The following is a 72,089-nucleotide window of genomic DNA, read 5'->3' as shown; positions in this document are numbered from 1 at the left end:
TTCCAGGAATTCTAAAATTTTGAATGATTATACAGCAGATTCACTCATGAGTGAGGTTCCTTTGAGCCTGTGGAGAATGGCAGTGAGCATGACGGTAATTGAGTTCTGGAGATTTGCGGCTGTCAGAGCTCTGATGGGGCTGGGAGGGAAACTCACCGACCCCCCCCTCTGAGTTGACCCCATGAAGACGGCCTGGCATGGGGTCTGGAGGCATCTCTGCAGCATGACGTTCTATGTTGCTTTCTTCCAAAAGCTTTATTTCTGAGTCTCTAGATCATAGCCATTGATGAAATTATATGGCATCAGGGGCAGTTTGTGGGTGTGGCTGCCAAGCTTCTGGTAAACTAGGGAGATGTGAGGAGGAAGCCCATTCCCTCTCTGAGCGAGCTTGGAGATTTTAGTCACAGGTCCTGCATACAAAGGTTTTTCTGCAGATTCACTCATGGGTGAGTTTTGTCTGAGCCTGTGAAGATTGGCCATGAGCATGGCCACAATTGGGTTCTGGAAGTTTTTGGCTGCCAGGACCCTGGTGGGGCAGGGTGGAAAACTCCTCCCCCCACCCCTGGTGAAGACACTCTGGCGTGGGGTCTGGAGGCATCTCTGTGGCATCCCTATTCACCCTTTAGTTTTTATTTATTATTATACTCAATAATTTTCAGTGGGAAATTACCAGTGTGAAGAAGGAAACTTCTTCAGTGTGACTGTGCTAACGCTTCTTGCTTGTGGTCATAGTTAATAGAACAATCCTATGAGTTAAATACTTTTTTCTCATTAAGAAAAAGGTTACAGAGGTTCACGGAGTCTAAGTAACTTGATTAAGGTCACTCAGCAACTATCCAGGCCAGGCTTAGAGCCAGGTTGATTGATGGCCAAAGTTACGGAGTTAGGCAGACAGAATTGAGCTCTGTGGTGAAATAAAATGAAGACATCAATGTGAGTATAATTTCTATATAATCTCTTCAGTGCTACAAAGAACATTCAGAAGGACACATGAACAAAGGGAGAATTATGTAAATAAAGACTAGGGCAGGGCACAATTCCACTTATAACAATAGTTCCACAAAACTTCAAAGGGAAACAGTAACTAAATGAATCTGAAGTTTCATTTGCTGGAAACAGATAGCCAAGAAGTTCACAATAATTTCCGCTGAACATAAGTGCATGTTGAAGAAGAGAATTTCACACTATTCTCTTGGTTAACATCAACACTTAATACTGAGAATAATAACCTTATAAATATGAATGGCAAGAAATATAGGGGAGGAGATGGCAAAGACGAGTTCTGATTCAAAACTCAGAGACAAAATATTTTTTGTTGAAATAAAAAGGATCTTTCGTAGGTACTTCCCTTATGACAGATTTATCATGAAAGAACTCCTTTATTATTACCAAGCTTATCTGAAAATATCACTACACACAAGCAAGAGCTCATATCAAGAGGAGCCCAACACATCACTGTGGTGAATTATTTGTGGTGATGTATGAATTTTCCAGATCATTTATTACCCAAACATCTTGTAGGTTCCCACTACCATCACACCCTCAAGTGATAATGTGCAGGGTATCAAGTATTTCAGATTTCATAAATGTGTGTAATACATATACACACACAAACTCAGACACTAAAACAATAAACATTTATTTCTCACAAGTCCTCAGGGCCCAGCAATGACTCAGACTGGACTTGCCTAGACAGTTTTCCTATCTCTGTTGGCAACTCAGCTGGCCCACAGGTTGGCTAACCTATGTTGGCCTTGTGTGATATGACTAAGCTCTCCTCCATGTGTGTCTCATCCCACCTCCAGGATTAGTAGGTTAGCTCAGACATGCCCTCAGAACAAGGAAAGCAGTCAGAGGATAAGTGAGTTAAATATGTAATGACTCTCCAGGTTTAGTCTCAGAACAAATGCATTGACTTTCACCTTCTTCTATTGGCCAAATATGTCACAACATCAGTTCAGAATAAGGATGGAAAGCACTGTCCTGATGCATGGCAAAGGCATGGATGGAGTGAGGGGAAAGAATGAAGGACAGTAATGCCACCTACTACAGGCCCATTGCTTTGTTCAAAGACTTTGTTGAAGAGAGCTGGAAAGAGCTTCCTTGAGGACAGTAACCATACCCACTTATCATCTTTTCTCTCTTTTTTTTTTCTTTTTGGGTCACACCTGGCGATGCACAGGGGTTACTCCTGGCTCTGCACTCAGGAATTACCCCTGGCCATGCTCAGGGGACCATATGGGATGCTGGGATTTGAACCCGGGTCGGCCGCATGCAAGGCAGACGCCCTACCCTCTGTGCTATCTCTCCAGCCCCTTTTCTCTTTTTTTTTAAGAATAAGTTTTATTTATTCATTTATTTATTGCTTTTGGGGTCACAACAGGCGATGCACAGGGGTTACTCCTGGCTCTGCACTCAGGAATTACTCCTGGCAGTGCTCAGGGGACCATATGCGATGCTGGGAATCAAACCTGTGTCGGCTGTATGCAAGGCAAATGCCCTACCTGCTGTGCTATCGCTTCAGCCCCAACTTATCATCTTTTCATCTTTACAATTATTCTGCAAAACATTAGCAGTGTCTTTGTCTTAAAAATGAGGATATCAAGGCTCAAAAGGCCTAATGAATACACTTTCAAGACTGCTTAAAATCATCCTTTCATATTGGGTAGTCCTGGAAATGGAATTCATAACATCACTGTTACCTGATTATGGCCTGTAACTATTTCAGAAAAGAACTCATTCCTCATCAGTGCTCCAGATCTTTGCCACATATTATCCTTGTGGTTGTATAAATCAGAAGTTCCTGCTCAGGTTACCAAAACTAGTATTCTTTGTAAGCCAGACTTTGATGAGAAGAAAATAATATTTTAAATAGAAGGCACTGTTCTTACCTTGCATCAATAGGTATCATAGAGTTTTGAGGCTATACATTTACCTTAAAGCCTCAAAGAGGGGAGTGACAGAATTTTTTAAAAGACCCAAGCAAGTTTTCCTTTTCAAATTCTGTTTCTTCTTCTCCTCTTACTTATCTTCCTCTTTCTTCTTACTTTAGAAGACAAGGGGCAGAGGAGTTTTCCTGACATCCAATTTTGATAATCTCAGGCTTCAAGGATTTTACAATAGAGGTGAGAGGTTGAGGTCAGAATGAATACTGGTAGGTCTGGGTTTGGGAGCTGAACCCAGCTGTCTAGTGGAGTTGCTAATGTTGCTTCCTTAGGGAAAGACTAAGGAACAATTTTCAGGAACTTCAATAATGGGACAGGCTTGAGGGAGAATTCCTAGCTATCTCCTAGCCCCTCATTCCTGTGTTCCTTTGCCTATGATCCACATGGTTCCAAGTCCTCTGTCACAAGCTTAGGTCACAAACTTTGGTCCCAGGTCTTTTACCCACAAGTGACCTATGACACGGGACACAGAAGATAGATCACGAGTGTCCTTGCCTTTAAAGAGCTCTCAGAGTAGTGAAGAAAGACATCAGAGAATGAAAGATCAAGCAAAATGCCACTGAATGTCACAGATCACATGACTGAGAGAGCAAGTAAAGTTTGACTAGTGTCTCAGGAGCAATGACCCTGAAGCTGAGAGATAAAGAACAGGCAGGAGTTTGCTAAACAAGACTGACTTGCAGACAAAAAAAAAGATGCTGAGCAAATCTCAGATATTGAAGTAAATGAAAGTCAGAGAGCTGGTGTGAGGACAGTGTCAATGGTTTGTTCCTCCAGCAGACTGGATGGCTTCAGGACTCTCTGAGCCTTGGCATTTTCCCCTATACAATGTGAAGAATTCCAAAGATATGACAGCCGTGCACTGAGGCACGGTACATAAAGACACTTTATAGGCCGCCAAAGCGCTATCTGTACAGCCATTCATTACTCTTATCACCATTGTAAGTGCTGTTATTATTAGCCACTGATTCTGTACCTGAGACCCAGTTAGAAACTGAGCATTCAGAGATGAATAAAACCATGCCCCGCCTTCAAGGTGATCTCAGTGTGATAATAATTCACACTTCTGTAGAGCTTCTGACCTGCCACACCCCTCAGCAGGCACTTCCTCAAAGCCACCTGAGAAACAGGAACCATGATTACTCTCCTTTTGCTACTGTGAAAACCGAGGCACTAAGGGGGGAAGGTGGTCATGAAATCCCCCACGTATAGCAGATGGGTGGTGATGCCCAGATGGGAACTTTGTTGAGGCACTTCAGAATCCAAACTTTTCACTATGATCTCTCACAGGGAAATGGTTAGTTAAGAGGCAACCACTATAGGATGTCCAAAGTGCTGTGAGTGTAAATTGAGTGAGAGGTGGTGGCGAGAGCTGTCAACCACAGCATCTCAAGAAGATGATGGTCCCTGAACCAAATTCAGACAGGAGGTGAGGGAAAGGGAGTCCAGCAGGACTACGTTAGAACAAAGACCCCAGTGGTGGGGTGAGCAGGAGCTCCCATTCTTTCCTGGAAGAGGGAGGGAGTGCTTGTGTTTGGAGACATGTTAGTGCTAAGGAGCCTTGTTGGCTTCAGAGGGGCAGAGGGTAATGTAGGAGGGTTGCTCTGGCAGCAGCCTCCTCGGAGAAAGGCAGGTAGGGGACAACGGAGAAGCAGCTAGAGGCCAGCACAGCTGCCAATTTGCTGTTTCTGGTTCTGAGAGCAGGTGAGCCAATGAGACTATGAAGATGGAGTGAGTGGTGAAAGAGGTAGTGGAAGCATGGAAGATGCCACGGTCCCAGTCTGGCAGGTCAAGAGAGCCAGCATGTTGGACCTGAGGAGGAAGACACGGAAGTAATAACATTTGAGGAAGAGCAGAGGAAGCAGAGACCTGGAAGAATGGCCAACAGATGAAAAAGAGGAAAACCAGTCAATCCGTGTTGGCTCAAGACTCCAAGGAGACAGAAAAGCTTAGGTTAAACACCCTACCCCAAATTTTCTGCCAATGAGAGTTCTAAGTACTTAGGTCCAGCTGAAATATCTAAAAGTATGGTGCCTTTCCTTGTGATTCAAGAAATCCTTGTTTTCAGTCTTACTTTTTCTAAGATTTCACATTTCACTGCCCCACTCATTTAGTACTGTTTAATTAATTTCTCAGCACCTTTGTCTGCTCGATATTGCTCTCTGCTCACATAGACAAAATGGGATGAAGGAGGAGGTTCTGCTGATTGGTATTTGTAATATGCTGAGACTGATGAATGAATCAATAAACACCCCATCGTCTTCACCAATAATGCTGGCAACCACCTCAGCCTGTGTTTATTGAGCATCTATTATGCACCTGGTGATCTCTTCTGAATAGTACAAACAGGGCCAGTAAACAGAGTAGAAATGACTTGTCTATCTTACAAAGGATGAAAGTGAGACTTGGAGAAGACCACACTGCAAGTGATAAACTACAAAGGAACTTGTGTGTTCTGCCAACCAAGGGGAAAGCCCCTGGCAGCACTTTAGAATGACTTTGCATGAAATGGCTTTCACACTAAAAGCAGTGGAGAGGAGGACCTATGTGCATACAGGAGAGTGTGTGGAGTGGACAAAGCAAAGGAAATGTGGTAGCAGAGACTCAAGACAGAACACTGTTGTTCCCAAGCCCAATGTGACTGCTGCTACCTGTCCTCTTGGACATTCAGTCCCATACAATCTCTTTCAGAAACAAAAGGTACTCAAATGATTTCTCATTATTGCCATAGTGATTAATCTAGAGAAGCAGAACAGACTGATGCATTTTCCTTCAGAAACACAAGTTGCAACTCATTTGCTCATTGATCAAATCTTACCCAAGTCCCAGCTGCATGCCAAGTCCTGGATGAGGTCCTAGAGATACCGTGGGCAAACATTAACAGCTACGCCAATATGTGTGAGCAAACAGAAAGATTCACTCTTAAATTATCTCTGTGCATGGGCCATCTGCAGAGTGAGTGGTGTCTGGGGAGCTTGCAGGGAGGGGAGGGCATTGGGAAGAGGGGCGGCTCCAAAAAGTGCCCCTGTGTGTCTGTTTGTTCTCACACTGGGTTTGAAACACTCCTAGTTCCCTCTGTCTTAAAAAGTCCAGTTTATGGGGCTAGAGCAATAGCACAGTGGGTAGGGCATTTGCCTTGCACATGGCCAACCTGGGTTCGATTCCCAGCATCCCACATGGTCCCCTGAGCAGCGCCAGGGGTAATTCCTGATTGCAGAGCCAGGAGTAACCTCTGTACATCACCAGGTGTGACACAAAAAGCAAAAAAAAAAAGTCCAATTCACCCTATAAAACTTAGGCAAGGTTGCTTGACTGGACCTCACTGGCTGTGGAGCAGCGCATTGCTATATACTCTGCAGGTGTCTTTAGGGGCTTGTGTTGGTAGGAGCCTAGCTTGGGTCCCTTCTGGTATAAACTCACTACAGGAAGCCAGCTATGTTTTGTTATGTTTTGTTTCGTTTTGTTATGTTCCTGGTGTCTTCACAGAGTAAATCTTCAATAGATACAATGGAACAACTATAGCATGTGGGAATAAATGGCTAAGGAGGCATCAGGACCCTTTAGTTCTGTCCAGCACTATCCACTTAAGCACAGTACAATTTGATGTTTGAGAAATGTGGTACAGGTAATAATAGAGAGAATAGAGGTGAATGACTCAAGCATATCACTTCACGTTTGTATTTTGGGGAGTGAGCATACCCAGTGATGCTCTGTGGCTATGATGTACTGGAGATCAAATCTGGGTCTCCTGCATGTAAGGGATGAATTCCAGCCCTTTGAATCATCTTCTTGGTTTGAACCATTTTCCCTTAAGAGTTTGTTTTGTTCCATTATCCAGCAGCAAAGTTATATCAACAGTGTCAGACTGGGAAGATATACAAGTGACTAGAGTCCATGAATAGAGCTGCTGGTGCCAGAGCAAGCTCAAGGTCAGTCTATGTGCTACAGTCAAGATGGACAGAGAGATCTCAAAAAGAGGTAACAAGCAAATCATTCTTGATTTTATTATATTACCTCATATTCTGTGATCTGATATAACTCTTGTCTGTGAGTTGCTTGAACCATAGTTTTTCAACAAGTACAATTTACATGCCTGGCACAGAATTTGATGAAATTTAAAATAATGATGATTAGTGGTTTTGCAAGAACCTGGCTCAAAAGGGACCTGATGGAGAACTTACATTACTTGGTGAACTTACCCTCACCCAGGCTTGTACATACCTGTAGCTCCTCTCCCAGCTCTGTCCTGTGAGTCACCAGTTTCACTCATTCCTTATCTGTTCTTCTGATGTTTCTATGTGCAAACATAGGCATGTATGGGATTTTGTCAGAGGCATCTGTAGTTTCCATAGAAATGAGCATGTAGTTTTTCTTCTTAGATTTTGATGGACTGTCTTTGCATTCTTAGAATAAGCTCCACTCGGTTGTGAAGTATGATTCCTTCAGTATGCTGCTACTTTCTGATTGCTAATATTTCATTTAGGATTTATGCATCAATATTCACATAGAAGATTCATTTATCATTTTGGGGTACAACCTTTGTTATCAAGACTACACTTGCTGGATTTTTAAAAAATGTAGAGAGCTGGAGAGAGATCTCAGGAGGCTGAGCACATGAAAGGCATGCTTTGAACATGGGAGACCCAGATTTACCTCCTAGCACCGCATGGTGGTCAAAGCACCCAGGGAAAAAGCCCCTGCGCACAGAGCCTGGAGAGACCCTAGTACAGCTGGGTGTGTCCCAAAACAAACCAACAACCAAAAGGATTTGAAAGTTATATTTTGTCTATACTCTAGAATAGTTTAGTGTTGGTTTTATAGCTAATTTTATTTTGTTAGACTTATCAAAAAATTTCTGGTACTCTGTAAAACTTAACTTCCTAAATTTGGAAATTTTTTTAAAGTATAAAAATGATACTAAGCGTTCTTAAGTTGATCTCAATAATTGATATTCTAGGAAAGCATCTACAGCTTTCATATCTGTAAATCTAAAGTTAGGAAAGTTGATTTTGAAAATTTTCTTGTTTCTGCATCATTTTCTATTTTCTTCTTGTCACTTCTTATCTTTTAGATTTGTACTTGTCTCAATCAGGACTGGAGGTGGTCAAGGAAAGGCAAGGCGAAGGAAAAACGAGGACCCAACTGGTTGCTTATTTGTTACTATTTATTCAATCTTTAAACTTCTATCTCCCACACTCCCAGCTCCAGCCTCTCTGGCTCTCTGGATCTACTCTCCTTCTCCAGACTCTCTCTCTCTCTCTCTCCCTCTCTCTCTCTCTCTCTCTCTCTCTCTCTCTCTCTCTCTCTCTCTCCTTCTCCAGACTCTCTCTCTCTCTCTCTCTCTCTCTCTCTCTCTCTCTCTCTCTCTCTCTCTCTCTCTCTCTCTCTCTCTCCCCCCCTCCCCCCCCCATCTGCAGGCCAGTAATCTAGGCTTCTGGAAAGAAGATACAAAACCAAAACGGAAGCCTTCCTTGGGCTCAAAAGCACTTGGATTTACATACCAAAAGACTGGGCTGGGCTGCCACATGAAATCTACGTTGTCAATTACAAACTAGGCAGCACCTGAAATCTACATCCCAACGACTATGCTGGGCCAGAGCCTGGAATCTACAATGTAACAATTCAAGCTTAAAAGGTTCAATAACAATAGCAGAACACCTATTCTCTAGGACAGATACTCTTTCAGCAAGACCCATCAATGATGAAATCCCATGGTTGTGTTTCTCCTCTCCTTGTCCAACAAACATATAAGCATTCATAATATTAATCGTTTTGTATGGGCATAGCAAGAGATGCATTAAACTTTTAGAATTGCTCTCCTGGGGTCATCTCAATCTCAGACTACAGTGCTCAGGCCAGATCAGTCTTTGCTATCCCTAGCAGGGTCCTAGTCTCGTCATTACTTTAATATCATGACAGCACTTGTCCATGATCAGACTCTTAACTTATAGTTAAGAATGAGGCACTCTGGCCAGCCCATCTCGATGCCAGGGTAGCACATAACTTACCGCTTGCCCTGGGTCCGTCTCGTCCCCCGTTGGGACCCTGCCTTTTAGAGGGCTAAGAACTGAGGGCAACCAAGGCTACAGTCAAGAAAGTAGATGCCCGGGAATTAATAATATTCAAAGCCAATTAAATCCCAATTGCAAAGGCATATTAATAAATGTCTTTCTTTGTCCATACAAAAGGACTTGCTCTGAATAAGCTATGCAAAGGACTCAAGGAGAAGATTTACAAGTCAACAGAAGACTAAGAAAGAAACTACAAATAAACACAGAGGAATGGGAGCACTGACACGGGAGTAACCCAATAAACCTAAACTATCTGAAGCTATGTTATCCTACAATATGTACTTTTTTAATTTAAGAAAACATTTATTAACTTGCTACTTTGTTCCACCCTCTTACCTAAGCCATCTTTTTGTTTGTTTGTTTGTTTGTTTGTTTTTGACACCTTAAGATGAACTTTATTTTAAAGCTCACAGAAGGCTTCACAATGTCAGTTACAATCATCATTTCTTCCATTCTATATTTTCACTCGAGCCAGTCATTTTTTAAAAATTTTATTCCTTCTGCCAATGTTGTCATGGGTAGCAGTCACATACCTGTGGTGTAGGAGATGACAAGCAGACTTTGCTGCCATGTCAAGATTGTATTTGGTTAAGTGCTGGTATCTGGCATAGAACCCAAGCCCTCAGACATGCAAGAAATGACTTCTGGGCCAGAGAGAGATAGGATGGGAATACTGTGACTTGCTTGCAGCAGACCTCAGTTCAATTCCCAGCATAGCATATAGCCCTCCAAGTCCTGAACAAAAACCCAGAAATGTGCCCTGAGCACTGCAGGGTATGGCCCCAAAAATCCAAATCAAGCAAATGAACAAACAAAAGGTGTTATCTTTGCACAATCTCTGATCCATCTCTGAGCCTAACTCTGAGCACTATCTATAAGCTGTTGTCTTAGGGACCTCCTCCTGATTTTTCTTTGGTTTATTTTGTTCTCTTTTTTAACTTTCTGAATAAAATACTTCCATATTATTCTCCTACACTTAGGACACTTTGTAATAAGGCATTATATATATATATACATGTATGTATATATATGACATTTTGTTAGTTTGCTTGAATGTAGAGGAAAAGATTAAAGCAGACGGATAGTAATTTCATTATCATTTTTTTTTTAAATTTGGTGGTTTCAATATGTAATTTCCTCTAACCCAAAGTTGCTTAAATAATAAATTTCTTCAAATTGTCTGATTTTGTACTGAATTTATATTTTATTGAGTCATGAACAGAAAATAGAGTTTGAATTATTTCTGCCTTTTGAAATTTATGGTGATTTTTTTTTCTTAGCATTGGTCAATTGTATGGTCAATTACTATACTGTTCCATGGTACTTGAAGCAAAAATATACTTCGTGGCCTTAGGCCACTAAGTTTGGTATATGTTCATCACATTTATTCAGTGATTGTATTGTTTAGGTCAGCTGTGTCTGTGTTAAGGTTTGTTCCAATTGATCTAAATGTTTTTTTCTCCCTAATACATGGAAAGACTCTGCACTCTAGTTCCCACTAGAAGAAATCATCAGGCTTGTAACATCTATTAGATTATGTTCAACTGAAAACTCACTCTTGCTCTAAAGAAAAGTCTTCCCAAATTGACCAAAATTGTATTTTCAAATTCTTATTAGGATCACTTAAAAGGAACAAAAATTAACCTTTAATTTAATTGGTAATTTTTCATTACTTTTTGTTTTTAATATAAGGATTTTATTTCAAACAATATCATAGAATCAAGTTTTTTTTATTTCCATGGTGAGTGAGACAAGGTCCTATTCAAAGGCTGGCAAACTTTTGGATGGTGACAGTTCCAATATCAATGTCAACACCTACTAAGGACCCATCCCCCCTCTGAGCACATTGAATATCTTAGATTCTATTTCGTGCTGACATTAGTTCAAATATTCCTATTGAATGGATTAACAAAAGGCAAGTGGAGGTGAAACAATTTGCTCCAGGTTAAATTGCTAGTGAATGATACCAACCTTAGTCACATGTTCTGCTGCTTCTTCCAGATATCAACTCAACTTGGGGCTGTAATGTATAGCTGATGAAACAGACTTGAATTTGCTTGGTTAGTCAGCAAGCTACCAACAGAGGTTAAAACTAGTGTCTTGATATTTGGATTTTCATCCAGAACCTTTCCACTACACAGCATTTCACTCACTATGCATAGAAACTATTTTGCAATTTAAAAAAATATAATTTGCTGGATGCCATGGACTGATCATTGACAGCTATTCCTAGCTTGTCTTTCTCGATAGCATTGCAGAGAAAACAGCAAAGTATATGTCAGAAGCAAAGAGGCTCTACTCTAATGCCACCTAAATTTATTCTGGAATAAATAAATCACTCAGTTTTATAATAAATTCTCTCTCTCTTTCTCCCCTCCCTCTCTGTGTGTTACATCAATCCTGGCAGTATTCTAGGGCTTAGGAGCACTTCCAGTGATTCTGGAGGATCAAAATAAGTACCTCCCTTAAGCCACATCCTTGACCTTTAAATTCACTTTAAATATTTTTTTAAAAAATTTAGGCACTATGGCTTATAATACTCTGAATGGTATGGCCTCTTGCATAAAGCATTCCAGCACCAAGAGTGTCACCCTTCTCTCCATCCACCATTATCCCACTGTCCCACCTCATCCTAATTTCCCCAATTCCTCTCACACCCACCCTGTGGTAATTGTCTTACTGAAGATCAGTTTTCAGTTGCTGTTGTCTTTAGGCATTTGTTATTCCCCCCACTATGCTTTTTCATATCCACATATCAGAGACCATTCTGTCTTCTCTGACCAACTTTACTAAGTGTGATACTCTCCAAATCCAGCACTGTTGCAGCAAATTACATGGTTTCACTTTTCTTCTAGATGAATAGTATCAGATTGTGCATATACACTACAGTTTTTTTACCCAGCTATCTGTTATTGACACTTAAGTCAGTAACAATTCTGGATTTTGGCTGTTATAAAGAATGCTGTAATGAAGGTAGGAGTGCAAAGGCCTTCTGAATACAGTTTTGGGGCCCTTGGGGCATATACCAAGAAGAGGAATTATTGAGTTATGCAAGTTCAATTCTTAGGTCTTTTGAGACATGCCCATACTGTTTGCCAAGAAGGCTGGACCAGTCAATATTCCCATCAGCAGAGAATGAAGATCCCTTTTATCCAATTATCACACTGGTTTTGTTCCTTGTGATGTGTGCCAATCTCTGTTGTGGGAGATGACATCTCATTGTGGTTTTTATTTGCATTTACATGATAACTTGTGATGCAGAGCATTCTTTCAGAGTATTTTGGCCAAGTATATGTCTTCTTTGAGGAAGTTTCTTTTCATCTCTTTTCCCCATATTTTGATGAGGTTTGTTGTCTTCTACCTGTAAAATTCTATCAGTGATTTATATATATTGAATATTATTCCTTTCTCAGATGAGTGGTGGGAAAATATTCCTTCCCCACTTTTGGTGTACCTTTTAATTCTGTTCATCATTTCTTTTGTGGAAGATGCTTCTTAGTTTGATGCAACCGCATTTTTTTATCTTTGCTGCCATACTTTGACTAATAGCATCAAATCATCAAAGATTCCTCTAGACTGAGTTCCTTGAGGTGTTCTACTTATGTTTTAGTCAGTATAATTTATGGATTCACTTTTAATATTATTAGTTTAATTAGTAAAATTAGTACAAATTTTAAAAACTAAACTTGTTTAAATTTTAGTTAAAATTTATTTTTCTGAGATTTTTTGTAATTTTTAGTAGGCATTTTCTACACTCTCCAGTATTTATACACATGGCTTTTATTCTTTGTTTATAGTTGTCAAACTTGGAAATAAACACTTTCCCAGGACAAGTAAGAACTATATGTTATGATGGTTACAAATGCTAATCAACTCTTAGGGAAGAGAACTGAAAAAGAAAAGTGGGGCGGGGGAAGGAAAAAGAAAGAAAGCATAAATGGGATGGGGTGAGTTTCTTGTGTTTATCTTTCAGTTCAATTCTCAGAGCCTTTCTCTGCTGCCAAAAAAAAATGATCTAACATGTCCCTATATAGCCTGGCTTCAGATGGCAAGACTTTGTTATCCATTCTGTACTTGTTCCAATAATTATAAAATGAGAAAAAAAAGTTTATGATATTTGGGAAGAGATGAACTCAGCATAACTACTTTTCTAAGAAAGGACTTAAGGGTTTTGCTAAGACAAGAGAATCTCGCTCTGGAATTACAAAGACATCCTATCCCAGGAGACTTCTTTGGCTGGCTAAAGATCAAAGTTGTTTAGCTGGCTGGGAGAGAAATATAAGCTATATAGCTAGGTGTGGTACTTCATAGAGCTCCATACAGAGCTTGCAAATCCTCAGGGAACCTGATTCTGATGCTCTGATGACTGGTGCTCTTCCACCTGAATGCATTCAGGATGAACCAGCAAAGAAGGATCAGCAAGAACATCCGGAAACCTGCTCTTTAATTGCACACAATGAGGAGAGAATGATTATCTTTCTTCTAAATCAGGAAATCATAAACATGTGACCAAAAAAGTTTCAAAACCTTCCTACTTTGCATCCCACAGTACAAACTGAGTAAAATGTGTTCCTTTTAACAGTTTAATAATTTTAACAAAGAGAAAATTTTTCTCCAAACCAAACTTATTGCTTGATAAATGCTAAAGGAAAATGGAACAGCTGAAAATTTGGGTGTTTGGGTTTTTTTTTTCAGAGAAGATTGAGGTCAGAGAATTGAGGTCAGAGATTCCCGTACTTATTTGACCTACTGTCCCCTGCCCTGAAAATATATATATATATATTTTATATACTGTTTGCCAAGAAGGCTGGACCATATGTGTGTGTGTGTGTGTGTGTGTGTGTGTGTGTATAAAATGTACTCACTGTCCTCCCTGATACTTACCTTCTTAAAGCAACAAAGTGCTCCCCAGTTGCACCTGAGACTACTCCCAACCCCTAGATTCTTCGAGCATTCACCCACTGGAGGGTGTATAAAATCTACTTTCCAGAGGAGAAAGAAACACTACTTTCCCTATATTCCTAGTTTTCATTTTAAATAAGGAGACTGAAGTGGCTTTGGTTTGATCCAGCTCATATGGAAGAGAATTGCTTCAACGTTGTCACCAGTCCCACTGACCTAAAAGCTCTTGGCTGTCAAATAAGGTCCTGTTTAAAAGAAAGTGCAATCAATTCACACCTTACCACATAGGTTATCAGTAACCTCTATTATACTAAGTTAGAAAACTGAACTGCGCACTTTCTTGATTTAAATGTCATAGACAAAAAGGTTCTAAGTAAAAGGTGAAAAATGGTTGAAGAAATATGAATTATTCATGAAACTGACTACAAATATTTTTTGAAAACCAGAGAAACTTAGAACCTCAGGTTTTAAGACTCCGAGATCAAGTCATGCTCCTGGGGGAAAAAAAATCTAGATGAGCTGTGGGTAGGCACAGCTTCCTATTGTGGTATTTAAGGTACATAAAGGACATCTAGAGTTGCTCATGACCCAGAACCCAGCCTAAACCAGTAAAGGGATCATTAAGACGTGGTAATTTAAATAGCCAAAATCTGGAAAAAAACAGAGTGCCCAAAAGCAGATGACTGGTTAAATAAACGTTGGTACATCTACACAATGGAATACTATGCAGCTGTTAGAAAAGATGTTCGAGCGGGCACCAGTAACGTCTCTCATTGAGAGACTTATTGTTACTGCTTTTGGCATATCCAATACACACGGGTAGCTTGCCAGGCTCTGCTGTGTGGGCAAGATACTCTCAGTTGCTTGCCGGGTTCTCTGAGAGGGGCGGAGGAATCCAACACCGGTCGGCCGCGTGAAAGGCGAATGCCCAACCGCTGTGCTATCGCTCCAGCCATATAGGTGGATCTACATGGAAAGTATCATGTTAAGTGAAATGAGTCAGAAAGAGAGGGACAGACATAGGAAGATTGCACTCATCTGTGGAATATAAAATAACACAGTGAGAGACTAACACCCAAGAGTTGTAGAGATAAGAATTAGGAGGTTTGCCCCACAGCTTGGAAACTGGCCTCACATGCTGGGGGAAAAGGCAGCTCAGATAGAGAAGGGAACACCAAGTAGAGGATATCAGGAGGACCCATTCAGGTTGGAAGATTCGAGCTGAAAGTAGACTGTAGACCGAACATGATGGCCACTCAATACCTCTATTGCAAACTACAACACCCAAAAGGAGAGAGAACAAAAGGGAATGCCCTGCCACAGAGACAGGGTGGGGTGGTGGGGGATGGGTGGGGGTGGTGAGAGGGATACTGGGATCATTGGTGGAGGAGAATAGGCACTGGTGGAGGGATGGATAAACGATCACTGTATGAGTAAAATGCAAACACAAAAGTTCATAAGTTTGTAACTGTACATCACAGTGATTCTCTAATAAAAATTTTTTTAAAAAGATGTGGTAATTTAGTCATGGTATGTATTCTAGGGGCAGAAATGCATGCTATGTTCATATGAGACCCTAGGTTTAATCTCCAGCAGTACCAGAAAAGCAGAAAACAACAGCCTTCCAAATAAAAACAAACAAATAAACAAGACATAATTATGTAGCTCCAAAGAACAGAAGGCCATTCAATTTAAATTCTTGTGTTAAATTTTATTGCTGAAAAATATGTTTCATGGGAAGTAGAAAAGTGGGGCTGGACAGATAATAGAATGTAAGGCTCTTTCTGGAAAACAATATGGACAGTGCTTCAGAAACTAGAAATTGAGGGGGATGGGATTGGGAGGGTGGGAGGAACTGGGTTTATTGGTGGTGGAGAATGGACACTGGTGGAGAGATGGGCTCCCGAACACTGCATGAGGGAAAAACAAGCACGAAATGTGTGAATCTGTAACTATACCCTCACTGTGACTCACTAATTAAAAAATTAAAAGAAAAAAACAACTAGAAATTGAGCTTCCATATGACCCCACAATACCACTTCTGGGAATATATCCCGAGGACGCAAAAAGTACAGTAAAAATGACATCTGTACCTATATATTCATTGCAGCACTGTTCACAATAGCTCAAATCTGGAAACAACCCGAGTGCCCTAAAACAGATGACTGGTTAAAGAAACTTTGGTACATCTACACAATGGAATACTATGCAGCTGTTAGGAGAGATGAAGTCATGAAATTTGCTTATAAATGGATAGACATGGAGAGTATCATGCTAAGTAAAATGAGTCAAAAAGAGAGAGACAAACATAGAAGGACTACACTCATTTGTGGAGTATAGAATAACACCACATGAGGCTGACACCCAAGGATAGTAGATACAAGGGTCAAGAGGATTGCCCATAAGTCCTTCCCATAGCTGGAAGCCTGCTTCATGAGCAGAGGGGAGAAGGCAGATGGAATAGAGAAGGGATCACTAAGAAAATGATGGCTGGAGGAATCAGTCAGGATGGGAGATGTGTGCCGAAAGTAGATAATTTACCAAACATGATGACCTCTCAGTGTCTGTGTTGCAAGCCATAATGCCCGAAAGTAGAGAGAGAGTATGGGTAATATTGTCTGCCATGGAGGCAGGGGGAGGGTGGGAAATGGGCGGTATACTGGGGATATTGGTGGTGGGGAATGTGCACTGGTGGAGGGATGGGTATTTGGTCATTGTGTGATTGTAACCCAAATATGAAAGCCTTTAACTATCTCACAGTGATTCAATAAAATTTAAAAAAAAAAAAGTAAGGCTCTTGCCTTACACACAGTTGACCCAGATTAAATCCCTTGCACGACACATGCCAAGTATGTGAAAGGAGTGATTCCTGAGTATAGAACCAGGAGCAACAGCTGGTGTGTTACTCCCACCCCCAAAAGAAAATAAAAGTAAAGATATCAGATTGTTTTCTTTCTTCTCATTTATTTTTGCCACCATTTCTCTTTAGTTAGCTCCCTTTTATTGCTTTTACAACTTCCCATTTATTATGACCTTTTTTACCCTGACATAGAATCTTATTTTTTTAATTTATCCTTGTTTTTTGTCATTCATTCCTGCTTTTTAAAAATTATTCTATTTTTAATTGAATCACACTGAGATACAGTTACAATAATTATGACATTTTTTGCCCTAACATCAGATCTTATTTTTTAAAGTTTATCCTTGTTTTTATCACCCTATCCTGCTTTCTTTTAAAAATATTTTAAAATTTCATTTTTAATTAATTTAATTTTTAATTGATTCACAGTGAGATGCACAATTACAAAGTTGTTCATGATTGGGTTTCAGTTACATAATGTTCCAACACCTGTCCCTTCACCAGTGTACATTTACCACCACCAATGTCCCCAGTTTCCCTCCCACCCCCAGCTGTCCCTCATCCTGTTTTCTCAGTAGAGAATCAAAAGAGATGATTCACTTGTCAGTAAACACCTAAAAAGACCAGAGCCAATCAGATATGTTGAGGCTTTGCTGAAGTTTCTGAAAGATTGGATGGGAACTGAAAAGGGTAAGAGGTTGGATCTGCCAAGCCATTCTTCCTTTGCAAGTCCACATCAGGTGACAACACCATAGCCAGAATAAGGGTTGGAGAGATGCTAAGTCCTGAGCAATTTCCAAAAAACTGAATCCCAGCTTTATATTAAGTTAGTTTTATTTCAGTTTCTTGAGCCAACACCTTTCTTGCTTACATCATTTTAAATCAGGTATTCATTCATTCAGGCGTAACGCCCCCAAATCCCAACTGAGACTCTGCCCTGGATTCTCACTGAACTTATCCCATGATTTCAAGACTCTAGCTTCCAAATTGGCCAAGTCAGGAAGGGCATGCCTGGGGAGGAGTGACTTCAGTGTGGTATGTGGGACTGACCTTATTAAAGATACAGGTAGGGAAAGAGGAAATAATTAACTTCTTGCATTTATACTCATTAGATCCTTAATCCGATCATTAATCAAGCTGTGCTCTTTGTGCTCTGTTTTAATTAGGTCATGAACATCAAAATATAAGTAATAATATTCAGAAATACCTTTCAACTTCACAAATAATAATAAAGGCAAGTCTTCCATATATTAGTCTAGTGGAAATTTCAGATTCATTTCATAGTTAAGCTCTAATGGATACGCCAACAACATTTAAGGCTTTTTTTTTTTTTGTATGCCCACTTTAGTTTTTGAAGTAAAGACAACAGAGGACCATGGTAATTCAAATTTAATTGTAATTCAAATTTAATCTGTCATAAGTAAAAATGTTATTGCTAAAATACTTTTATATCTGATTTTATTTTTAACATTATGAGATGGGCTTGAGCAATAGCACAGTGGTAGGGCATTCGCCGTTCACGCGGCTGACCTCTGTTTGATTCCTCTGCCCCTCTTGGAGAGCCCGGCAAGCTACAGAGAGTGTTGCACCTGCACGGCAGAGCCTGGCAAGCTACCTGTGGCATATTTGATATGCCAAAAACAGTAACAGTAAGTCTCACAATGAGAGACGTTACTGGTGCCCGCTCGAACAAATCAATGAACAACATTATGAGATGAGCTGATCCAACACGTATTTTGAAATATCTCCTGAGTTTGGAGAGATAGTACAGTACATAAGGCCTTTGCCTTACACACTGCTGATATGAATTCAATCCCTAGGACCACACATGATCATATGAGCACTGCCATGAGTGATCCTTGAGCAGAGTCAGGATTAAAACCTGTGAATATTTGGGTGTGGCCCTAAAAATCCCCCCCAAGAAAAAAATTCTGATTTATTGTAAAAAGGTAAGGGCATGACTTAAACATATATGGTTATGTTCCACTTCTGACAGTTTCAGAAATAACCAGATTCTACACATTGACATATATATATCCTGATGCACTAGGAAGAACAGATATATCCTGGGAGGTAGGACTCCACGTGTGGGACATCAGCTGGTTACATAATATTTCTCTAAGCTTTTTTTTTTTTTCATTTAAAAGACTGGTGGGGGGTGTGGAGAGGGGAAGGGATAGAAATAGTACAGCACATAGAGTCTTGCCTTGCACACAGTCAACCTGGGTCAATCCCTGTGGTACCTAGCCCAACCAGGAATGACTCTGAGTTTAGAGCCAGGAATAAGCCCTGTGTATTGTTTGGTGTGGCCAGAATAAATGAGGCTGACCTAAAACCTTCATGGTTAGTAATGGGATAATTAAACAGAAGATCTAACTAAATTAGATAATGGTGTTTATCAGGTATTCCTTTAGGAAAGAAAGAAGTTCTCTTTCTAATAAAACATTTATCACTTATTACTGTTTCCTACTAGTTGTCAACATATGCATGTTGTGCAATTATGAGATTAAATCTACATTTTTCATGAACTGAAATATTAATGTCCAGTTAAGACTACTAAAATGTCTCATTCTGCCAATATGACAGGCCAGGTGACCTGGGAAAAGCACTCAACCAACCTGAGCTTTACTTCTGTATCTGTGAATGCCAAGATTGGACTCAGTGGCATGACCATTTTTAGGCTCCATCCAGAATAAAAGCAAGGAGACAAAGAGAAAGTGAGTGAGGGGTTACAATATAATCATTCATAGACTGTGTTGGAAATCTCTAAAAACTATTTCTTAAATTTTGAGGATGGATTTTGTGACCCAGTTATACCCCAGGAAAAGTGTGTTGCAGGGCATGAGGGAGACATATCCATTAGGTTTACAATCTGCTGTTCCATATTTAAAGCTCAAACTCCAAGTTGCTGGACATCCGGATGCTGGTATATTTCTATTTCTCTGAAATGGCAGAGCAGACCTGTCTAATTAACCATTCCTTTGGTATTTATTTTGAAATCAATTTGCATTTCTTGGCCTCTTCACATACAGATGGTGCCAACTCCTATAGAATTCCATAGTTCTCATTTGTTCTGTACCTGCCCCCACCCGGCTTTCTCACCCTCCCCTCCATTCCCTCCTAATGGTGGACTCCAGAAATTACAATCCTCTTAGAAGTAGGATTACTCCTCTGCCTAAAGGATATTGGAAGAAAAAATCAAAAGATGCTTTTATATAAAAGTGGAGGAAAGGCACATAAATTTCGAATGAATGTAGCAGTGGAAGAAAGTGTGTATGTTCGGAGCACAGATTCTCTCTGACAGATGGCACAGGGTACATGCTGCTATCTGGCCACTGCTCATCGCCTTGCTCCATTGCAAATACAGAAACAATAAAAATGCTTCCTGATTTTAAAGAGTTCTGTAATTGAGTATGACATTCTAACAAGGCCAATTTACTAAGGCAGAACAGTCAGGATTTAAGGGATCCGAAAATGAGATACTGTTTAATCGACTGAAATTTTATTCCTAGGACAGCAACCCTTCAAGAACTCAACTTGTATTCATGTGTATGCTTGTGTACATTTGTGATGCGCACCTATCATTAGATCTAGGGCTATAAGTGCTATACACCTGACTGAAATCTTCCTGAACTGAGCACAGCAAAGGTTGTAACCCATGTATCCCATCGCCTTGGGCAAGTAAGAAAAGCTTCTGTCAAGACCCACATCTCACTGTTAAGGCTGGAGTTGAGAAATGCCCTCTAAAAGCCTTCAAGTCAACATTAGCTATGACAGAAGCAAGACTATTATTTAACAGTAGCAGCAAATGTCAAAAACAAACTGTGTCTGGCATTTTGACAAGACACCGTTGAAAGAGAACCACTTTTTCAGCAGTTGTGTAACCGTGGGGGAGAAGTTGACAATTAATATCCTGAGGTGTGGTAATAGGATATCCAGGCGGCTTGGTGGTTCCCTTCTGATAAACATGAAAGTAGGCAAGTGGAGGACATGGGCAAAAAGAATTTAAAAGGATGAGACCTGGAGAGAAAGAATGTTGCAGGAGAAACCAGGTACCGTCTGGCTAATTGAAACATAACTTTTTCTTCGAGAAGCTGGGCTCTCAGCACGGTGACACTGTATAGGAGGACAGAGCCATCAAACCTAGGCAAAAATAAGATGCTGACAAAACCTACTCCTGGTCTCGCCTCCTTCCTCCCCTCATGTTCTGCTGCAGCATGTCACCTCAACTTCTCTTGCTGGAGGACACCATCTAAACTGGCCCAAGTTCCAGCCCTGTTGTCCAACAGCAAATTAATCAGAATAATTACTGGCTTGATTTCCACCCAATATCCTCAGGAATCTGATCCTTGGCACTCCCCCATTGAGTGAAGCTGGGGAGGTCACCAGGCAGAGGGGACCTGTGCGATCTTCTTTCATTTGACAGAACTCTAGGGAGGTTTGCTAATGCAAAGGGCACACTGGTGTGCAGACTTTCTATCCAGTCTGTGAAGTGAGTCAACAGCAGGGAAAGGAACGGAACTAATATCTGATTGGCTGCTCAATTTCGGATTTATTGCATTTACTGTTAACAGTCCTCTGAGGCAAATGGGAGTAATCTCCATTTTATTATGTAGATATTTGGTCATACTTGGGAACTATTTCCACCTCTATGCTCAGGGGATGCTTGTGGTAGTGATGCCATGTGGTGTCAAGGATTGAGCCCAGGCTCTCTAGATGCAAAGCATGTACTCAAATCTGCTGAGCTATCTCACCAGCCCCTGAAGTCCATGTTACAGATGAGAACTCTCAAGTTTGGAAAGCTGCACCTGCTTGGATCCTAAACTAAGTGAAACATTCATTGTTCTAGCTTGGATTTGTCTTATTCCTAAGATTGGGTCTCCCCTGATTCTCTCTACCAAACCTTAGGATCAAATCATCTGTGGCAGAACGCTCTTTTTTTTTCCCCCCAGCAGAAGTCTGATAGTGATGTTGAGAAAAGAATTATGGAAATGCTACAAACTGTGATAGATGGGGTTATGACAACTTGCAGATCTCCTCAAAATCCCGCTTGGGCAGCTGAGGACCCGAATGTGCAGGCTTGATCTGAGCCATTTAAGTCCCTAAAGAGAAGTCAGACCCAGTGTTTGATGGTCGGCCTCCTCACTTCTTTACCACATCCAGACAGTACTTGGGGCTCTTAAGGGTCATCCCTCTCCCTGTCCATGTGGCTTCCCTGTCCAGCCCAGGCCCAAGATATGCATTTTCTCTCCTTGAGCTGAGTTTCTTGCCCTCAACCCCAGTCATGCTTCATCTTTCAGAGCCTTTGGTATTTAGATAAACCAGGAGACTTTCCAGGTGATTTTGGTCACCTGGGCCGGAAGTTTAATGCAAGAGCCCAAGGATGAGTCTTGCTTGGGCCCTTCAATGCCAGAGAGTACCAGGTCTCCTTGGTAGTGGCTGGGGCATCCAGTATTGCAGCTTTTCTTGGGGGACCATGTGGTGCCAGAGATTGAATCAGGTTGGCCACATACAAGGCATATCCTTTTTGTTCTTTACTTTGGTGGCCACACCCAGCAGTGATCAGGGCTTACTCCTGGCTCTGCATTCAAGGCTCACTCCTGGTGGTGTTCAGGGGACCATATGGGATGCTGGGGGTCGAACTTTGGTCAACCCCATACAAGGAACCCATGAACTATTGTTCCAGCCTCCAGGCATGTGTCTTAACCCTGACATCTCTCTGGCCCTCTTACTCTTGCAGACTACAGCATCTTTACAATCCAAGTGCATGGATTCTTTCAGGCCAATATTTAATATGGGGCACATCAAAAATGACATCACGGGGCTGGAGCAATAGCACAGCGGGTAGGGCATTTGCCTTGCACACAGTCGACCCGGGTTCGATTCCCAGCATCCCATATGGTCCCCTGAGCACCGCCAAGAGTAATTCCTGAGTGCAGAGCCAGGAGTAACCTCTGCATCGCCAGGTGTGATACAAAAAGGAAAAAAAAATGACATTGCTCCCAGTATAATTCACACAGGCTTCTCCCAGACTGAACTTCTTAAAAGGCCAGAAGTCAATGCCCGTTAATAAATTTTACCTCTTTTCTCTTTTGTCAGATTTCCAGGTGGGACTCTTCTCGCAGATGCTGCAAGAGGAACTCTGCTATGGAGAAGCTGAAGGGATGGACACTCCCAGCATCATTTGGCACATGCAGGTAATTAATTGACTCAAAAGAGCCCAAATTTTAGGGTAAAGTTACAGATTCAATAAAATATCTGTCTACAAGAACATGGTGTACTCGGGTCAGCTGTGCCCACAGTGTCATCACCCACTCTACATGGCCATCTGAGAAATCTGCTGAAAATGGGAATGTGAAAAAAACGTGTGAGGACAGCACCTTGTGTCCACCAGGGGACTCTGTGGCCACTGGAGAAAACCAGGGATAGAGCCCGAAGCCTTGATCTGCCATTCAGAAAAACGTGGAGCTGGCAGCTGTGTGTTGGTCATTATCTGAAGAGCAAGGCTGGCGACTCTGGCTATTTCCCGTTTGTGGGTGGCACAAAGGTCAATGCTGGATTCCTTCTGCCCTTACTTCTCCTTTAGCTAATAAGAAAAGACCAGATGACCCCTTCTTCCTCTTCCTTGTCACCATGCTGAGACTGGAACAGAAGTTCCTGTTTTATGTATTTGTAAGATTATAATTTTACCACCCAAAAGTACATTTTTTATAGATTTCTTAAAAAAAAATTATGAGGACTTATGGTGGGCTCACTCTAACTTCCTAAGTTGCTTAGAAGGGAACTATTCAGGTGGGAAAAAGGTTACAACACACTTTATACCAATTGTGGACAATCCCTTATCTGTTCACTTAGGGTTAGAGAACCAGAAATTTAAGAATCACTTCTGGAAATGAGTTCATCTGACTCAGCTTTATTATGGACATTACACTTTCAGGAAATATCTGTTTCAATGTACACTGACTGACCTGCTGTCTTGGATACATAAGATATTACCATACACCCAGTCTGAGGCTTAGCAAAATCTACAAACGTTTGCCTTTACAAATTCTTTAAGCGCCATCCTCAATTTTTCTGTCTGCAGGCTTCCCAAGCAAGCCAAGTGTGTCAAGACTGTCTCCAGCAGCTTTCTGCAGCTGACCTATGGTGACAGGACAGTGCCTCGTTTTTCCATGATGTGCTGCACAATCGCAGGCTTCTATAAAAGCAGAAAGCATCATTTCAAAACAGAACTGTCTCTGTCATACTTGAGTTGAGCACACATTCCCAGAAGATCTAGGAATGACATGTGATAACTAAAAAGGGAATAGAAATGTGTTACATTCAATGGCAGAAATTCCCAGGGAATGCATTTTTGAAACTTTTTTTCTGAAACAACAGATTTAGCACTAAGGTTCTCTCTTTCTTCTATGTACTCAATTGCTCATCACCATGAATGAGTACAGGATTACATTCTGTACAAGTTTCTCAAAAAATGTTTTCAGAGAGAGAGAGAGAGAGAGAGAGATAAACGTTGCAAATGGACTGATCTTATGGAAACACAGTTACAGTGAGTCAATTTATTGTTTTCAAAGTAGGAACAAAAAGGATTACTTTTCTATGGCAGTACATTTCCTAAATGTTCTGTGTTTTTAAAGCCCGGCTTAGCTCCAAACCCACAGATGATTCGCAGTGACAAGCTCTGCCAGGAGGAAGCAGGCTAAGTCAGAGGTCTACCAGCACACACTTCCAACTTGAAATCAAAACTGTTCTCTGCTCACAAAAATCTTCCGGGAAATTTCAACCAGAGGACTGCTGAAAGGGAAAAATTGCCCATATATGGCAATCAGTTTTGACACAGAGCTCATCAATAGCCCAGTCTTTCCCAGGCACATCATTATCTATCTGATCTGCCAAATCTGATATTTAACAACAATGTCTTCAGAACAGCTGACATATTCTGGGAAAGTCTGTCTTGTAAATCACAAAGAAAGACGGCAGATCTCATAGATTGCATCAATGATCAAAAGAAAGGAGTCATAAGGAAGAGACACTAGTGTATTTATACTTCCTGGCATAATGAACTCAGCATCTTTCAAGGGGGCAAAAAATCTCCATACTCAATTTTTATTGAGACTGTGTAAGAAACACTGACTTTACCTATTCATCTTTGCCCCTAAACTCCGCTTTTGAAATGGGAAAGGCAAATGATTGGGTCGATGGCATGATTGTGCAGTATAAAAGGTGGCAAAGGAAGTAAAATTGAGGTGGCAAACAAGTAAAGCTACAGTTTCTCTATCCTATACCCAATCCACAGAAATTCTTAAAGAAAACTTCAATACTAAAAGGAATTCACAATGGTTACACTAAGCAGGAAGTAAACTCAGCCAATGAGATAGTCATGTAGTAAGAAACGGGCTTTATCCCTCCAGCACTGACGGGGGTCACTCCTGAACACAGCCTCAGAAATAGTCCCTGAGCACCACTTTATGTGGCCAACCCCTCCCACCCCCTGATCCAAAAGGATATATCCTCCATGGGTCAAGCACTACAAAGCGTCCCCTGTAAGTAAGAAAATAATTGAGAGCAGATAAATGGAGAGAAGTCACAGTTCAAAATGCTACAGGAGAAGACAATAAAAATGAAACCAAGGTGGTAAACTTCATGTCATATATGTGCATCTGTCAATGATGCATACATATAATCAAATGCATTTTCTACACCTAAACCTTTTAAAAAAAAATTCGAATAAAAGGGCCAGAGAAATATAGCTCAATGAGCTAAGTGAATGCTTTGGGTGTGGGAGGTCCAAGTTTGATCCCTGACACTACAGGGCTCCTTCAGCACCCCCAGGAGACACCTCCAAAAGCACAGAGCAGGGAATAGTCTTTGCGTATAACTGGGTATGACTCATCAACAAAAATTCCAATGTTAAATATTGAAAGAAATAGGAAGTAAAAGAAACCAGGGACATTCAAAAGTTCAGAGGTCACCAACGCCCGAGTCAGAAATGGTGGGAGCAAGTGACCTGCTGGCAGACTCCCACGGGGGCAGCCATCTGAACTGCTCTTCCACACTCCACTGACCCCGCTTAAAGCAGGTGGTGATGACAAGAGTATGTGCCCCTCTACTGCAGCTGGTATGTGAGAGCACCACATTGAGAGAGGGACTGCAGCATACAGGAGGCAGGACAGGGAATGTGCACATCTGCATCCAGACCCCAATGGGTATGGGCTCATCCTGCCTTTTCCTATCATGGCTCTTTAGGAGTGATGCTACGTTAGAAGATTAATAAAATACTCAGGAAATAGAAGAGATCAGATATGCTCATGAACACACACACACATTGAGATCTTGGAAATTTAAATTCTGAATATTGAAATTAAAATACAATTTGTGAGCTGGCTAATAATGGCTACCTACAAGAAAAAAGCAACTTGTTGAATGGGAAAATTTAATTGCTAACAAAAAAGATAAGGGGGTATATGGAAAACAGCAACTAAACATCAATTATGTCTGGAACGAAGGATGTTTAGAAGAAAAGCATAGGGGAAATCAACAAAGGAACAGCAGAAGCAAATACAGAGGAAAAACATATTCCAAAATTCAAAGGGTATCTCTTACTGAACAGAGTTAGCAGAGAAAGACCCACTTCAAAACATCCTGTGATGAAACTTTAGAACATCCAGAAAAATGCTTTAAAGAAACTGAAAATAATAGGGGGGAGAGATTCTAATTAATCTCCCAGTACAAAGAAGGTATCTGGTTAAAAGTTTTGTTCAAGAGGGCCAGAGTGATAGTACAGTGGGGTAGGGTGTTTGCTTTGCATGTGGGCATCCCAGGTTCAATCTCCAGCATCCTGAGCATTGTTAGATGTGATCCAAAAAGTGAAAAAAAAAGTCTCATTCAAAATGCCGTAAGTGCTATAGATGAGATCCTTCATTTTCACCTGACCTGAGACAATCCCATGTTCCATGGATAACATTTTCATCCATCTCAAAGAACTATGCAAACATAATTTTAATTACATCGCAGTTGTTTTCATCTGGAACTCAGGATATGTAAATGTTTCACTACATTTCTTTTTGACAACTAATTCCACACCTTTCACTTGTTCCAGAAACTGAGTGTTTAACCTCCAGATCTATAGTCCTCTTATTTCACATAATTATTTTAGATTCTTAGATTGGCACTGCTGGTTCAGCTTTTCCCAATTTGCCTAGATTCTATTTCTATACTTCTACTTAAAAATCCCTTGATCTTTTAATAGGCACTCCATTAATTTTTTTTACTGTCTTCTACAATATTTCAATAAAATCTCAAGTAGAATCAACCTACTCCACCATGAGCGGCATGGAATCCTGGACTAGTGAGCTCAGTTGGATATGGCACAACTCCATCAATTAGCTCTACTGCAAATATCTAATCTCTAATTAGAAGGTTCTTTCTCTTTGTCTCTAAAGTCTTTGTGTTTCCATTCTTCAAAGATATCCAAATTGCTACCTTTACTTTACTTTTTTTTTTTCTCCAAAGTTCTCAAGCTGCCCTTTTTTCACTTGCAACAAATGGCAATATATGATCAGGTTTTTCTCAAAATATTTTGCATCTAGTAGTATGCAAGAAATTACCTTAAGTGGTCAAAGCAAGTCACAAAAATCATTTTCCAACATAAAACCATCAGATAATTTCTCTTTTCTCTCAGATTATTTCTTCCAACTAATATCAAACTTCCACTACCCTACCTAAACTCCTTGCTGTTTGGTAATTAAGAGTAATCAGTATTACTCGTCTACTATTTTTCCCTTTAATAACTACACTCCATTTACCGCCTTCATGTCTCAGGGCTCTCCACACTATAACATGCCCCCTAGGTGATCTCGCTCCCACAGCTACATTTATAACAGTCATTTTCTAATGACTCCCTCATTTATATACAATAAACCGGACTCAAATATCCAACCCCTTGTGACTCATCTTTACTAGATACCTCAACATATCAAGCTTCAAATCATCAACTCGACTCGTTCACCTGCTTCTCTATATTCCTCATTTGGCTTCACAAATAATCTACATCTAGTTTCCCAAGTAAGAAAATTAGGTTAATTTTTGTGTTTCCTCCCCCTTAAATTCCACACCTTAAGTCAATCAGGTTCAGTTGGTTATCCCTCAGTCTTATTTCCAGAGTCAACATCCAACTTCTCTTTTCTCTGAACTAAATGTATCAGTGCCAGTGAGTGGCAACCTGAGTTGCACCCGAAAAAATAAAAACTCCTAATGTCATAATGGCGCCAGCATATCCTAAAGCTATTATATTAGAGTTCTCTATGTAAAATTCAGGCATAAGCATAGTTGTTTTTTTGTTTTGTTTTGTTTTAACAAGAACCTATAGGACAATACGCAGTCAGACTTAAGAATTTTTCCAGAATTAAAGCCAGAGAGATACTGCAGGGCTTAAGGTGATTGCCTTACACATGGTCAATCCTAGTTAGATCCTGGCACTGCACGTGTACTGTATATGGTCCTCTGAGCACCACAAGAAGTGATCCATAACTAGGAGAAAGCCCCATACAATGAAAAACAATAGTAATCACTGTAACACTGTGTCATTGTCATCCCGTTGTGCATCAATTTACTCGAGTGGGCACTGCGAACCCAAAATAATAGTAATAATAATATTTAAGACACAAGTCCACAGATTTAAAGGGCCTACTGAATACCAAGAAATATTATTTCTTTTAAAAATATGTAACATAATGAGTCAGAAAGAGAGACACAGAAAGATCATACTCATCTGTGGAATATAAAGTAACAGAATGGGATACTAACACCCAAGAGTAGTAGAGATAAGAACCAGGAGGTTTACCGTATGGCTTGGAAGCTGGCCTCACATGCTGGAGGAAAAGGCAGCCGAGATAAAGAAGGGAACACCTAGTAGAGGATGTTGGAAGGACCCACTCGGGTTGATAGATGCATGCCGAAAATAAGACTATAGACCGAACACCGAACTCAATACCTCTATTGCAAACTACAACACCCAAAAGGAAAGAGAACAAAAAGGAATGCCCTGCCGCAGAGGCAGGGTGGGTTGGTGGGGGATGGGGTAGGAGTGGTGGGAGGGATACTAGGAACATCGGTGGAGGAGAATGGGCACTGGTGGAGGGATGTAAAAGACCACTGTATGACTGAAATGCAAATACGAAAGTTCAAAAATTTGTAACCGTACCTCACGGTGATTCACTAATAAAAAATTAGCACTATCATACTGTTGCTCATCGATTTGCTCGAGTGGGCACCAGTAACGTTTCCATTGTGAGACTGGTTGTTACTGTTTTTGGCATATCGAATACGCCACGGGTAGCATGCCAGGCAGGCGGGATACTCTTGGTAGCTTGCCGGACTCTCCGCGAGGGACAGGGGAATCAAACCCGGGTCGGCTGCGTGCAAGGCGAACACCCTACCTGCTGTGCTAAAAAATTTTTTTTAATGAAATAAAATAAATAAAATATGTAACTAAAAACATCAAAGAAAATTTAGAAACTTAATAATCCTGAGAATAAAGAGAAAATCGTGTAATTTCTCCTGGAGAGAAAAAGCGAGTTGCCTACAGAAGAAAGAAAATTATCCTACTAACAGACTTGCGTGCAATATGAGGTGACAAAAGACAATGATTGGGGTAACAGTAAACCTAGTATCGTATTCTATGGTCTGCTCACTTGTTCTTTAAGGGTGAAATAGACTTTTTCAGACACACAAAGCCAAGATTCTACTATTCACAGACCATCAACTGGAAGAATTGCTTTACAAAGAATAGACTTCATTATGCATGTAAGTGAGCCAAAAGAATTAGAGAGGTACTTAATGATATTGACCTGTCTGGATTTCACCTGGAAAACACAAAGTATGTGAAATGTATGCACCACTGAGATGTTCTAATGACCCTAATGAAGGTAAAGCAGTTCTGTGAAAACAAATACATTTTACAACAAAATTATTAGCAGGGTTCTGGCTAGCTAATTTTAATTGTTTTCCTGTGTATCTATAGAATTTAGTCTCAGTTTTCAACTGTTCAATTTCTATAACTTTAAAAATAAAACCAGTGAAGCACTGCCAATATAGCAACATTAAAGTGTATTTACCACTTCTTTCATTGCCAAAGAAAAGATGTTATACTAAAAAGTTACATACGTATCAAAATACCAAACTTTACTTCTTGCCATAGTATTTTTTATCTTTCCTTTTTTTAAATGGCTTTGCAAATAATTCCAGAACTCATAAATGCCAATCATCCAATTCCTATAAGACTTAGCTTGTTTTCATCATTTCTTAGTAAACTCAACCACAAATGTTAATTTTTATTAAACTCATCCTATTACTATAGTCTAAGAATTACTGTGGAAGTAAAAGAGACTCTTAACCAAGATGATAATTACATATTTAATACATCTTGCCTTTAACAGCAATTTTCAAAGTAAACACATCATCGACCTTATAACTTATTAAAGATTTATAGTGCTTACAAAGTTGATTCTAAAAATATACTTTATTTGTTCTAAATGAATAACAGTATCTGGAAGATAGAACAATAAATTATAGCAGTATATTTGCTACCACTATAGTTAAGATTGTGTACATATGTTCAATATGAAATCCTTTTAGGATTTTCACACTTTCGGCCTTAAAACATAAAAGCAGATTAAGGTTTGGCATACAAGAGCTCAGTCTGACAGCAATAGTTTTAAAACCAAAAATAAACATATCTAATCAACACTTCAAGAGAGTATGGGCACATGCACTTAAACATATACAAATATATTCTCTTTCTCAATATAACACACACACTCTCTCTTTATATATATGTACATATGTGTATATATACATATATATGTATATATATATATATTCTCTCCAAAATATGCAGAATATACAGAAAACTTCACCCTTGTGTATGAAACAATGGTCATCAATTTCAAAAATAAGAACTGGGACAAAAGTTAGCTAAGAATGTGTTTAAATCACATTTAAATGGCTCAAGTTGTTGGAAAGATATGCATATATCTGTTATCAAGATCTTTAACATGCAAAATATGCATTGGAATATATTCTTAAACAAACTCAAACTAGTCACTAATGGGCTTATTACTTGCCCATCCATTCCCTAGATGGCATTTTACTGACAATCAGTGATAAGGCCTGGCCCAGCTAAAATGGTTTTCTTTATAGAATCCAAGAATAGAACCCAGGAGATTTAAATTTTTCCTTTTGGGCTGCTTAGAGTCACACACTGTTCTTCGAACAAAAGCAATGGGTTAATGTACTGCAGGGAAGAGTTAGCAGCACAACACCATGTCGCCACAGAAGGGCGTCTGGTATTTTAAAATGTCTTCTAGTTAAATTCCCCAGTGGTCTTTACTTTTTGCTATATAGTCTTCCAGATTTAGACATAAAACAATTTAATGTTGATAATATCACCTGCTAAACACTCTTACTTCCAGTCTTTTGTCAGAACAAAAGATTACTCTCTCCAGTAATGAAGATTTGAAGACATTCTATGGAAGTTCTTTTTTGCTTTATATTGAAAACACCCAAAGCTATCTGATGTGACATTGAAATAGACACTAGCCACATATTAGGGTACCCACACTGACACTGATCTGATTAGAAAAAATTTAAAGGCACAACAGTAAGTGAAAAAAGAAAAATATACACCAGTTTCCTATTTACTTTTTGTTTTCCTGGCTTTCCTCTGATTTCATTTCACTAAGTTAATAAATTATTCAAAGTACTCTTATATGGCAATAACAGAATATTTTGGCACGACAACCCTGTGATACAATATATGGTACATTTAAAAAATTAATTTAAAAATTTCATCTATTAATCAACATTCTTTTTAATGCAGTTCACATATATATATTTTTTACAGTTATTAAAGTCAAATACATAGAGGTTTGTAACTGATTTACAGATGAAGCAATCACAGATTGCAGTATTATGTGTATGTGATACGTGTGTATGAGTGTATATATACCAATCAAGAGAAAAACTGCATTCTGGCAATTTTACAGTCCAAAGTTTCATTGACATATCTATTATTTACATGCCCTTTTCATCTTGTTTTCTGTACAAAAGATATAGGCTCGCCTTCTTCATTCTTGATGAGATTTTTCTGCAATTACCTTGCATTCATACTGTAAAAATTTAAAAGGTTAAAAGATTAAGGATTATTTAGATATCAATTTTCTTGCACTCTAATACAACTCAAAAATTATTAATACACTTATTAATAAATGTACACTTTATTTTCCTAATAATCTAAGAGCTACATCACCAATAGCATTAAATGAGAAATGAAAAAAAGGGGAAAAAGTTGATATTCCAGAAGTGAGGCAAAGCCCAAAGCAAATGACATTCCCAGTAGGTCACCGTAGTGTATGATTTATTTCAATCCTAGAGAATGTGAAATTAATTTGAGTGTTTTATAAGGCTAATCAGAAAAGTGGTGAAATCGAAGACAGCATCGATGTAGCAAATTCATAAAGTATCTTTTCAAATCACTTTCCAAGGAAGAAAAAAGAAGTCTACTTATTAGCAAAAGCTTCTTGTTGAAATTTTAAAAGAACAGTTATAAAAATGTCTATTTACAAATCAAAGCAAGGAAATAAATAAATTTAAGGTAACTGGATGACTAGATTATTAAAAAGACAGTACTGTAAGCCACTCTTCACACATCTCCTAGATGACTGAAATGGTAAAAAGTGATGTTTATCTGGGAAGCTGCCATGTTCCCTAACACCCACGATCTGTCACTTGGTTATCAACAAATGTGCTTCACCTTCTTAACAAAAATGACCAAATATTATGATTTGCCAGAGACAGTCCCCATTTATATCTATTACAGAAACATAATCTTGTCACTTTTAAAAAATCCCCTTCCAATGAGAAGCAGATTACATCTTTTTTTTTTTTTGAAGTAAATAGATTTTATTCAGAGGTTTCTGAGGGAAGGAGGAAGGGATAAATGGGAGAGAGAATAGTGAAAATAACATGCTCAAGAGAGAACTCGGGCTTCTCCAAGGGTAGAGGAAGCCCCTACACATGACCGAGCTTTAGACACAAAAGTATGAAAGCATGAAAGTACACATCTCAAGAGGGGAGATGCGGGCGACACATGTGCTCAGGCGACACATGTGCCTGGCCACTCGGCGCAAGCAGCACATGGGCTCAGGCAGCATATGCGCACCTACATCTTTTTTTTTTAAGGAGAATAAATCATACTGCCTTATCTATAACATACTTTCACTTTTCTATCCATTTTCCTGCAACGTATAACAAACTTGTGAATAATTCTTCCAAGGGATGTATTTTAGCTGAATTGCAAGGGAGCAAAGTAGTCCAAGCTTGCAAATTTCCTTGCCTTAATAAAAGAACTGACATTTAGTGAAAACTTATCTCAAGTCTCAATAACAGAAAAAATGTTGAGTAAGGATCAGCTTACCATTGCCAGCTGTCGACCAATGTTTCCCATTGTTATTCCGCCAGCAAAAAATATACAAGGTAACCAAGAACGAACATAGAGAAAATCTGGAGATGTGTATCTAGAACAAAAGAAACATTTTTAACAACTGATGGAGGAAATGCACTTATTAAGGCCATTAAGCGGTGTACTTTTAACACTCAAATATTTTAAAAATACTAATTGAAATATTTTTTATACCTGTTAAAATAGTTAGCAACCTCTGGAGGAAATACACTAAAATGCACTTATTGCGACTATTACCATGGAGGCTGGAGAGAGAACACATACTCTTCATACATGAGACTGAAGTCAAACCTCTGGTACCCTGAGCCCCACTGGAAGAAACTCTAAGCACTAACAGGTGTTGCTCCCACTCTCCTCCCTCATCCCATCACCAACCCCACCAAAAAACAGGTAACACAAAGAAATAAATTACCTTGCAGATCAAACTAATTTTAAAAATCTCATTTCTAAATTCAGTTCTCACTTACTTATCTAGCAAACGAGCACCCCAAACAAATACTTACTGATAAACACCATTATAGACTAGCAGCTGAGTGATCAAGGTCGCCAAGAAAGCAATTCCCACTCCAAGGCCAAAACCACTTCGAGATCTATCAAAAGTCCACCACAGGCCAATGGAGAGTGCAGCCAGGGTGAGAGACAACTGTATGTTGTTATCAAAATCCACTTTCTGGGATCAATGTTAAAGAATCATCTTGAAATTTTTCACCAAACGTATCACCTATTTATTTTTCCAAAATAAGAGATGTTAGTCTTGAGAAGGGAACTGATTACTTATTCTAGAGTGCACTTGGTCTTTGAATATAATGCATGAGAGTTGGTGAGATAAAAACTGCCTTTGATATTTACTACAGATATTCATGCAGGCGTGATACTTCATTAATAAGCTCCACCAACCTGTAATCTTTTTTTCCAAAATAGCATTCTTCCTATTTATAAGATCAGACATATTATTTAAGAAATGCTTTCATTGCTAAAAATGTAACTGGAAGTCTCAGAATACAGGCATTGCCAAAAGAACACACTTTTGCTAAAAAGGAAACCAATATTATTGCTTAAACAGGTTTAGAATTACTTGAGAATCACACAAAAACTTGAAAATAGAAAAACTGACAGCTATTTAAAAGGATACCACATTCTCTGTATGATTTACTGACAGACACATTTTATAATAATACAGTTCAGAAACAAGAGTACCAAGGACATAGTAGCCCTTTCTATTATGTCAACTGTTCTAGTTTTAATTTGTTGAGGATAAAGCCTTGAAGTGAACGTTATCTTGCAACCTGCCAAGCTATTTTGGTGTTTGAGACTTTCTGGTACAGGACAGTTTGCGCAAATGATATTTTATTTCCGTCACCTACTTAAGCATCTATTCACAAATGTACAGCCCTTTTCTGCTCCAAAATCTCTGGGCAAAACGAAGCTTTACAAATTCAATTTTCTCATTTCTTTGCTAGAGGATTACACTAAAGGAATTAATTTCAAGTATCATTAAAAGGGCATTATCTTTGTCCCAGAGGCCACATCTTGGCTCAATATCCAGCCTCCCCGGGGGGACTACATATCTCACAAACCTAACTGGCCGAGCTACAACTACAGAGAGCAGAAGTTCAAAACCTGCATACAAAACCACTTCCTATTTCCTTTACACTGCATTGTTTACTACCAGTCCCCTCCCCTACCAGATGGGCTGAACTACAGCTTGCAGCTTCTCCATCTGAGGTTGCTGCAGTCATGGGTATGCTTGCTGGAAAGTTTCTTATTCATTTTTCCCCCTTTTCTTTTTTCGAGTGAAGTGTGAGAAGGTTACAGTAGTGTTTAAGTTTACAGTATTGACACAAAAAGTTAATACACACTATTGCCATCTAAATAATGGTGACCCTTCATCCCTGCCCTTATATCACATTTGGTCCAATCTTCCCCTTCTCCACACTGACTGTTGACTGGCGGTTACGGTTTTGATTCACACTGTTACCTCACTACACCACCGACAAGCCTAGATGTTCTAACTATCCCCTCTACTTCTGTGTTACTTCTAGGTCACTCCATGTAGCATTTCTTATCCTTCGGTCTTAAGATTCTAAAGAAGACGTCACGAGCTCTGGTTATGGTTTTGAAGTGGAATTTGATATTAATTGGACTCTTTCTTTGCTTCATTAAAAGCTGGAGCAAAATAAAGAGGCTTCAATAAGTCAATCTTCAGAAGAATACCATGTAATTTCCCAAAAAGCCTGAGTAACTAAGACTTTGTTATAAATTTGCAAACATTTTGGATTTTGCTCAAAGGATAGAACAACTAAGACTGCTATGCTTAAGTACCTCACAGAGACACAAAGAGAAGAATGATTGGAGAGAATAATTTAAATTATCTATGTTAAGCTTTTTAAATTCCAGAAAAGGCTATTTAAATATCTCTACTTAAAAATAGCAGAAATGTCTGGAGTGGCGAGGTCTAATCCCTCAGACAGAGAGGAATTTATATGCTGTGGGGCTCTGGGCAGGAGAATGAGCCGTTCAGAGGTCTAAGTCAGGCTCTCTGAGCTCTGGTCTCGGCCTCACAGGATAAAAACTTGGCAAAATACAAAGCGCTCTGCATTTCATTTATTTTGTTTTTTCTAAAAAAAAAACAAACAAAAAACAAAAACCGTGAAACTCGGAGATTTCTACATGTCTGTCTAGAGATTACCTATGAACCTCTCCTTTTTTCTTTAGTAGGAGTCACTCCAAAGGTGGTCAGGCCCAGTTGTAGAAGGACACTGCTTGGGATTGACATATGGTACCAGGAATCAAACTCAGGGCCTCACATAGGCAAGATCTATGCTCTATCTACTACCTGAGCCACACTCCAATCAAAGTCTTTTTAAGCCCTTCTGAAATACAGATAGTTCAGGGGGCAGGAGGAGGGAGAGGTTGTGGGTAAAAATCTAAATCCCCAGTGCTTGTGGGAATGCCAACTGGTTCACCCTTTTTTGGAAAACAATATGGACATTCCTAGAAAGTTAAAATTTGAGCTTCCATACAACCCAGTAATAGCTCTCCTTGGAATATATCCTGGGGGCCCCAAAACACAAAAGCCACATGCACTTCTATGTTCATTGCACCACTATTTAATATTGGAAACAACCCAAGGTTCCAAGAACAGATGACTGGATTAAGAAACTATGGTACATAGTGGAATATATGGTAAACAGTGGGATACTATGCAGCCATTAGGAAAAATGAAGTAATGAAACTTGCTTATATATGGATGGAGATGGAGAATATCATGCTGAGTGAGATGAATCAGAGCAAGAAGGACAGACATAGAACGAGCACACTCGTTTGCAGAATGAAAAGAAACATAGTGTAAGAATAATAAATACCCCCCCCCCCAAAAAAGAATAATAAATACCCAAAGACAGCAGAAATGAGGCCAGGAGGACTGGTCCATGGTAGGAAGCCTGGCACAAGTTGTGAGGGAGTGCAGTTAGTTCAGAGAAGGGACCAATATAATAATAATCGGAAATAATCACTCTGACCCAAAACTGAGTGCTGAAAGGAGGTAAAGTGACATATATCATAGCCTTTCAGCAACAGTATTGTAAACAACAGTACCAATGAGGGGTGTAGAGTGGGAGAGAAAAAAGAAGAAAGTGTCTTCCATAAAGGCAGGCTGGGAGGGGGGTGGGTAGGAACTGGGGTCACTGGTAGTGGGAAATGTACATTGGTGAAGAGATGGGTGTTGGAACATTGTATGACTGAAACCCAATCATGAAAGCTTTGTAACTGTGTATCACACAGTGATTCAATTGAAAAAAAAAATCCCCAAATTGTCAAGGCATTCATCAAAATTAAAATGTTGGGAAAATAGAAAAAGGAAATGGAAAAACTAGCAGTCCCAAGAGATTTCCAAAGGCCAGTTAGACGGGGAGCAAAGAGGTAGGCTGCCTTGAACATGTAGGGTCCTGCCACTTTCCTCGGTGCCTGCTCATAAGCTTTTCCAAGGAACCTTCCTGCTTTCTAAAGAGACGCAAGAATATACTTGCCACACAGCCCACTCTCTCTCCAGCTACCTGGCAGTCAAGGTCAGTCCGGTTACACGGAGAAACCGTGGGAAGCTGAGTCACGCTTCTTATAACAGTGACTCTTCCCACCTCCACTCTCTAAGCCACTTCACCTAGAATAGAGAATTATTTAAAAATATCATCTAGGAGTTTCCAGATCCTCTTCAGCAAGAAAACTCAGGGTCAGGCAAGAGGAAAAGTTGGGAGGATGACCTGTGAAAAACCTAGTGAGAGCAAGAAATTGTTATTCTTGGGGTAGACATTTGTTTCTGAGTAGGAAGTAGAAGGAAATAGAGGCTACTTGCCTCTCTAGTTAAGACCCTATACAATTATTCATTCATCACTAAAATGCTAGGCTCCCTAAACATCAAATTTTTTTAAGTAACTATATAAGAAAATTAAGTTCTTGGGGCAGAGATATTACATTTGTTACAGAGTTGCACACAGTCAACCCTGGTTCAATTCCTGGCACCATATATGGTCCCCTGAGCACTGCCATGAGTAATCCCTAAGCACCATCGAGTGTGGCCCAAATGCCAAAATAAATAAATTTTTTCTGTCCAACATCTAAGCTGAATTGTTTTCTACTTATGGCTTTCTGGTACTGATTATAATCATTAAATGGCATTCCTCCTTTCAGAGAAAATTATAGCTACTTGGAGCTGGGTATGTAGCTCAATGGCAGAATGCACGCCTCAAAGATACAAGGTCCTGGACTCCATTCTTGGTACCCCTTCATCCACCTCTTCTCCCCAAAAAACCTTCATTAAATTAAAACAAGATGAAAAACAGCCAAAGTCGAATATCACATGTCCTTTTCTGCAAATTTTCAATGAAGAAAGAGAATCTTTGAAAATGTGTTCTTCTCATTCTGAGTCACCAACCCATAGAGAAAAAGAATAATCCAACTTTAGAAAAACATAACTCTTAAAAATATGCAAATCTCCTAAAGTAACATCAAAAGGAGGGGTGGAATATTGAAATGAAAAGCTATACCCTACACTGTACTTCGGTAGCTACTACAGCAATGTTCCAACAATAAGGTGTGCATTATTTCTCTTTATGACCAAGTAAGCATATAACAACTTGACACCAGTTAAGTTGTAAAGGTCTGTTTCACCTTTGGTTTGTAGGAAGCTGCTTTGTTACTAGGCATTTCATTACAATAGAAAGGATACAGCACTGGCATGATTTATACCAACAAAGACAGCTACACACCGCATTACACTGGACCACTCTCTTTTAAATTTATGTGGTTCTCCTAGATGCCTGTCAATGCAGGGGTATAATAACCCAATCACAGCTGTGGGGAAAAAAAAGAGAGAGAAAAATTAAGTTATCTTAAATGCTGTACTGGCAGGACTAAAGCTAGAATCACTATAACAACTACAATATGTGAGGTTCTTTTTATTCAATCTCTTCAATTTACTCAACATCAATTGCTTATATTTTTAAAGTTATCTTCCAAAAGAGAAAAGTAAGGATAACACCTCTGAAGAAAGAATGGTTAACAATTATAGTCATATTCTAAATGGGCACAGGCAAAACACCATTTAAGTGTATGATTCACTATTTAACAGATTAGACCAGATGATTCATGTTACTTTTCTACTACTAATATCTCCAAATATCAGTTAGCAGTAAAGCAATGCTCACTCTAGACTATCTAACCATGAAACATGCTATTAAATGCCACAAATCTAAAGAGAAGCCAGAGTGTAAACATGTACAATAGACTCATCATATAGCTAATATACGGTGGCTAGAGCTGTACTATCAGAGATCATCCCTATCCCCACAGCTTCTTGTCCCAGACACCCACACTTATTGTCTCTTCCTGACACTCTCTTCCACTCTGGGTCTCTAATGAGGTCAAACATCTGAAGCAGGGAAATTCAAAGCAGAAAACTAAATGTAAGATTACTACATGTAAATCTACATGTAAGACTAATCATGCATATATATAGGATTAAAAAATATATTTAAAATATATTCAAAATAAAATGTATCTTAAATATATATTTAAATATATCAAATACGTATTAAATATATTTATTATATTTAAATATATATTTAAAATATACCTTAAATATATTTTTAAATATATATTAAAATATTTTTTAAAAGAAGAAACGTAATCTAAAAAAATTATACATTTTTTTGGCTAAACATTAGGTTTACTGTTAAAGAGATCATTGAGTAAATTTTTTTAGCTTTAAAATCTTAAATGACTACTGAATTAGTTAAAAATAACTATGAAAATCTACAATTGAAACTCAAAATATTCTCACCCAATTTTTAACTTAAATAGTTGTCAAACCTCAGTGTTTTACTCATGAGGTTCAGAAGTCCCTTCCACACCTGGCGTTAGTTAGTTTTAGCTCATAAATGATTCATTCTATCTTCAAGGAAAAGTGAAAATCACCACCAGTTATACCAAAAAAACATCACAGATTAGCAGACCAATTGAGAAGCATTAAAAAGAGGTTCCCTGGCTGAATTCCCAACTTAATATTCTGGATTTTCTGGAGCTCATGACCACAAATCTCCAAATCCTACAGTACTAATATCCCAGTAGGAGCACACCAGATTGGATGGGAATGTAACGTAGAAGCCAACTAATCTCAGCCAACAAAAACATTAACACAAAAGGCTTAACTTGCAACAAAAGCTTAGTAAAATCTCAGACAAGGAATTAATGTTCCCATGGCAAGATACAATTTTCACATATTTTCTTCTACAGGAACATGTTTTGATGATTCCACTAGCCATTTAGTGATAACTAGCAATAAAAAAGAAATCACTGTGGGCCTGCTACAGGGCAGGCTTGAAGGGGTGGTTGGGAAAATGGAGACAATGGTGGAGGGAAGGTGACAGCGGTGGTGGGACTGGTGATGGAATATTGAATGCCTGTAAAAAATCATCATGAACAAACAACTTCGTAAACCACAGTATTGAAATAAAGTGGGAGGAAAAAATAACAATAAAAAAAATAAATAAGAAGCTCCAAGACCACCCATCTCTGGACTTGAGATGCCCCAATATTATAAACCTGTTTTAGTCCACAAAACTAAAAGTGCTCTTTTGAATTAGGCTTTTGAAAAGTATTACAGGTTCACAGGCCATGAGAAGAAATGTCAGTAGTGCAGAGCTCCACCAAATGTTAGTAAATTTGAAAGTTTCACATAGCACTGCAATTTAAAAGCTTCTGCTCTAAAATCCTATGAGATTAAGTGACAGCATTTTCAGATTTCTAGAAAATTAAAATAGCAATGTGCATGGTAACATCTGAACTATAAATAAATATATTGCTTTATTTTTTCTCAAAGGATCATAAAATAGCTCATATGTTCTTCTCCCTCTCTCCACCCCCCCCCTCTCTCTCACACACACACATACACACACACTCTATGCTTTGCCTATTATTGAGAAAACTCAACTAAGATCAGGCTTTCCAAGTCAATTTTCCTCAACAGCTGATGTCATAGGTAAAGAATTACCATATAGAGAATACTGACATGTGTGCATAAAGATATAAATAAGTAAAATTGACTATATTTTATGTACATGATGTCAGACTCACAAGTGAGAGACAATTGAGGGGAGAAAGCAAAATCACAAAAAGGGAATTTAAACTGCCACACTGCCAACCTTGGGATTTGCCAATAAAAATCAAATCCATTGAGTATGCATGGTTCTCGGTTGCTCGCTGAGAGGGAAAATTCAAGGAAGCTTGTCACTTCCCATTAAATGTCTTCTTCCTTTTCTTTAAATAAAGGCATGGCATAGTCTGATAGCAAAATCTACAGTATAGTAAGGTGCCTCTATTTGAGAGCTCAGCAGAAATACATGTGGGCTTCTTTCTTTTTCTCTTCCTTGTCGTAACAAGAAAGACAGTTTAAAATCATGCCTGTGTAAAATCATATGCAAACAAAGTCCTCCTTAATCAGCTAGTTCTCTGATGCAAAAATCTTACACAGGGGATGTTATTTAAGTTTCCCACCAAGGGAAAAAAAAGGTGCTTGAACGTCAATATAAAGTCATCAATTTTCCAGAGTTGTATTTAATAGTGATGCACCAAAAATAAAAGTTAGAGCAAACATTTTGCAAGGAAAAGGGCTAACAAAACAAGACCATTGAATGATATATACTTTTGTAAAAGCTGCAGGATAGACAATATTTCCATTCAACAAAAATTTAAGGCCCCACAGTGTATTTGATTCTTGGCACTGGCTGGGAATTTAAAAAGAAAAAGGAATAAGAAGTGATCCCAATCCCAAAATGACCCCAGAAACAACAGCAATAATGTTTTTGGGGGGTAATAATAATAATATGCTAGGGAAAGCGGACAGCACTAACTGAGCCTAGAAAGCAGGGGGCATTCTTTACCTGGTCTGTGCGAAGGGAAATGAGATGCTAGGGTATTAGCAAGTGTCACGTTAGAGAAGGCCATTAAGGCAGACACACCCAGCCGCTAGGTGATCAGTATAGAAGGGACTTCTAGCTAAAGGGAATGTTAAAAAAAAAAAAAGCATGGACAATGAGATGTTCCCCAATATCCCCTGGAAGCCTTATGCTTTAGGCAGAAACACAGCTTTATTTAGTCTTTGTGGATCCCAAGAAGGAAGGTAAAGTGGGTAAGGGCCATAACACTCTTTCCCTTGCAGACACAGGGTTATCAGGCAAACGACGTCATCACATCTATACTAGAGGGAGGAGCGACCACTCCTAACTGCAGTACATGTTAAAGTATGAGAAAAGAGTGCAAAATTAAGAAAGAGAAAATAAAACAAAACAAAACCCTGAAAATTCCTAGGGGAATGGCAGACAAGCAGAACAAGAAAGAGACCAAGAAAGGATGAAAAACTGGGAAACTGGATACGGAAGGAGGGGTAGGAGGAGGTATGACAAGGCGTGTGGGTAATCTTTTTAAAATGTTAACTCTTTAAAAATTATATACTCATTTCATAAGTATGGACACAATCTGGTTGTGTCTTTCAGTCAATTTCTTTAGAAATCCCCATGCAATGAGTTATCCTTTTTTCTACTTATTCTTCAGAAAGATCCCTTTGTGGCCCTCAATGTCCAAGAGGTTTCAAACTCCAACTCTAATGCACCACACACATAAAAAAACAAAGCAAACACACAAAACAAAACAAAAACAACCAAAAAACAAATCAAAACAAAAAAAAACTTGAAATATCAGTCATTACTAATCTAAAACTAGAAAACTAAGAAAAATGAGATTAAGAGAACCGGGCCTTGAATTGTCTGTGAAGCCGAGTTTGATCTCCAACACCACACACAAATTAATTAATTAATTAATTGAATTAATTCTCTAAGTTTTCTAACAGCCCCAGTTCCTGCCAAAGAGTCACAACTGTTTTCCAGATCGACAGTGTGCAAGAGAGAATAGAGAAAGGTAGCAAATAACCAGGGGAACTTCTGTTTACCTGTGGTAATATGGAGAGCTAAAAAAAAAAAAAAAAAACCACTCAGACTGTAACACCATTGGGCATAAAATCAAAGGGCAGTTAAAAGTTTTCTTAAGATGGTAATGACACAGAGAGTTCTGAAAATGCATACCAACACACATACTCCAAAACATTATACCACACAAACTCACACATATTATGTTTCTTACATCACTTATTTCCTTTCCTCCCCCTGCTCCTGGATATTCTCCCTAAAATGGGGGGAGAGGCCGCAATCATGCAAGAATTCACTTCCCATCTTTGACAACTTTCACTACTCTGGCATCCTCACTCACCCACGTGGAGTAACCATGACTTACCCAACCAAATCAGCAGCAGAATTAATTGGAATCTAGATCCCCTAACGCCTCTATTTTCATTTGCCCAGATACCTCATGGAATCGCTGCTTTCAGAAGAAACATTTGAAGCAAGAAATGTAAATGCAAATTCCGCAAATGAAAAGTATGGGGTTAAGTTTGTGTGACAAGACTAGTGGTTGGGGAAAGGAAAGGAAACAGGGAGAAAGTGACTGCAGGGTAGTGTTAACATTTGGAATTGTTTCCTACAGACAAGACTGTGGCAAAGTGGCACTCAACAGGGGACAAGCACACCCCTTTCCTCTTCGTACTGGAGGTACAATGAGTCCAACTCTCCTGACCCAGCCCTGTGGAGCATATGGAAAAGAGCTGTGTGTGTGTGTGTGTGTGTGTGTGTGTGTGTGTGTGTGTGTGTGTATGTGTGTGTCTGTGTGTGTCTGTGTGTGTAGTTTTGGTGTTGCTGTTTTGGGGTCCTACCTAGCAGTGCTGAGGGCATACTCCAGCTCTGCACTCAGATAACCCCTGGCGGTGGTCAGGGAAACATACATCAAGAGACCCAACTTGAGTTGGCCAGGGTCCACCTTGGGTTGGCCACATGTGAGGCAAGCACTCTAACCACTGACCTACATCTCTGGTACCTGTATTTATTCCCTGTATTTATTTTTTTTAACTAGATACTAATTTCATAGGCATGCAGACAATAGAATTAGATGTGATTCCTCTTCATCAGAGCTACTGGCGAGACCACACACCAGTGTGTTCTGAGTCTAGCACTTAGTTCGGAGGCTTCAACAGCGGCAACCTGAGTGGAAGGAAGTGTGAGCTGCTTACTTCTTTCCTCTTCCCTAGCATGTGGTAACTGACCCAGCACCCGCTGGCCTCCGGCTCAGATTTCCTCTCTTTAAATGCCCATCTCCTCCTGCCCCTCCCAAATAGGCACAATACCAAACATCTCCCTCCCAAAGTTGGTTAAGGATCCTGAAGTTAAGGATCCACTTAGCACTTTAGCAAACATTCAATAAATAAGTTTCTCAACCCTGACCTTTCCTTAGTCTATTCTAAACAGACCTGTTCTAGTACAAAACTTTCAACAGCTTATTCCAGAGGAGAAAACAAAGTACTGGAGGGCTGCAGAGTGGCGGGGGGAGGGAAGAAGGGAGGAAGAGGAGATGCTGGGAACATTATTTTTCTTTTGAATTTAAATTTTAAAAAAAAGAAAGAAAACTCCCATGAAGTATCTAGCAGATACAGCAGAAAATGATAAAATATAATTTATATTCTTTTCTCAATTATTTGCCTACATCAGATATAGGCAAAGATTATTTTGCCACTTGGAGAATGTTAATAACCCTGGGGAAATTAAGAATAATTTCCTTTTCAACTTCTTTTTTTTTTTTTTTTTTTTGCTTTTTGGGTCACACCTGGCGATGCACAGGGGTTACTCCTGGCTTTGCACTCAGGAATTACCCCTGGCCGTGCTCAGGGGACCATATGGGATGCTGGGATTTGAACCCGGGTCGGCCGCGTGCAAGGCAAACGCCCTACCCGCTGTGCTATCGCTCCAGCCCCCTCAACTTCTTTTTTCATTGTTAATTTTGTTATAAAGAAACAGCAATAAATAACCACACCACACCCTTACCATAACCATGTCCTTACAATCAGGCAACGGAATTATCTAATTGTTTAGTAGGTTTCACATGGTCATAAAATAACACACCTAACTTCCTACTATACAACTTCCAGCTCAAAGATATAATTCAATAAAGATTTACTTTACTTTGCAAGGTATTTGTAAATATCAAATGTAGGATATCAAATGGGCCTTTCAAAAAGCAATTTCCTCTTTTAATCAGAATTTAGCAGTTACCACATAATTAAAGTTTTCTTCTAATACATTATATGAAATATTATTAATTTGTTCACTTCATTCATTAGGAAAAACATGGTACACTCTATTATGAAATTTCAGTATCAACAAGTCATTGTGAAATGTTCTACTTTATTCATTACATACTTTTCATCCAAAAAAGAATGAAAACAACTAAAAAGATAATAATGATTAGAAAAAGAGAATCTACTTCACTGACTTAAGTATTACTCTTAAAACTGAAACCAAATTTCCAAGAGGAAAAGTTTAGACAAAAAATCTGAAAAATCAGTTTTAAAGTTTGCATAAAACTGATCCATCTTCAGTCTTCCATCTATTTAAAAAGCAGTATCATCATATACACATCAAACCCTTGAAGTAAGCAGAAGGGTTAATTATCAAAATAGCTTAAAAATAAGATTTATATGAGGTAGGCTAAAGATAGGACAAAATGAAGAGGTTAAAGACATCATCCTTAAAAGGGGCTAGAGTGATAGCACAGTGGGTAGGGCATTTGCCTTGTACCTGGCCGACCCGGGTTCAAATCCCACATGGTCCCCTGAGCACTGCCAGGAGTAATTCCTGAGTGCAGAGCCAGGAGTAACCCCTATGCACGGCCGGGTGTGACCCAAAAAGCATATCATCCCTAAAGAAATCAGAACTGTTTTTAGGATTAACTCTTAAAGTTCACAGGTCAGACAGAAATCAGATACGGAAGACATACTGTGACTCAATTATGTAACATCCCAGAGAGGCAAAAAAATAATTTAGTGACAGAAAATCAGTGAAAGTCTGAGGGTTGTGGGTTGGGAAAAGATGCAAGAGGACCTAAGAGAATCTGCAGGAGCTGAAAACAAAATTTATTTCCTTAAAGAACTGACTTCTTGATGATAATTTCATTAATATCCTAAACAATATTCGTAAATTTCTAAACATGAATTTAAAATCTATTCATTGGCAAAATATCCCTCAACAAAATTAGTAGGTCATTACACATGTTATGTTTAAAATTTGCTTCATTTTAACATTTTGTCAAAAAAAATTTTATTTATAATTTTTAATTATTCTCACACACAGGTTTACTAAGTTAATATTTCATTTTTAATTTAACTAGTGAATATATCATGAAGGAAATGCTTTCCAACAGGATGATAGTGATTTGTGTTAACTCACCAAGACAGTCCATTGTACTGTATTTAAATTAGACCTCAATAAAGCGAATTCTTTTTAAAAATGTTGCTCAGAAAACATGCATATCCATGAATTCTATTTCCTTCCTAAACATTACAGAAGCAGCCTATACATACCTGAGGCTGTGCCACAACAAGGTGGTACCCACCATGCTGAAGAAAAGATGCTGGCAATCACATCAGGTGGAAAGAGAGTCACATTTCTCTGAATCTGAAGCAAATTTAACACTAATGCGAGAAATACTCCAATAAAGAACAGCACTACTCCTCGAATCATCAAGTTCACACTTCGGCTAGTGATGGATGAGATATAGGGGCCACATTTTTTAGGCCCCGGTGATTCTGTCTCTCCTTCTGCCATGGTTTCATAAGTTCAATAAATTGGCAACCAAAAAAAAAAAAAAAGGAAGAAAAAAAAATGTGGTTTCCCAGCCAACTCTGTGTAGAAATAAAGTAGATTTGTGTTCAACAGTAGCAAGTTTCGTCCTAAAATAGAACCTACATGGAATCCTGTAAGAGATCAAAAAGAGGAATCAACATATAATTATACCACTTTCCTAGTTTTTACACAAATTTGAAAGGACAGATACTAAAATGACAACATTATACATTTACCTAAATTAAATATTTTCTAAGAGGTCTAAAAAGCATTTTCTATACATGTTACAATAAAGAAAAAGTACTTTACTTATAAAACCCATTCAAACCAAGTAAGTGCCCCGAGAGACCTGGAGAATAATCACAACAGAACAGATTCAAAGAAAAGTGGAATAGGTTATCTGAGACATTTTCACTAGAATTTTAGGAGATTATAATCAAAGTTCCTGTTCTCTTGTACCTACATCTTCAACCCCTCAGTGAAGCAGAATACTGTACACTTTATAGAAAATCAACACATTCTGGCTGAAAACATTGTATAGTTCACAATAAAATGTGACTTGCTTTGAGGATGATTTTCACAGGGGAATAAGAAGTACTTTTGTAATGTTTAGTGCATATATAATTTTAATTTCTGCACAAAAGCATCACACAAAGAAACAAGACTACCACCCACTCACCTACATAAACACCCAGCCACAAACCAGGCCTGACCAGCTCGACCGAGGGCCCCAGCTACGCCCCACCCCTGCCCTGACCCAGTCTCCTTTGGTGAAATCATGGAAAGGTATTATGAGAAAGCTGGTGCAGGAAGGAGAAGCCAAGCAAGCTAGAATCTGAAGGGATAACCTAGTGATTGAGTCTGAAGTTTTACCCACTGAGTTCCTAACCCCTAAAACCAGGAACACAGCTAGTATGATCTGCCTAGATATTCACTACTCTAATCAAAATGTTCTTTCCTCGATGTGTTTTAGACCAAATCATACTTGAGAATTGTTATGAGCTGTTCCAAGTACCTTGAACTATGGTAACTATTTGTAACCACCATAAAACCTGAGAGATTATTAAGTTGAATTATTAGCTCTATTTTTAAATGCGAGTCAAAAAAAGAAAAAAAATTACACTTAAACCAAGTTAACACCTCTGTAAAAAAGCTGAGCTGAGATTAAAATTAACATTGTCTTGACACAAAAGGCTTCATTGTTACCATGTTATTCAATCTCCTAAACAATTGAACACTCTTCTGTGTGTTTTCAATGTGTATCAACATTTTTTAAATGGAGAAAAACCACATCGTTAAAGAACTTTTGTAACTACTTTTTAAGTCTGCCCCCCCCCCCAACAACATATCTTGGGTAGAGTAACAAGTATGTAAAAGATATTTCCTTTGAATCTCAAAGTAGTTAATTGAAAATCCTTCTAATAGCTACCTTCTAATGATATGTACAGTTGCTTTATGGATTGTGAACTTTTTATGTAGGTCTTACTCATTCTCAAGGCTACACTGTAACTATGTACCCAAAAAGGTACCTGTTTGGACCATACTAGGACCTCTTCTCTCTCCTTATAGAATCTAGGTGAAACTACATGGTCTTGTTTAAATCTGTTGGCTTGTTTTCTTTCTTTCTTTTTTTTCTGTTGGCTTCTTTTTTCTTTTTTTTCTTTTGGCTTTTTTTTTTTTTAATTTGTTTTGGGACCATATCTGGTGGTGCTCAGGGCTGGCTCCTGGCTCTATGCTCAGGAATTACTCCTGGCAGTGCTTGGGGAATCATATTTGGTACTGGGAATAGAACCCAGGTCAGCCTCATAGAAGGCAAACACCCTATCTCGCTGTACCATCTCTCCAACCTGGAGTTAGCTATTTTTGAATAAACTATTCTGGATTAAGCAAGCCTTTTGGAAGACAAACCTGGCACTTAATCAGTTTTTAAAATGTATTTCCTTTGTGTTTTCAAGTTTCAAAACATCATTAATGAATTTTGGAACAAAACTGTGAATAAATGAGGTCAGAGCAGCTGCTGACTTTAAAAGAAAGAAAATGAGAATTTGTAGGGGAGGGGCCTAGGGGGGAGCCGGTCACTGTTTGGACAACAACCGAGGTTCTATGCTCAGAGATCATTCCTAGCAGGGCCCAGGCTAGCATATAGGGTGCTGGGGTTGAACTTGGGCCAACTGCATGCGAGGCAAGCACCCTATCCACTGTACTATCTCTCCAGCTCTGAAACTGAAAATATTTCTTTCTCTTTTTTGTTTTTTTTTAAATTTTACTGAATCACTGTGAGATAGTTACAACCTTTCATGTTTGGGTTACCATCACACAATGATCAAACACCCATCCCTCCACCAGTGCACATTCCCCAACACCAGTATCCCGGGTATACCCCCCCCTTACCCACCCTCCCCCTGCCTCCATGGCAGACAGTATTCCCCATACTCTCTCTCTCTACTTTTCGGCATTATGACTTGCAATACAGACACTGAGAGTTCATCATGTTTGGTCCATTATCTACTTTCGGCATGCATCTCCCATTCCGACTGATTCCTCCAGCCATCATTTTCTTAGAAACTGAAAATATTTTCAATGTAAGTACTAGTAACTCTCACAGCCTGTCAGTTCCATGTGACAAAACAAAGCCAACAGAGCTAGGGTCTTTCTTTTGCTTGTTTTACTGAGTCTCTGTTGTACCAAGGCTCTATGTCCAGCACTCCAAGGGGTAATACTGTTCTCACAAACCTCCTTGGGTCTACAGCATAACTGAACTCTACAGTTCACAGGAGTAGACAAAATACTACAGGTTATAGCTGAGTCACAGGAAAATATCCTGTAAACATCAACTGAAATGTCCCTAAAATACTTCCTCTTGACTTGGTCATGCAAACTGCTTCATGCTGTGGTATCCAGCATGTTAGCATGTCATGGGTTTGGTCCCTTTCAGTCCAGTATCTGAGAAGCTAGAGAACTCATATTCTTTCTCATAATTCTTATTAATAATAAAGCATTCTTTGATAAAGGGCATAATCCATGTCACTCATATAACTCTACTTCAAAATAATAGAAGGTAGGCATTATGCCTTTAACAGATAATGAAAGAAAATCAGTGAGATTCTGTGGCTTGCTTACAGCCACATGAACTTGAGTTTTATCTCGAGTCTTAAATCCACCCATTTCCTTTTCAACCTTGACTTCACTCCTTAAGTCCAGTGCAAATTCTCAGACTTCTATGATGTGTGGGTATAGGTAAAAGGGCATTTGGTTGCCTGAAAGATACTGGGGAAATTAAACTGTAACATATTTTCAAAGTGCTAATCTCAATATACGTAGGTGACTGTACCATAGCACAAAGACCATGAAAATAAATGTACCAATACCTTGAGACATTCTTTAAAAATACTAGATCAAATTTTATTTTGGGGTCTCCCAAGTAGTGCTCAGGAGGTCCAAGGGGGCCCTTCTGGCAATTCGTGGACAACCAGGCCCAAGATTTAATGTGAGGGGCTAGTGAGGTAGTGCTGCTCAAATCTTAAAGTGACAGGCATTACCCTGGCCACCCCAGAGGCCTCCCATACACGCCTTCAGGTGCTCAGGGCTTCCAGAACTGAACCTGAAGATGTTTCCTGGGCACATGGTGCCAGGGATTGAACCAAGGTTGGCCACATGCAAGGCATGCGCCTTAACCCCTGTGCTGTCTCTGCCCCCTAGATCTATTTTCACAAAGACGTTTTAAAGAGGGGGAAATCATATGGCCAACACACATACTGTTTGAGACCAATACTTGGCTCCTCTCTTCCCAAACTAACAATAGACACAGCAACCACTTCTCTTTCTTGCTGTCAGAACAGCTACTAGAGGACTGAGCAAACCAAACTGCTCCAGTCAATCATTCATGTTCATAGTCCCCACCTCCCCCACCCACCCCTGCAAGAGAGTTGATATAAAAAAAAAAATGGCAAGCATTATTTTATGCTGAACAGTGGTGTTTTTACAGCAAAGTGCCTTTCACTTAAAAAGCTATTACTGTTGTGCTGTGTCCCATCTCACTCAGTCACCAGTGTTCAAAGGGCATTCGGGGCAGAAAAATAACTTGGTGTTGTGGAGCCACCCTAAGAATTGTGAAATATTCAGCTTCCCTGTCTCACGCCAACAAAATGCCAATGGAACCCCGTCCCTATTTGACAGAACCAAAAATGTCCTTACGTATTTCCAAATGCCCAAAGTCCTCCCACTGGGAGTCACTGACTGCCAAGGACTCCTCACCGGATTCCAAGAACGCAAGAGGCTCTCTAAATCATGTATGATTTTCTGCCACAATTGTTTATTTGACCTTTCCTAGCAATTTTGTTTACAGCTTTCTACTTCATGCCAAAGGTTTTCTTTAAAATTGACACAATTCTTGTTTGATGTGTACTTAAAATGCGTTTTTTTTTCAAAAGCATTTCAAAAAAAATATTAAAAGTCTCAAAAAGCAAACTGTAAACTGTGACTCCATATAATAGTACATAATTACTGGAAACAAAAATAAAAGTTAAATGCATTAGAGTCACAGTATCCTACAATTTAGGAAAAGGAAGAGAACTGGGACAGTATCAATTCCAGGGGGCATGTGAGGCTGATGAAAACATTGAAACAGTTGGGTACGTGCATTTTTCTGAGAAGAAAGCTCAGTAATTCATATCAAGGCCTCAAAAAACTGTTCAGGACTCAAAACAAGTTAAGAATCAGTGATCTAATATTCTCTCACTGGCAAAGTAGATGAGACCCAAAGTAACCAGATGGAATGGACAAGTCAAGATGGGATCTGGCTAATACAAAAGTAATTCCTGGAAAAGATCAGGAAATCATCTGAGATAAGAAATTCCACAAGTTCAGTCCCTGCCACGAAACAATTGAGCTCCTTTTTAAAAAAAAAAAAAAAAAAAAACAGGGCTGGAGCAATAGTATAGCAGGTAGGGCATTTGCCTTGCACACAGCCAACCTAGGTTTGTGTCCCCAGCATCCCATATGGTCCCCCATGCACTGTCAGGAGTAATTCTTGAGTGCAGAGCCAGGAATAACCACTGACATCACCGGGCATGACCCAAAATCCAAAAAGAAAAAGAATTAAGTTTCCGGTGGAAAAAGTCTTTAGTGCTGAGATATGTTTAGAAGTCAACAGCTTCAAAAGCTCTTCAACAGTAAGTAGAAAGCTGTGTTTAATCTCTATTTTACAAAATAGAAGAGATTAAATTATCTTCTGAGATCATAAAACTGACACCCAGTAGTACCAGGGCTAGCCCACGCCCTCTGATTATGGGCTCTATTTTATCATATCGCCTCCATCTGCAAAAGCCATGCAAAAATCATTTACAGGACCAGAGATATACGTGGGAGTCAAGGCATATGGAGCTGACCACTGTTTGAGCACCACATGACTTCCTGGGCAACAGTAGGTGCAGCCCTATAGGCCCCACAAAACAGATACAGTGGCCCAGGTAATGCCCTGGCACCTCAGTGCTTGAGCAGTACCACAGTCTCAGAGCCGCACAACCTCACACAGAATCACAGGCCCACTTGGATGAGGACTGGGAGTCTGGTCTGGGCCTATTGACCACCCTTTGAGAGACAGAAACACACACACACACACACACACACACACACACACACACACACAGTCTTAGTGCCACAGAGAAAATATTTTAAAATCACTTGGCAAACTGCCATTAACATCAAAATAATGCTTAGGGGGGCGGTGGGCCATCAATAACCAAAAAAAAAAAAGGAAAACGAAAATTGACAAGACATGCCAGTTTTACCTGAGGCCCTGACCCATGGATTACTTACTGTAAAAGACTTTAAAAGACTTTATAGTAATTCAATCTAGTAACTGAATAGATCAATAACAAATCATCAAAATTGGGAAAACATTACCAAGATATTAACATTACTTTCGGATAAATAAAGGAGAATTTTAAGATATTCTGAGCTTTGTGAATGAAAATCAAAGTAACCACTGAAACAACTTTCAAGCAACAGACATTTGAAAACAAATATAAATCTCCTGAAATCTTAAAAACCAGTTGCCAGTTGTATTTTAACAATTGCAATATCTCTTAAGACCAAATAAGATCATTCAGCTTCTAATAACAAGCAGTGACAGAAGTGTATTTGCTCCCTGGGTTTACTCTGTCTCTTCAGGTGCGTAGGTGAGAGAGGACACTAAGTAATAAAATTAAATTACTGCCTCAGATCTTTTGCATCAGATGCACATTTAAAAATGGTCTTCTCAAAATAGAATAGGTGCTAACACTAGGAGCAACTCACTCAAACTGCTGAAAAGGCTATTATTCTCCTTAAAGTCCACAAACGTGAATCGTGCATTATGCACACTATAAACTTCTGGAAAGAAAAATGTTTGCCTTGAAGACAATGCAGTTCATCTTTCCTCTGGATATTAAAACCAAAACCGCAAAGCAGGAACTGTTTTGTCAATATTGTTTGTTTTGTTTTATCCTTCTGGGAATTCAGCTAAGGGCCCCACACAAGTTCCCGCAAGTCACATCCCAGGCTGGTTACTGTCTTAAAACATCAAATCTCTGTCCTAAAAAAATGAATCTGTCATTTGCAAATAGTTTGCCTTAGCAATTCCAACAAGCTGCCTTTAAATTGCCAAAATACATTTTATACTTTCCTTTTTAGCCAAGCAAACATTAAGGTATCAGCTGTCAGTTTAGTAACATCTTATCTAAACGTACATGATTGACTGCTTGGTTCACTCTAATATATGTACCAAGAAATATGCCAAAACATACTACTTAACATAATGTTCAGAGAAATGGGGATAGAGGGTTGCTGAGAAGGAATCCATAGAATGGGTGAACAATTTTTTTCTATATGAGGTCGCTATTTGTCTCAGACCCCTCTCATTTATATGTACTCGGCGATTCACTAATAGGGTCAAGACCCCCAAACTGAAAGTACAATCTAGCCACTGCCTAGCAGCATTTATTCTTCCCGAACACATACTGCCTTTGCCAATTTCAATTTCACTGCAAGAGTGCTTCAGGTGAGTTTCAGCTGCTCAGCTGTCAAATCTGTCATTTCGTACTTTAAAAGAATTTCTTCATCCACCCTGCAATAGTCAACTCTTCGTTGTATTTTTAACTAGCACCACACACACAAGTTAACTTTTTTCCACCCAATACAAAATAGACATGTCATTATCCTTTAAGTTAAGCACCCTTCCCCCCCCTCCCACCTCTCCCGTTCATCACCCGCAGTTTCCTTTTTCCTGAATGTGATTCCTCCCTGACCCACACCCAAAAAACCCCGGTAACCATGGCCAGTTGATCCGAGAGGTCCTGGCAAGAGTCCTCTTTGGCCTCACCTACACCCTAGGGCAGAGCTCTCTCATTTCCATCCCAAATTCCGAAATCCCACTCCTCAAGCCAATGCCAGTACTTCTCTTTCTGTCTTTTGGACAGCAAACTTTCTCCGAAATCTAGCTGTGATGATCTTACCGCCCTCCCAGGAGGGGGGTCCCGTCCTCCCGGCCACAGGCTCCCCCGACGCCTGACAGCTGTGTCTGACAGCTGTTTGACCTCCACCCCCACCTGAGCTCCCGGGCGCCCTTCTCGCCGCTCCCCCCCTCCCACCCCCTAGTTTTCCTTCGGCTCGGACCCTCTGCCACGCTGCAGGGAGCGCCGGCCTTTCCCAGGGCTTCTCCCCAGCCCCGCTGCCTGCGCCCGGACCTCACCGACCCTCCTCCAGGTGCGCCGGAGCCCCTCGCCCTTCAGAAGGCCCCATCTGTGGTCCTTGCACGCAAGGTTCCTGGGCTGCAAAAACACCAGGCGCGCCTCTTTCTCAAGGGCCACCCGCTTCCTCCCACGGCGCCCCTCACCTCGGCTCCCAGAGCCCCCGCGCTTCCCCGGGGGGACCCCAACTCACCCCCGCCTCCGCCATCTTCTGGGACCGGCCCCCGCCCCCCTCCGCCTCTTCCTCCTCCCCTCCCACAACTCCGCCCGCGACCCACTGCGCCTGTGCGGCCGATGCGGACGCGCTCCGCCGGTCGGGGCGGAAGAGCTTCCGGTTCCCACCGGGACTCGTTGGTAAACCCGCGGGCCGGGGCAAGGGGACTTCCGGTCTCCGCGAAATTAACGGCTGGTCGGAGGCGTGGACTGTCTGGGTGGTGGGAGGATGCTCGATCAGCTGTTGTTTGCTGACCAGGCCGTCGTGGACTGTGAAGAGTGTCCAGACAGACCCGGTGGGCGGTGTGAAGAAATCGCGCGCTGACACACAAACACACTGTCAGCATTTTCCGCTGAGAGCCTAGGGCTCTGGCGCACAGGCCGCTAATGAACGCCGGCTTCCAGGACCTTTGCCCGGTTTAAACCACGTTTTTTTTTTTTTCAGTCCTACTAAATTATAACTGGCGGGGTGGGAGGGGCGGCACGGCACAGGGAACGCACTACACTTTATGCAGTTTTCATTGCTAATCATTTCTCAAGTTCAACTAGGTGAAGCTGTTTGAGAGAAGTGTTTTCATAGGAAAGTAGAGAAATTACAGAACCCTGCAACTCCTTGTTTGTCCAAGCCAGTGTGTGATCAGAATACGGTGATCTTGAAGGAAGTTTCAGATGAAATTTGGGTCTCGAGTAATAGTTTAAGAGCTTTGCAAAAGAAAGGACTGAAGAAACTGTATAGCCAGTCCTTACAGGCTATACAGACTACAGGGTGCTTGCCTTAGGGTCCTCTGAGCACCACCAGGAGTGATCCCTATTACAGCGCCATCAGTGAGCCCCCAGCATCACCAGGTATGGCTCCTACCCCTGCAACAGAGTCAGTAAAATTTCCTCGTTTTTACTTTGAGCTAGAAGTAAGATGAAGTTTTGTTTTATATTTTATCATCGCGTTTCTGAAAATTGAAAGAAAATTTGAATTTGCAACAAAATGGGCTTAAGTAGGTATTTCTTTGAACTTTGTTTTCTCTGTCTTAAATATCGGCGGGGGGGGGGGGGGGCAGCCATTATACTAAATAGACAGAGAATTTTAAAAGACAGTAACTTCCAAGTGTCCAGACATTAAGACTCCCTTTGAGTCCCATTCATCCACTTTGTGCCTTCCCTAAACTAGACACTTGGTTGACTTCAAGAGAATTCTTAAAACTTTAGTTCAGAAGGGAATTCGCTTTAGGTTATTTTTTGATTACAAAGTAGTATAAGACCTAAAACAAGAGCTACGTGGAACCAGTTCATATGGCTCACACAGCCAATGCTGACACTCTACAGACAGAAAAGAAAATCTTTAGGAGAACTACAAAGAGCTGTTGTCTTCTTCAGATTGGGTGTGATGATTAGCTTTAGGGGCGATGTAGTCTTTGAGGTAGTCTCTGATGATAAGTAGGCAGATATGATGAGGCTGTGCATTCTGGTGGGAGTTTAGAGTTGAATAAAATTGAAACTTGTAAGATAATTTGGAGAAATTGTATAAAACCTCTCAAAAGCCACTCATTCTTTGCTTGTCTCCCCTCTGGAGAAGTCTTTGTGCTTTCTTGAACACATATCTCTCTCACCCCTCAAATTTCTCTAAACTTCTCTCGACAAAAATCATTTTGCTTCCCTAATAACTTGTGAGACCTTAGGTTCTATTTCCTTGCACCCTGAACCTCAACACACACACACACACACCACACACATATACACCTCAACCAAAAAAGAAGAGGCTCCTGGGTTGTAGATCCTGGGGTATGGAAGATTGAACGGTGAGACATGTATCTCATATGAGAGAAAGATATGAATGTTAAGCTCACGGATTCAGATTAAATTTGCGTTATTATAATGGAAATATAGTAACTTGAAAGCTCAAATTAATTGATGCTAACATACAAATTGAAGGCTCTGAGACATTGGAATAGGGGCTGGAGAGATATTCCAGTGGGTGAGGCGTTTGTCTTGCATACAGGCAACCAGGATTTGATCCCCTATACCATGTATGGTTTCCCCAAGCATCCCCAGGACTGCAGAGGCAGAGTAAGTTCTGAGCACCATCAGGTATGGACAAAAGTTTTGTTTTTGTTTTTTAAAAAGAAAAGAAGAAGAAGAAAAAAATTAGACTAAGCTTAAAGATTTTGCTGTTGAAGAATGCAGTTAGTAGAACACGATCAACAAAAGGATCATTGAAACCTGGTGCTATGGCAGCAAAGTCCTCATTATGTTTAATAAATTCATTTGTCTGAGCTTTTGTTTCTAAGAAAATGTTAGAGAGGTTTCTAGATTATTTCTAAGGCCCTTCCTAGGCAAAAACAGCAAGGATTTGCTGAGTACATGACTTAATTAAAAGTTCAGATTCTCCCCCTGCCACCACCAGTAACCTTGTGTTTGGTTTGTCTCCCAACAGAATGGGTCAAAAGATTAACTAAGAAATACAAGCAAAAAAATACCTTTAATGTGTGACAAACATCCACAAATTTGATTTGCCTTGTTGAACTGAGCTAATGTTGAACTAGTAACTTGTTATTGCCCCAGGACTGATGACTAAGGCTTAGTAAGCTTCCAGGAACCTTGGACTTGGAAGTCTTACCTAAATAAACAATTTTTTTTTTAAGTACAGAAGTAGGTGCTATTGCAGGTTTCTTAGTTTCTAAAACCCAACACAAGAAGAACAATCTTTTTAAATTTTTCAAATGTCTTTGTTTTGTAGAATTTTGATATGGAGTTGAGACACATAAAAAAGTCAAGAAGTTTTCCCTTTTTTGATATGACAGGCTGGATCGTTAAATCCATTGATCTCTCAACTACTTCATCTGAGCATCTAGCATGCTGTCACTTTGCACTGGACCTCAGGAGGAAAACTGTTAAACTGACCCTGCCCGTGAGAAGTCCAGTAGAAGCAATGAACACAAATAATAATTGCTACTGTGTGCATTTAAAGTGAAGTAAGTGCTATGATGATGACAATATACATATTGTGCTAGGAAATGAAGGGAAGTCCCTGAGGCCATAATTTCAGCTGGAACTAAAGATTGAGAGGGGTATGCTATCGGCCAAATAGCAAGTGTAGGGGGATGAAGCAATAGTACAGTGGGCAGGGCTCTTTCCTGGCACACAGCTGTCCAGAGTTTGATTCCTGGCACCACATATGGGCCCCCAAGCACCATCTAGAGTTATCTCAGAGCACAGAGCAGGTGTAAGCCCTGAGCACCACGGGGTGTGGATCAAAAACGCACAAAAATTCAAGTTGAGAAAAACACTATTAGTGGAAATTCTTGGTCCATTTCAGTTAAAAGATGGCAGCATAGGATGGTGGGTGCTACAGTGATTGGGGTGGAAAGATACATATTAAAAATGTGTATTTTTAAAGATTTCTCATGCCACTGATACCAATATACATTTTTCAGACTATACACTGTTCAAATAACTTGAAAAAGAAAGTAATGCCTCATAATGAAAAGTAAATATTATATATTATTAAAATAACTTTGTATGCATGCATACTATTTTTATCATCAGGCCTTTCATTAAGTAAACCTAATCTTGTTTTTATGAAAACATAATTTTATTTGATGTTTTATAATCTTTGCTAGTCTGGTCATTAAAGATCATTTCATGGTTAAAAAATAAAATAAAATAAAAAATAAAAATAAAAATGTTTTTTAGTTTTTGTTTTTGTTTTCTTTTTGAGTCACACCTGGCAATGCACAAGGGTTAACTCCTGGCTCTGCACTCAGGAATAACTCCTGGCAGTGGTCAGGGGGCCATGTGGGATGCTGGGAATCAAACCCGGGTCAGCCATGTGCAAGGCAAATGCCCTACCCACTGTGCTATCACTCCAGCCCCTAAAATTGTGTTTTAACATCAAAACACAATATATGTAAGGCATAATGGTAATTTCAGTTGTATTTCAGGTGCTCAAACCTCTTTTAAAATAAATCCTGAATAGGAGATGAAATATTAAGGTTAAGAGCATTGATTCTCAGCCCTGGCTACATTTATGATAATTTTGAATGAATTTAATTCAAAGCTCTGGTGCTTGAACCCTGCCCTCCATATATTTTGATTTAATTGGCTTGAAGGGAGAGGATCTGGCTCCTTTAAAAAAAAATCAATAATCGTGTATAACTTTTTTGGGTGAGTGATTTCCACACCCAGTGGTGCTCAGGGCTTACTCCTGGCTCTGTGCTTGGAACCATTTGCAGTGCCAGGGTTGACAGCATGCAAGGTAGGAACCTAAACCGCAGTACTATCTCTCTGGGCACCTTTGTGGTTTTGTTTTGTTCTGTTTTAAGGCCACCCAGCATTGTTCAGGGCTTACTGCTGACTCTGCACTCAGAGATTGCTCCTGGTGAACTCAGGAGCAATCCATATAGGGTGCTGAGAGTCAAACCTAGGTTGGCTGTGTGCCAGGCAAACATCCTACCTGCAGTACTACCACTGGCCTCACCCCTTGGAATCTTAATGTTCAAACAGAATTTAGAACCATTAAATTAAAGTGAACTTGCTCAAAGCAACTAAGTAAGTAGTAGAGGAGGCCAAAATTAAACCCAGAGTTATTTGATCCCAAAGCTGATACTCCTAGCTACTCTGCTGCTCCTTGCCAGTGTTCAACAATGTATAGCACACACAAGTTGCCTGCTACCAACTTCATTGAACTCTGAGACAGAGATGGAGACAGAGCCCTTGCCTTCAATAAATTCACAGCTTCATAAAGCAGAAGGATCAGTAAATGAAGCCGAGACAGCTAAAGTCTAAAGACAGCTAAAGTCTAAAGACAGCTAAAGCAAGTCAACGGAGAACTCTCAGCAAGATTAGATATGTTCTTCCTATTTTAAACAAAATTATCATTGAAGGGAACTGATGGCAGGCAATCGAGGTCCGCAGCTATTGCAATCTTCAGCTAAGATGTGGTGCAAGGGCACAGAGAGATTTGGCAGGACTGACCTGCTGGCAGCTGATGAGAAATTGAGAAAAAGAAGTGAAAGATGACTTCAGAGATTTCAGTATGAATGACTGACGGAAGTAACACCATTCATCTACAGCAGGAATATAGGAATTAAATTTGAGGGTGGATTAATTTGACATATCCAAACATAGAGGCCAAAGAGATAGTCCAGAGGTTAAAGTGCTTGTCATGTGCATGGCTAATCCTGGTTCAAATCTTGGCACTGCATATGACCCCCTGAGCATCTCCAGATCTCCAGGACTGATCCTGGAGCACAGGGCCAAAAGTAAACCCTGAGCACTGCTGGATACAGCTCAAAAACAAGTAGACAAATTTCATGACTTCATGTTTCCTGACAGCTACATAGTATTCCATTGTGTAAATATACCAGAGTTTCTTTAGCCAATCATCTGTTTTCGGGCACTCTGTTTTTTTCCATATTGTGGCTATTGTGAACCGAGCGGCAATGAACATGGAAATGCAGATGTCATCTCTACTATACCTTTTTGCCTCTCCGGGATATATTCCCAGGAGTGGTATTGCTGGGTCAAATGGGAGCTCAATTTCTAACTTTTTGAGAATTGTCCATATTGTTTTCCAAAAGGGCTGAACCAGTCGGCATTCCCACCAGCAGTGAAGGAGAGTCCTTCTCCCCACATCCACGCCAACACAGGTTGCTTTTGTTTTGGGGGATGTGGGCCAGTCTCTGCGGTGTGAGATGATATCTCATTGTTGTTTTGATCTGCATCTCCCTGATGATTAGTGATGTTGAACATTTTCTCATGTGCCTCTTAGCCATTCGGATTTCTTCTTTGGAAAAGTTTCTGTTCATTTCATCAGCCCATTTTTTGGGTTGGCAGTTTTCTTCTTGTGGAATTCAACCAGTGCATTATATATCCTTGTTATCAACCCTTTATCGGATGGGTACTGCATAAATATCCTTTCCCATTCTGTAGACTGTCTTTGTATTTTGGTCACTGTTTCTTTTGAGTTGCAGAAGCTTCTTAGTTTGAGATAGTCCCATTTATTTATCTTTGTTTTCACTAGCTTAGCCAGTGGCGTGTCAGCTTTGAAGATACCTTTGGCTTCAATGTCGTGGAGGGTTTTGCCGACCTTATCTTCAATGTACCTTAGGGATTCTGGTCTGATGTTGAGGTCTTTAATCCAAGTATCATGTTGAGTGAAATGAGTCAGAAAGAAAGAGACAGACATAGAAAGATTGCACTCATATGTGGAATATAATGTAACTGAGAAGTACAAGTTGGCAACGATGCAACTTCTGGCAGATATCTCTCTGGACTTAGTTACTAAAATACTAAATTACAGAAACCCAAAACTGAGAGGCCGCTAAGTGTGGTCACTTGACCTCATACCTCTTCATCCTCAGCAATGGAAAACAAATTATCTAATGCTTCCTTTTCAGCAGGTCTGACTTTAGGGGAGAGACTCTCCAAACAATAATAGTGAGTTTTGTTGAAATATTGTATGCAATCAAAGTGAAAGTAAAGTGAAATTTATTAGTTACACAGGCCGGGGGGGGGCTTAGGGTGGGGGGGCTAGGGGCGTGGGGGGGTTTGGTGTGGGAGGGGGCGGGGTGGAGCTATACTGGGATTCTTGGTGGTGGAATATGAGCACTGGTGAACGGATGGGTATTCGAGCATTGTATAACTGAGATTTAAACCTGAAAACTTTGTAACTTTCCACATGGTGACTCAATAAAAAATTTTAAAAATAAATAAATAAATAAAAAACAAGTAGACGTGTGTGTGCTATATATACATATGTTTATTTTTCAGGGTGGAGGGCACAACCGGCTGTATTTTGGGTTTACTTACTCTGGGCTCTGTGCTCACTCCTGGTGGGGACTGGGCGGGGGGGCGCAGGCATGTGTGGTTCTGTGGACCAAACCTGGGTTAGCAGTATACAAGGAAAGTACCTTACCCACTGTATGGGAATCAACTCTACCATTAATTGGGCTTCATTTGGGCAAATGGTAATTTTAATCCATCTCTTTTCTTTCTTTTTTTTTTTTTTTTTTGCTTTTCCAGTCACACCCAGCAATGCACAGGGGTTACTCCTGGCTCTGCACTCAGAAATTGCTCCCGGTGGTGCTCAGGGGACCATAATGAGATGCTGGGAATCGAACCCGGGTTGGCCACGTGCAAGGCAAACACCCTACCTGCTGTGCTGTCACTCCAGCCCCCTGTTTCTTAAATAAGTGTAAGACACAAGGCAATCTCAAGAGAAATCATGGAGCCTATCCTGCTAGAGAATGATCCATTACACGTAACTGAAGTCAACTCAAAATCTTGAGGGACGGAGGGGCTCCCAAATGGTGCTCCAGAGACCTGAGGCTCTTCCTGCTCCAACTGGAGAGGCAGTTAAGTTTAATGCAAGGCCTGAGGATGCAGTGCAACATGGGCCCTGCCATGCTGGGGATTACCTGGGCCTTGCTGCTGGTGCTCCGGGCCTCCAAGGCTGCACTCTGCAGCATCCTAGAGAGCCACAAAGTGCTGGGATACAGCCAGGGCGGACTCCATGCAAAGCAAACTCTTCTATCTCTGTGCCGCTCTCAAACCAAGTCATTTTAAATAATCCAAATAGATTAGAGGTTCTTGAAACTAGAGTCATACCCCATAAAGATATCCACTTTTAAATGAAACTAGATTATCTGGTGGCAGAGAGATAGTACAGAGGGTAGGATGCTTGTCTTGGACATGGCAACCCGAGTTTAAGCCCAGCACCCCACATGATCCCCTAAGTCCCACCAGGAGTGATCCCTGAGCACAGAAGCAAGAGAAAGTCCTGAGAACCACTGAAGGTGCCACTCCCTCCCAAATTAGAATCTCCAGGGTTTTTCATTATTTATGCTTAGTAAAATTCTCTAACATAAACTCCCAGTCCCAAAGTTCCTTAGAATTAACATGTGCATCAAGCAATCCTAAAATTCATATGGAACAACAAATGCCCACAGATATCAAACAATTCTTGGGAAAAAGACGATGGGAGGCATCACCCTCAAACTTTACTACAAAGCAGTAAGAATTAAAACAGCATGGTACTGGAACAAAGGCAGAGCCGCAGACAAATGGAACAGGGTGGAATATCCCTACACACAACCCCAAAGGTATGATCATCTAATCTTTGATAAGGGAGCAAGAGATATGAAGTGGAGCAAGGAAAGCCTCTTTAACAAATGGTGCTGGCACAACTGGACAACCACATGCAAAATAATGGGTTTAGACCTCGACCTGACACCATGCACAAAAGTCAGATCAAAATGGATTAAAGACCTCAACATCAGACCACAAACCATAAGGTACATTGAAGACAAGGTCTACAAAACCCTCCACGATATGGAAGATAAAGGTATCTTCAAAGATAACATCCAACCAAGTGGAAACAGAGATAAACAAATGGGATTACATTAAACTAAAAAGCTTCTGCACCTCAAAAGATACAGTGACCAGAATACAAAGACAATGTACAGAATGGGAAAGGATATTTACACAATACCCATCAGATAAGGGGTTGATATCAAGGGTATATAAAGCACTGGTTGAACTCTACAAGAAGAAAACATCCAGCCCCATCAGAAAATGGGGCGAAGAAATGAACAGAAACTTTCCCAAGGGAGAGATATGAATGGCCAAAAGGCACATGAAAAAGTGCTCTACATTACTAATCATCAGGGAGATGCAGATCACAACAACCATGAGATACCACCTCACACCACAGAGACTAGCACACATCCAAAAGAACAAAAGCAACCACTGTTGGAGAGGATGTGGGGAGAAAGGGACCCTTCTACACTGCTGGTGGGAATGCCAACTGGTTCAGCCCTTTTGGAAAACAATATGGATAATTCTCAAAAAATTAGAACTTGAGCTCCCATTTGACCCAGCAATACCACTGCTGGGAATATATCCCAGAGAAGCAAAAAAGTATAGTTGAAATGACATCTGCACTTATATGTTCATTGCAGCACTGCTTACAATAGCCAGAATCTGGAAAAAACCCGAGTACCCTAGAACAGATGACTGGTTGAAGAAACTTTGGTACATCTATACAATGGAATACTATGCAGCTGCTAGAAAAAATGAGGTCATGAACTTTGCATACAAGTGGATCAGCATGGAAAGTATCATGCTAAGTGAAATGAGTCAGAAAGAGAGAGACAGACATAGAAAGATTGCACTCATCTGTGGGATATAGAATAACAGAGTAGGAGACTAACACCCAAGAATAGTAGAAATAAGTACCAGGAGGTTGACTCCATGGCTTAGAACCTGGCCTCACATTCTGGGGAGAGGGCAACTCAGATAGAGAAGAGAACACCAAGTAAAATGTGGTTGGAGGCCACGTGGGGGAAGGGGGATGGGGGGGAGGGTGATGCGTGCTGAATGTAGACTAGAGACTGAACACAATGGCCACTCAACACCTTTATTGCAAACCACAACACCTAATTAGAGAGAGAGAACAAAAGGAATACCCTGCCACAGTGGCAGGGTGGGGTGGGGGGAGGTGGGATTGGGGAGGGTGGGAGGGATGCTGGGTTTACTTGTGGTGGAGAATGGGCACTGGTGAAGGGATGGGTTCTTGAACTTTGTATGAGGGAAACATGAGCACAAAAATTATAAATCTGTAACTGTACCCTCAAAAATAAATAAATAAATTTAAATTAAAAAAAAAGAACATGTGCAGATATCTTGCAGAGGGGTTGTACAGATGGGGTTCCATGTTCACATGTGGTAAGAAATGGATTAGAAAATTAATCAAATTTTCTTTATGGGGGGGGCTGGAGCAATAGCACAGCGGGTAGGGCGTTTGCCTTGCACACGGCCGACCCGGGTTCGATTCCCAGCATCCCATATGGTCCCCTGAGCACCGCTAGGAGTAATTCCTGAGTGCATGAGCCAGGAGTAACCCCTGTGCATCGCCAGGTGTGACCCAAAAAGCAAAAAAAAAAATATTCTCTATGGGAATTCTGAGACCTTTAGTGTACCAGGACATAAGCATCTCATAGAACCTCTGTTTCTTTCTTTCTTTTTTTTTAATTGAATCACTGTGAGATAGTTACAAGCTTTCATGTTTGGGTTACCATCACACAATGATCAAACACCCATCCCTCCACCAGTGCACATTCCCCACCACCAATATCCCTGGTATACCCCCCCTTTCTCACCCTCCCCCTGCCTCCATGGCAGACAATATTCCCCATACTCTCTCTCTACTTTCTTACCCTGTTACACACACCTTTAGAGTGCCTCAAGGGACTGTGAGCTGAAGGGTTTATATACTATTAAACATTCCTTTCTGGTGTACATAGAGGAAGTTGAAGTAATGAAGTTGTATTTTAGTGAAATTAAAAAGTAAAAACTGTTTGCAAATCCTCTGCTATCAATTAATCAACATTATGTAGAATGAAGCATCATAAGGCACGTAGAACACTTCTTACTGTCTAGTGTGAGGCCAAATTCATCCAGAAGCTTATAAAAGCTCAGTAAATATTTGATGGGTTAATTAATATTTAGTTGTATTATTTGTTTTACATCAGTAGTATGCTGATGTTTTGATTTCCAAAATTACATATCTTCTGGAGAGAAGACTATGCACAAAATATTTAATATAGCCTTCTTATATAGCCTGCATTCTCCTTGAAGAAATGTGCCTGAGAATCTTTACTGCCAATGCAGCAGGTGTTAGACACATGTGACCATTTAAATTAGTTAAACTCCTCAGTTTTACAGGCTACATAGCAAGTGTTCATAGCTCCTCGTAGTCAGTGCAAATTATTGAACACTTTTCTCATCGTGTGACATTTTACTGTGAAACACTATATTTGTGCTTTTATATCAATTTGTCTTTCTCAAAATATTGACAATGTAGGGAGGTAAAAAACCAGAAGCGAAATGAAATGATTTGCCTTCACGTGAGAGCAATATGTCCCTTTATAACTGAGCTCTTTCAGAATGTTGGAGACAGACTTAAGTAATAAAAAGGAGCCCAGTGATTTAGGTTTTACATTTGAAAAGCATCTGAGCTTTTATGCTCTTGCACTTGGCATCCACTCAGTCTACAGTGTGTAATGGGGTCTTGGTAATAAAGAAAACCCATCCTGCTGAAAATAATGTTTACTGAAGTAGCAACATACCTCATAGATATTGCAGGTTTGTTTCCAGATCACTATAATAAAGCAAGTCACACTAATTTTTGGTTTCTTAGTGCATATAAACTTATATTTACACTATACTGTAGTATAGTTCACACTCAGTAGAGTGTGAACTATAATGCATAAGAAACAGTACTGTAGCACTGTAGCACTGCCCATCGATTTGCTCGAGCGGGCACCAGTAACGTCTCTATTGTGAGACTTGTTATTACTGTTTTTGGCATATCGAATATGTCACAGGTAGTTTGCCAGGCTCTGCCACGTGGGCAGGATACTCTCGGTAGCTTGCTGGCCTCTCCGAGAGGGATAGAGGAATCGAACCCGGGTTGGCCATGAGCAAGACAAAACGCTCTACCCGCTGTGCTATCACTCCAGTCCACATGCCTTCATTAAATGTGACACCAAGACTTGAAATGAATATACACTGGTTGGAAAATGGCTCCAAGAGACTTACATAGTGCACAGTTGCCACAAACCTCCAATTTGTAAAACTTCTTGTATCTAGAAAACACAATAAAATGAAATATTTCTGTCTATTCTAAGTATTTAAAGCATCAAAGAGCTGAAAAGAAGGAATGATTACCAGGCTAAAACCGAAGCACAAGTTGGAGGTCACAAAATGAGTCAGAGGACGAGCAATTCTTGTCCTGAAATTATTTGCTAATTGAGGGAAATTGAAATACTGTGTTGGTAAACTTTTCAGAAAGGAAGACAAGTGTCAAACTGCAGGACTTACTAAGTTTGGGAGTAAAAATATAACCCATGGGACCTCAAAGGGTACCCCTTTTGTGTAAAGGTAATCTTGAATAATACCACCTCCATCCTACAGGACAAATGAGTAGGGCAGTGGAGGGAAAAGTTATTTTTCAAAAGCAGGGGATTGGAGGTAGTCCTGCTGTCAGGACACATGTATAGCATGTATTCAACCTGAGTTCAATTCCCTGAGCTCAATTCCCTGGTAACCCGAGCATCACTAAATACAGTCCTGGAAGCCCCCAAGTACTGCCAGGTTTGGCCTTAGAGGTACCCAGTATGACATGGTGGCCCAGGTATTTCCTGGTACTGCAGGGGCCATGCAGGATTGCATCCTTGGACCCTTGCTTTGAACCCCTAGCCCAAGAATTGCTGATAGAGCCCCCAGACCTCCCGAGGGCACATACTGACACCAAATAAAGGTGGAACACTGGGAATATTAACACGATACCACAAGTTAATCACATAAATTTGCATTTCAAATGCATTCCACTTAAGAAAATCCAAAAACTTCACATTTTAAATTGTGCTTAAAGATTGATAGAGTCCCAAACATCCACAAACCATACTTCTGAATGGTGTTCCAATTTTCTTTTTACAAATATCTCTCCCACATCTAACTTATCTGCAAGTTTCTTTAGTAGCCCTTACCTTAAAACCAAGTATCAAGAGCATTTAATTTGTTTGTCATAGAAGCAAAAACTGCCCTTTTCATATTTTCATTTCATCCATGTATTCATTTTGTATATACAATGACTCAAGTGGAAAAATAACAAGTGATTTTTTGAGAAAACACACCCTTAATGGTTGGGGCTGGAAGTGTAAGAGCAGATAGCCACAGGAATTAGTGCAATGCCATGGAAAAGAGGCTTTCCTTTCTTTTTGTTGTTTGTTTGTTTGTTTTAGTTTGTTTTTTTGACCACACCAGGCAGTCCTGGCAGAAATCAGGGGAAACCATAAGGGATGCCAGGGCTGGAACCCGGGTTGGCCACATTCTAGGCAAGAGCCCTACCCACTGCATCACTATTCAGAACCTTTCTTTTGTGTTTTTAAAGATTGATGTTGAAATATTGTATGTCAACACACACGACTCTTGGAACCCAGCAGTTTTCTGCAGAGATGCCTCCACATTTTGGAATAGGCCACTTTTGCCAGGCCACTCCAGATGGGAGCAGGTGCCCACCCTCCGCCTGCCCCAGCGGCTGCCATCTTCTAGAACTCAACTAAAGGCCCAGGTACGTGGTGGCAGTGGCGGGAAACACCAGGCCTCATGGGACCGGGGAAAAGCCAGCCCTTCTCCTTCCCCCCACCCCAATGGGACTCTAAGATGCTGCCCACAAACGGCCACCGGCTACTTAAGCTCCCACATGGCAATGATCCAGAAACACACAAATGAATCTCGGAACCAAGCAGCTCCCTGCAGAGATCTCTCTAGACCCTAATTATTAAAATTCTAGAATTCCTAGAGCTCATGGCTGCAACAGCAGCTGCGTGAAGTTACATTTTGTCCATAACAAGCAATACAAAACAAATTGTCTAGCAGTGCCTTTTCGGCAGGTTTGAGTAGTGATGGGACTGGTGTCAAAATATTGAATGTAACCAAAGTAGAGAGAGTATTGTGCAAATTGTCTGTCACACAGGCAGGGAAGGGGTAGAATGAGAGGGGGGGGAAATACTGGGGATTTTGGTAGTGGAAATGTACACTGGTGAAGGGATGAGTGATGATTGTATGATCGAAGCTCAAACATGAAAACTTTGTAACTGTATCTCACGGTGAATCAATAAAAAGGGGGAAAGAAAAAAAACATTGTATGTCTGAAACTCAACTATCAATAGCTTTGTAAATTACTGTTCCTTTATGATATAAAAAAGTATTATATATTTCTTTAATTTATTTATTTTTTAATTAGTGAGTCACAGTGAGGGTACAATTACAGATTCACACATTTTCATGCTTGTTTTTACCTCATGCAATGTTTAAGAGCCCATCCATCCACCAATGTCCATTCTCCACCACCCATGAACCCAGTATCCTTCCCACCCCCCCAGTCCCATCCCCCCCACCCCGCCTCTGTATCGGGGCATTCCAATTTGATATCTCTCTTTCCTTTTGGGTGTTGTGGTTCTAAATAGGGGTATTGAGGGGTCATCCTGTTCAGTCTCTAGTCTACTTTCAGCACGCATCTCCCTTCCCACGCAGGATCTCCAATCACATATTACTTGGTGTTCCCCTCTCTATCTGGGATGACTTTCCCCCAGTGTGTGTGGCCAGCTTCCAAGTTATGGAGCCAACCTCCTGGTATTATATTCTACTATTCTCGGGTACTAGTCTCCTACTCTGTTGTTCTATATTCCACAAATAAGTGCAATCAAAAAAGTATTATATTTTTAAAAGGTTTTATTACATCCATTTTTGGTGATGGGAGCTGGGAATGGAGAGGTGCTCAGAGAGATTTTACTTGCCCGAAGTTAACCAGTTATTGAGCCAAGCATTCATATCTTTAATTCCAAGCATTCAGATCTTTAATGCTTTTTAAAAATGTTTTGCATTTTAATCTAAGTATCATACCTTAAACTTTCTAGATTATGAGAAGGAAAGATTTTTCTACGTATTCTGGCAGAAAGAGGGCTGGAGCGATAGCACAGCGGTAGGGCATTCGCCTTTCATGCGGCGGACCCGTGTTCGATTCCTCTGCCCCTCTCCGAGAGCCCGGCAAGCTACCAAGAGTATCAAGCCCGCACAGCAGAGCCTGGTAAGCTACCCGTGGCATATTGGATAGGCAAAAAAACAGTAACAATAAGTCTCACAATGAGAGACGTTACTGGTGCCCACTCGAACAAATTGATGAGCAACGGGATGACAGATGATGATGATGACAGTGATTCTGGTGGAGCGATAGCACAGTGGGTAGGGTGTTTGCCTTGCACGCAGCCGATTTGGGTTTGATTCCTCTGCTCCTCTTGGAGATCCCGACAAGCTACCAAGAGTATCTTGCTCACATGGCAGAGCCTGGCAAGCTACTCGTGGTGTATTTGATATGCCAAAAACAGTAACAAGAAGTCTCACAATGGAGACGTTACTGGGGCCCACTTGAGCATATCGATTAAAAATTCTGAGCTAGTAACAGAACATTTTTGATATACTTGTAGATAAGTATATTACACAGTCCCTTGATAATATGCCCAGAATATTAAGGAGTAATTATAATTACATAACTATGCCCTGAAAGTATACTGAGTCACCTACACTTTCTTAGATGTTATAAATGTGAGATGATTTTGTAACAGGGATACTTATCTTCCTGGACATAAACTCATTAGATACTTTCTGCCATTATTGACTTGAGCCTGATTTCAAATTTTAAACTGGTAACAAACTGTATATCACATTCACACGAACTGGGGATGACAGAGGTGCTTATAATGCAGAAGTGCTTATAAATTTCAGAGATGACAGAAGTGCTTATAAATCAATTTAATCAGTTTAACTCCAAGCAAAAAAAAATTGCATAAAGTTTCACGATTGCTTTGTTTCAATTACAATTGAAAGGATCTTACAGTTGCAAGATAAGTTCTGACTGGGGTAATGGTGGTGGATTTAAAAAATAGAAACATGGAAGAATAGTGCAGGGACTGAGAGCACCTGCCTTGTAAGTATGTGGTCATGAGTTCAAATTCGCAGTGCCCCACAAGTCCCAACTCTGATCTTGGCAGTTCTATACTCAGTCTTCCCCCAGTGCTGCAAGAAGTTTTGGCCACACTGCAGGCAAGTTGTGAGCACTGTGACCTACTAGTCATCCCCCAGAGAGTAGCACAGCAAAAAAAAAAAAAAAGCAAGAATCATAGACAGGAGCGTGTATAACTCCAATCTTTGCCACAGAAAGAAAAACAAAAGGGAAAGGTAAGAGGTAGAGACAATAAAAGATGAAACAAAATAAACCATGTATGATTTTAAAGGCCGGATAAGGATGGAAGATAGGGTGAACATCAAAGGTCTGAAAGAAAACAGTGAGAAAGAGAAGGGATATACCTTGGTATAAGAATTCCTTTGGAATGCTTTTTAGAAGGATCTAATGGGAAATGATAACTAAAGTCAATAAACTGAACATATATTAAGTCAAATGGTCACTAAGATTTGATATCCAGCAACAAACTAAACAAAGTTCAAACAAGTCACCATGGATAAGCAAGCAAAGGCAAAACCCAGTGCTAAAACAGAGTCACTGAAGTATAAAACATCGGGCTGAAGAGACAACACGAAAGATTATAAACTGTAAACTATTCATTAGAGAAGCAGTGACAGAGACCAAGAGTAGAGAGAGGTGATGCTTGCAATTGTTACAAGGACTTATGTAGTTTGAGGTCAAAAACATAAGGTGTTCTCTATGAGATATCTTTCTTTCAGCTCAGTGACACATCTTCAACTTGAATTCACACACACAAAGAGCTTGCTTAGAAAGCTTTCCGTTTCTCCTAGTGGCGTATGTTTGTTCTAATTTCTAACAGAGCTTAAGATAAACTCGGTTTCCACAGAGCTTACTTTGTTTTTATAGCAGGTTAAAAAAAAAAAAGGTAACAACAGATTGAGCTAGAATGCTAATACAGCAGGTAAAGCTTCCACAAGATGAGGTCAGGTTCAGTCCGCAGCACCGCATCTGGTCCCCTGAGCCCTGCCAGGAATGAACCCTGACTGTAGAGCCAAAAATAAGCCCTGAGCACAGCCAGGTACATCCTAATCCCTTCAAAAAGTGACAGATAATGTCTTCTAAATTGTTAATCATATGTGCACATATATATGATATGCATATCTGTTTACAAATATACATATAATATATTCATAAATGTACATATATATTCACAAACCAAAGGATTTCATCTAATAACATAGAGAACACACATCAAAAATTTTAAGTTTCCCGAAAGAAATATGCGTAAGGTTAGATGATTTAATAGAGAAAAGACAAATGGAAACAAAGGGCTTGAATTTAGATTTCTTCTGGGACTTGTATTTGCTCAAAACTCTCAAAAGAATTGTTCACAGAAGTTAAGAAGTTATATGAAATAATTTTAAATTTAATTCTTTTCTGCTTTATAAAGCATAGTCTTGAGACTCAGAAATAAAGCTCTCAGAAGAGAGTAATATAGAATGACAAGCTGCAGAGATACCTGTAGACCCTGTGCCAGGCTGTCTCATCCGGGACAACCTGGAGTGGGGGCAGGTGAGCTCCCCTCCCTTCCCCAACAGAACGCCGGCAGCAGAAAACCTCCAGAACTTAATTGCTACCATGCTCATGACCACTTTCCACAGGCTCGGACAAGATTCACCCATGAGTGAATCTGATATATCTTAAAATTTAGAATTCCTGGAGCACGAAGCTGCAGTCATGGGCCACCATACAACATCTCATACTTTACACTACTGATGTACCAAGAGTAGCACACCACATTTAATGGGGTTTAAAGTAGAAGGCAGCCAATCTCGGGGAGAAAAATATAGAAAGTGGGGCTGGAGCAATAGCACAGCGGGTAGGGCGTTTGCCTTGCACGCGGCTGACCCGGGTTCGATTCCCAGCATCCCATATGGTCCCCTGAGCACCGCCAGGGGTAATTCCTGAGTGCAGAGCCAGGAGTAACCCCTGTGCATTGCCGGGTGTGACCCAAAAAGCAAAAAAAAAATTAAAAAA

The 72,089-nt window shown here is 40.1% G+C and overlaps 1 protein-coding gene across 1 annotated transcript; it reads right to left on the bottom strand.

Moving 5' to 3' along the window:
* Positions 1 to 30,177: 30,177 nt before the first annotated feature.
* INSIG2 (insulin induced gene 2) lies at positions 30,178 to 54,531 on the bottom strand. Its single transcript, XM_004608162.2, has 6 exons — positions 54,492 to 54,531; positions 46,310 to 46,702; positions 38,522 to 38,646; positions 33,801 to 33,967; positions 33,253 to 33,352; positions 30,178 to 31,945 (listed from the first exon to the last, which is right to left on the bottom strand). Exons 2-6 carry the CDS (start codon positions 46,551 to 46,553, stop codon positions 31,904 to 31,906), a joined length of 678 nt encoding a protein of 225 aa, XP_004608219.1. The 5' UTR covers positions 46,554 to 46,702; positions 54,492 to 54,531; the 3' UTR covers positions 30,178 to 31,903.
* Positions 54,532 to 72,089: the final 17,558 nt, after the last annotated feature.

The sequence above is a fragment of the Sorex araneus genome, chromosome X (genome assembly GCF_027595985.1).
Source record: "Sorex araneus isolate mSorAra2 chromosome X, mSorAra2.pri, whole genome shotgun sequence".
Lineage (NCBI taxonomy): Eukaryota > Metazoa > Chordata > Mammalia > Eulipotyphla > Soricidae > Sorex > Sorex araneus.
Note: the sequence above shows the minus strand (reverse complement) of the source record. Positions and strands in the feature narration are given on the sequence as shown.

Coding starts and splice junctions, on each gene's coding strand:
- INSIG2 (XM_004608162.2), bottom strand. CDS start 46,553: ATGGCAGAAGGAGAGACAGAATCACCGGGGCCTAAAAAATGTGGCCCC. Junction 38,647..46,309: donor TTGTTGTGGCACAGCCTCAG/GTATGTATAGGC, acceptor TTTTCCCCACAG/CTGTGATTGGGTTATTATAC. Junction 33,968..38,521: donor GTATAAATCATGCCAGTGCT/GTATCCTTTCTA, acceptor CATTGATCCCAG/AAAGTGGATTTTGATAACAA.